This window comes from Cibotium barometz, chromosome 12 (assembly GCF_041138505.1).
Source record: "Cibotium barometz isolate CiBa-2024 chromosome 12, ASM4113850v1, whole genome shotgun sequence".
Taxonomy (NCBI): domain Eukaryota; kingdom Viridiplantae; phylum Streptophyta; class Polypodiopsida; order Cyatheales; family Cibotiaceae; genus Cibotium; species Cibotium barometz.
The window spans coordinates 23,677,376-23,749,464 of record NC_141057.1 but is presented as its reverse complement, the minus strand read 5'-3'; the positions used below and the strand labels follow the sequence as shown (position 1 = coordinate 23,749,464).

Sequence of the window (72,089 nt, the reverse complement as noted above, 5' to 3'; positions counted from 1 at the left end):
GCATTTTGGAAGTCCAACGACCGAGGGTCATGAACAATGAATTAATTTGCTGGAAATTCCTGTAAATTCACTGTGGATAGTCCTACACCCTTGGAAATTGGATGCATAATGATTGGAACCTACTCAAGGTTCTCATACCATTATGGGGTAGATGTTATGGCTTGTTTTGAGGGCTTATTGAGCAGTTTATAGTAGCCATATATATGCGATTTTGGTCTCCCATACATGGTGTGAGCATGAGCTTCAAGCTTGATCATGAGTCCATTGACATATACTCCATCCATGAGGATTTTAATTGTACATATCAATGGTTTCGAGGACGAAACCTTTTGGGTGGGGATGGTTTGTAACAAAGTGAAATAGTCTCATATGAATGATGGGCCCAAGGCCAATGGACCATACCCATGGACAACACTTATGATAATGTGAAAGGGGTGGTCATGTATATATGTCACATATGCCATATTTGGGGTACCTTTTGATAACCATCAATATACAAGTTAATTACTCTCTTTTCTCTCTAAACCTAGGTTAATCATCCTAATCTAGGCTAATCCAAGGTTAATTAGGTTAATCCAATGCTAATCTAGATGCTCCTTTCTTTCATGGGAGTATTGGTTGCATCATCTTGATATTATGAGTTTCGTATGGTTGTTTATATTTTTAATCAATTAATTTATTAATTGATTGACTTAGTTGATGTAAGTGTATATCACTGGATTGGATAATGGAGGCGAGCTGGTGGTGATCAGGAATATTTTGATATGATCGATTTTGAGTGTCAACAAATATTATTTAAATTTGTGACAACAAGCACCATTAATTCATTTTGGGCAGCATCTATATTTATTGATGATGTATATATTATTTGGTACATGTAAAAGCTCTCTGTGCATGTTTTATTTTACAATATATGTACACCTTTATATGGTTTTATTTTACAATATATGTACACCTTTATATGGTTTTAGTTCACAACTATTTTTGCACTCTCAATAAAGTGAGCTATTTTTGAAGCAAGCTATTCATGATGAAGAAGTTGACATATTTGTAAAAGGTCACTGTTTTTAGCCCCAAAAGCTATCTCAAGAAGTATATTTAAGTACACCAAGAGGAAGCACGGGCTCACTCTTGTGTGGGGGTAGATTGGACCCAATCTTGTATCTTGAGTAATTGTTTATTATATTTAATCTTGGTATTTAATATTTTTACAATCCACGCATTGGGTTCATGTCAACCTCCTACAACAGTGGTATCAAAGCACGGTATATTTGAAGTGGTAGGACCACTTATTCATTATTAATGTTTTCTATGTGGATAACACTATCTTGGCTCCCAATGATATTGATATCAAAATATGAAACCATAAAAGGTATTCACATGTCTTCCAAAATATCTCATAGTGTTCCAACACATGTTCAACCCATGATTAACACATAATCTGGCCACTGTCTTCATCCAAAATAATATTAGTTAGTGCACATAGCTGATTAAACACGTTAATCTTGGTAGACATCATACCAGCCAGCATAGCCTAATTTAACACATTAATCTTGGGAGATGATATAAAAAGGCACATCCAAAATAAAAATATCGCGAAGTAAAATAATGGGCGTCCCTATAGAGGTTACAATGAGTTTCATATGGTTATTTATATTTTTAATCAATTAATTTATCAATTGGTTAGCTTTATCATTGTATTGGATAATGGAGATGAGCTCGTGGTGGTCAGGAATATTTTGAGATGATCGATTTTGAGTGTCAACAAATATTAATTGATTTTGTGATAAGCGCCATTAATTTATTTTGGGTAATATCCATATTTATTAACGATGTATATACTATTTGGGACATGTGAAAGCTCCCTTATGCATATTTAATTTTTCAAGATATGTACAGCTTTATATGGTTTTAGGTTCACATCTATTTTTTAAGTAGATTGACTTGCACACTCAATAAAGCAAGCTATTTTTAAAGTAAGCCATTCTTGAAGAAGTCAACATAATTGTAAAAGGATGCTATTTTCTTGAAGAAGTCGACATAATTGTAAAAGGATGATATTTTCAGCCCCAAAGTTATCTCAAGAAATATATTTAAGTACACTAAGAGGAAGTGTGGACTCACTCGTGTGGGGGCAAATTGGACCCAATCTTGTGTCTTGAGGAATTGTTTACTCTATTTATGTTTGGTATTTAATATTTTAACAACAATCAACTCATTGGGTTCACGTTAACCTCCCACAACAATGGTATTAGAGCATGGTTCAAGTCTTGGAACCAGTGAAGAGCTAGTGGACGAAGAGTGAAAGAAGCTTCAATCACAAAGGTAAATTTCCAATTGCAAAGAATAGAAAAGACTATGGTTTCAAAGAGAAGCTTGTTTTTATCCATTGGGCAATAGAACTCCACACTTCTTTTGACCAAAAGTTATTTCAAGGTGCAAAACCACTTTTTTATTTCTCAAAACCACCCAAAACTCCCAACTAGTGGTTTTCTTGAATTCTAACTCTCTTCCTAATCTGACACTTCCAATGCAATTCTCTCATCATGGAGGCCCCAAAACCCCCTTTGTTTTACTCCTTGGCTTCAATTCACCTCTCTCCTTCCATTAATGACGTTGGGTACACAAAATTCATCCTTAATAACTTTTTCTTATATCGACTGCACGTTGCACGATATGGCCACATAATGCTCTTTGTTAAATCTTTATTCTATAAAGCTTTCAAGGCTTTAAAAGCTTAAAGCTTTTAAGATTTTCTAAAAGCTGTCAAACCCTCACAAATTCTCATTCTTTTAAAAGTTCTCTACCTTCAACTCCTTAGTTTTTGCAAATTTTACCTTTCTCATATATTTTTCAAAAATTCCAAATTTCTTTTAGCTTTCCAAAATTCATTCTTTTTACCTTACAATCCCCCATTTTGAGCCTTAAATTTTCATAAAATTACCCAAAAAAAATTATACAAAAATAACCAATAAAAGTCTTGAAAATTCCCAAGAGCTTTTGGGGCTCGGCCCAAGACATGATCTAGACGAGATGGTCACTTTACACTATGAGGGCTTCACAAATTGGCCATGATATCAACCACTTACGCATGTTGGGTTAAATCAAGGTAGCATTATTTATTATTTCTTTTTAAGACTAAGATATTTGGCGACTTTCTTTTTGCCAAAATATTTAGTACATACTCACAATGACTCTTCCATCCCCAGACAATCCATGACAACCATCTGAACTTTTACAACTCATGGCAAAATGTATGTGACTCACTTATATATCCACACGTAATGCACACTTATTTGAGGCATTGTTGCACATCTTTAATGGTAAACCCAAAGATGAATGGTCAAAGATCTAGACGAATTATCATGCAAACTTATTCAAGGCATTGTTGCACATCTTCAATGGTAAACCCAAAGATGAATGGTCAAAGATCTAGACGAATTATCATGAAGCATGTTTTGTCTCGTGATCCCCACCATTAGCAACACACATATTTCCTCCTAATATTCAATTTTATCAACTCAGGAGCAACACGAAATCATTCACGAATATAGAGTCAAAGATAACACCACCATAGCATGAACACTTTCTTTTGTCACTTACATTTTCTTCAATCTCACTTACCTCCTAAAAAGATATTTATCGCGATACATACACATGTCTTTTGAAGATTATAGAATCACACTTTTATTAACTAATTCATAATACTTAAAGACATTATTTTCTTGAATAAAATTTTGAATTATTAACCTTTTTGTTAGAACTTTAGACAACAACAAGCAAAGGCAATATTTATCATAGATATTTAATCAAGTATAAAGGCCACCCCATCGAAGATTCTCAATGGCTACCTGATCACCTGATCATGCCCTTGCCACCTATCCATCCTTGATTGCATCTTATGTTTATACTAGTCCATAATTATTATTTATAATTTTGTGAGCAACTGAGGATAGTTGCTTGTAACCCCCAGGGCATGTTATGAGGAGTTAATTCATGGAATATATATTCCCACTTTTATCATTATTTATGAATTAGAGTTAATTTATGGAATATACATTTTTATGTTTTTTTACTTTTATGAATTCTCCCATACTACGGGTTTATATCGAGATGCCTTTCTAAATTTGGGTGATCGTAGCTTACTTTACGCGTACGCAGGTGAATCCATATATGCGTAGGAGTATTGGTTGCATCATCTTAATATTATGAGTTTCGTATGTTGTTAATATTTTTAATCAATTAATTTATTAATTGATTGGCTCATGCAATGGATAACGGAGGCAAGCTTGTGGTGGTCAGGAATATTTTGAGATGATCAATTTTGAGTGTTATTTACTTTTATTTGATTTTATGACAACAAGCGCTATTAATTCATTTCGGCACCATCCATAATTATTGGCAATGTATATATTATTTGGGACATGTGAAAGCTCCCTTATGCATATTTGATTTTACAAGATATGTACACCTTTATATGGTTTTAGGTTCACATCTATTTTTGAAGTAGATTAGCTTGCACGCTCAATAAAGCAAGCTATTCTTGAAGAAGTCAACATGTTTGTAAAAGGGCACTATTTTGAACCCTAAAAGTTATCTCAAGAAATATATTTACGTACACCAAGAGGAGCGTGGGCTCACTCTTGTATGGAGCGAATTGGACCCAATCTTGTGTCTTGAGTAATTGTTTATTCTATTTATGCTTGGTATTTAATATTTTTGCAATTAACTCATTTGGGTTCATGTCAACCTCCCACAATAATGTAGAATTGATCTTCCTCTTGTTCAAATTACACAAGCCTATCTTCTTAATATAAAAGGTTTTAGTATATGAAAGTAACATATGGGATTTTCATAGTAATAGATGGTTTTCATGGCCAAATCTCCACATGATGTTTAAGATTAAAAGATATGACATAGCACTTAGAAAGAAAGTATTGCATATTGGGAGGAACTTGACCCACACCCAAATTCATAGAAATGGATGGCTTTTTCGTAAATAGCCATGAACAAATGAGAAGAAGCTACTCTCCATTCCTAATACTCCCCCGATAATCCATGTTTACACCAAAAACTTTGATCAATGGTTTGATAAACTTAGGAGAATTTAGATCCAATTTAAAAATCTCGACTCTTATAGCTTATTCTACATCGATCCCTTTAAAGATACAATAGGCAAATTGAGGATATCTCATCTTTTATATCATGTCCTAAGAATAAAGAAGTTTGGATAATCATGCATGTTACACCAATGTAGCCATGTACACAGAGGAGGGAAGCCCTGGATCATCACCTAGCCTAAGAGGTAATGGGGAATCCTCCCCACCGCCCACCATATATAGGGGCTTGCCTGACACATGCCCGACCGCCCCACAAAGATCCGTCTTGGGCACCCTCACCCCTGAACCCTAGCTCGTCGCTCGCCGTCTCCATGCTCTAGTGGATGGTCTCAAAGTGATCTTGGAGCGGGTCAAAGCTTCTCATACATAGCCACTCTATGGGGCTATACAACATTACTCGCTCCTTAAGAAGAGTTTTTGTCTCTACAAATGAACTTCGAAAAGTTCTTGGTTAGTGTACTCAGGCGCTCCCACAAAGAAGCCTCAACTTCGCAATCTTTTCATTTAATAAGACCCTCACAGTACACAGTATGCCTCGTGTTCCAATCTCTTAATTTGAGAATCCTCTCGGGTTCATGTGGAATAGATGGTGGTTCTATCAACTCCACCAAAATTGTTGGAGAAACTACATTCTCCTGATGATCAACTATTTTTTGCAGTGTACTGACATGAAAAACAAGATGAACTCGAGAGCTCTCAAGTAACTCAAGTTTATATGCTAATCCACCAACCTTCTATTGACATGAAAAACAAGATGAACTCGAGAGCTCTTAGGTAACTCAAGTTTATAAGCTAATCCACCAACCTTCTTAAGGATTTTATAAAGGGACGAAAATATCTAGGTGAAAGCTTTTCACACTTTCTCGTCTTTAAAATTTGCCGACTTCGCATGGACTTTAAAATACACAAACTCACCTTCTTCAAAGGCCACTTCTCCGTGACCCTTTTCTGCATATATCTTCGCACCGATCTTGTGCACTACGTATGCAATCTTTTGCTACCTGCAACATATCTTGCATATGTTTGCTGACTTCGCCTTCTTCAAAGGCCACTTCTCCGTGACCCTTTTTCGCATATATCTTCGCACCGCGATCTTGTGCACTACGTATGCAATCTTTTGCTACCTGCAACATATCTTGCATATGTCTTCCACAATCTTGTGTGCTACATATGCAATCTTTGCTGCATGCAGCATATCTTGCATGTCTTCAAGGAACTCCTTGTTGAGATAGACTACGACTTCTCCTTCTCTAGCCCTACAACTAGAGGAGATCTCAGCTGGAATCCATACATCAACATAAATGGACTAAATCCAGTTGGAAAATGTTTCAAACTATTATAAGCAAACTCCAAATGTGATAGGTACTCCTCCCAATTGGACTGCTTTTTACTGACATATGCACGGAGCATATCTTCTAACACTTGGTTGACTCTTTTTGTCTGACCATCCAACTACAGATGGTTTGTTGTACTCATGTGGAGAGTAGTTTTCAACTTTTTGAAGACTTCTCTCCAAAAGTGGCTATCGAACTTCCTATCTCTATCAGAGTATATAGTTTTGTAGATATGTTCGATGAATAACCTAGCTAACTCAGGTGTTTTCACTATCTTTTTAGTTAGTAGGTATATAAACTTGACCATCTTGGTCAATATGTCAACCAATACCCAAACGGAATCATTGCCTCGAGTCGTTCTAGGTAGACCAATGATAAAATCCATGGAAATACTTTCCCATTTCCCTTTGGGAATATCCAATGGGGATGAAGTAAACCTCCAACCTTGAGGCGCTCATGCTTATTGACCTGACACTTCTTGCATTTCAGCACAAAGTCCTTGACGTCCTTAAATAAACTAAGCCACTAAAATTGTCTTTTGTCTAGTGCATAGGTCTTCTATATCTCGGGATGACTAGCACGTGAACTATCGTGACTTTCAATAAGAATTTGGGCCCAAAAATCACCAATAGTAGCTGGTACACAAACTCTACCCTTGTAGAGTAGGTACTCATCTCGTTAATGGAATAGTGTCTGTACTTTTCCCCCTGGCAAAGTTTAGTGTCTGTACTTTTCCCCTTGGCAAAGTTTATCACCCCCAAGTGAATTAGTATCAAATGGTTGTGAAAGGTCCACCCCTAAACTCTCTAGCGCGGTACATAACACTAAGCGCAAATGCTATAAGTGTTCTTCTTTTGACTTACTATATATAAGAATGTCGTCAAGGAAAACTACAATGAATTTTCCCAAATATGGACGTAAAATCTCGTCCCTCAGTATCATAAATGTCACTGGAACATTCATCAACCCGAATGGCATAACTAGAAACTCGTAATGTCCCAAACGAGTCCTAAACGCTGTCTTGGGAACATCATGTTCCCTAATCTTGACCTGATGATACCTTGATCTAAGATCAATCTTAGAAAAATACTTTGCACCATTGAGTTTATCAAACAACTCATCAATGCAAGGCATTGGATACTTGTTTGTAATTGTTATCTGATTAAGATCACAATAGTCTACACACATATGCATAGATTCGTCTTTCTTTTTTACCAAAAGAATGGGCGAAGCCCATGGCAAATAAACCCTTTCTTCACATACAGGGCCAATTGTCGTTCCACTTTCTTTACCTCGGAGTGGCTTAACCTATATAAGCAAGTTTGCTTATAGATTTTGGTAGCACATCAAGCTTCCTAGATGTTGGAACACCATCTGGGAGATCATCAAGAAAATATCCCTAAACTCGTGCAATAAATCACTCAAAGCAATTGTGTACTTTTGTTTTATTGTCTTGGTTTTAGCCTTGGTATTAACCTTTTGTTTAAAAGAAGACAAAACAGGTTTTGGAAAAGAGTGGTCTCGCGACCAAGGCCATTTAAGTTATCATAACTTAAATTAGTTTCAACTACGGAAACTTTATCAACCACATTTATTTCATCTACTATACGGTAAGAAACTTATATAAGAGAGTATGAACGTATACCTGCTATATGTCGTCGACATCGATGGGATGGCACAACTCTAGGGACAAAATCATGGGTGTAGCTGGAACCTCTTTCTCACCCTATACTCTCCCCTCATGCACAAACTCTAGGCTATTGTCTTGGTAGCTACTACGACTCATGGTAGGGCCAAGGTTATACAACCACTCCTTGCCTATTTATATATCAACTCTCGCCAAGTGCATGACCTGAAAATCCAAACTACCCTCATAGCCCTGCATAGCTAAAGGTACCCCCAAAGCCACTGTGTCCCAAACAGTTTTATCGTGACCATTAGCCAATGATACAATGTACTTATGGTGGTCGTTCTTGGCCTCTAGCAATCGTAGTTAAGGAAGTTGTAAGTGACTCTATCATCAATCATGACAGTGACTCTACGGCCACCTAACCTACCATACAAGCGGACCAAATTATGTGGTCCCCACTGATGGCTACCACATCGCTTGGGTAACGCAGGCGTGGGTACTATCCGTATGTCCGACAGTTACCTCTCTGAACTCTGTGGAACTAAGAGGTAACCGGTAGATAATATGCAATTACCAAGAGGATTTACCATCATTCTTGGTATCACTAGAACTACCTTCAGCTCCCAGCTTTGGGCATGCTGCCTTGCTATGTCCAGCCTCAAAACAATTAAAATGTAGATTTTTCTTTCTAGCTTTATCGTATTGTTCCTTCTTAGTGGATTTAGATTGGTTTTTCTCTCAAAAATAGTGCAGTTTCTTTGCCCACCACCCACTCTGCCCTCTCTGCTCCTCACTCTTGCCCCCTTGCCCCTGTCTCTCCGCCGAAAGAATTTTCTCTTAAAATCGGAGCCCTCTTTACCCTCAGCTGTCTTGCTAAGCCTGGATTTAGAGTAATGTGAAATGTCATCATAAATCTGTGCATACTTTATGACCTCACCAAAATCTGTCTTGGTGGGTGCTTAGGCTCTACAAAAGCCTAAGCAGTTTTAGAGCAATGCGAAATGTCATCATAAATTTGTGCATACTTTATGGCCTCACTGAAATCTATTAGTTGCTTAGGCTCTACAAAAGCCTCATAATCTGGGTGTAAGCCTCGCATGAATCTACGTAAAGTCTGGGATTCATTGATTCCCTTTAATTTCAACACAATCTCACGGTAGTTGGAGATGTACTGCATGAGAGAGATGCCCTGCATGGAGCATTTATCCCAATCATCCTAGGACCTCTACAACTCATTCACAAGCAAAAACTCTTTCCGAAACATCATTTCAAACTCTAAGTCCTCAAAAGCCTAGAACTCTCAGCCAAACTTATCCATCATTTGTACACTTTGCCTATCAAGACAGACTCGCATCTATGGGCCACGCCTCCTCTACTAATGCCTGCTTGAGGTTGTGGATATCTAACCACTTCTCCAGAAAGATGTTCACCGAGTCCTTGATGCGTTCTTTCTCCTCTCCCCCAAAGCTTGGCAGCTTATGGTTTTTTAGGAGATTAGCAGTCTCACTGGGGATTGCTTTACAAGCACTCCAGCCTACAATCCTACTTGAGGCACTACATCCTCGATAGGAGGAAAATGCACCGTCCTGTGTACATATCTCGGTGTAGCAACACTCCCTCCTGTGTACATATCTCGATGTAGCAACACTCCTTGTAGGAGTAGCAAAACTAGTATCCAAATGGTCATGAATACTCTTAAGCACGAAGAAAATCTTGGTCTGGTTTCTCTCTTATGCTCTAGTCCTTGAAAACAACTGGGCGGCTAAGGACCCCCTAAAGATATCCATCTCAGCCTCTAACTACACATATGTGGGTCAAGTATCATCTCCATAACAAGTCATGGGGAGTGGTTCAAGGAGATGAAAAACCTTGAAAGATGAGGTTTTGTGGAAATAGGGGATGACACTGCTCATCCAATTGCCCATGTTGGAGATGTACCATTGTCTATGCAGGATGGCAAAGTGAAGTACCTTGCATATGTACTTCATGTTCCGAACATAACAAAGAATTTGGTTTCAGTTGGCCAGATGATTGAGCACGGTTTGCAGGTTCGGTTCAACCCTGATGGTTGTTATGTTCAAGACTTTAAAGACACGTGCAGGTAGGTTGTTTGCAAAATGCAACATAGTGGGCAAAATGTTCACATTAAATGTAAACATGCCTGAAGTGAGTGTTGTGATGTTTGCAAATGGTTCAGGAATTGTTGCAGACACAAACATTTGGCATAAAAGAATTGGACATGTGAATGTGCAGAGAATGAAGTCTATGCAAACTAAAGGAATTGTGACAGGGCTGCCAAAGTTTAAAGTTAAAGGTATGCAGAAAATATGTGAAGCATGCCAACTTGGAAAGCAAACAAAGCATGTATTTCCACGTGACAAAAATGTGAGCAGAAATGCACTAGATGTTGTGCATTCAGATGTATGGGGTCCTACGAAGACCATGTCTATAGGAGGCTGTAGGTATTATGTGACATTTATTGATGACCACACAAGGAAAGTGTGGGTATACTTCATGAAGGAGAAGGGTGGGGTGTTCACTCATTTTCAGAATTTCAGAGTTATGGTTGAAAAGCAAATAGGGAAACATGTAAAGTGCCTAAGGTCAGATGGAGAGGGAGAGTACTCCAATGAGTTCTCTGAGTTTTTGAAGAAGAATGGTATTCAAAGACAGTTTACATGCAGATACACTCTGCACAGCAAAATGGAGTTGCTGAGCGGAAAAACAGGCACATTGCTAAGATTGCACGAGCATTGATGGGAGAGAAGAATATGCCGCATAGCTATTGGGCTGAGGCTGTTTCTACAGCAGTTTACATCATGAACAGGACTCCAATTGCAGCCATACATGATGTAGCTCCAGAGGAGAGGTTTACTGGCGGAAAACCTGATGTGTCTTATCTGAAAGTCTTTGGATGCATTGCATATGTGCATGTGCCAAATGAGCTGAGAACTAAGCTGGATCCAAAAGCTGAAAAATGTGTGTTTATTGGGTATTCCCTTAAGCAAAAGGGATACATGTGTTATAACCCTGCTACACGTGAGTTTAGGGTAAGCGGGGATGTTGTTTTTTATGAGATGAGCAGCTGGTATGCTACTGAAAAAGAAGCTGTTGGGGCTGATGTGAGTGAAAATGTGGTTGCACAGAATACAAGTCAGCAATCACAGTCTTTGAGTGGACCAGGAGAGTCCTCATCTAGTGGTTCAGTTGATAGACCATGGAGTGGCAGGCTGCGTCATAATACTAGTCCTGCAAGTGTGACTAGTACATCACATAAAGACAAAGAGAAAGTGGTTGAGCCCCTTAGTATGCCTGACATTTCTGCAGGGCATTCTCATGTTGATGGAGAGTCTAGTGGCTCAGAGATGAGCCTTGATGAGGATCTTGGGATACCAGCTATGAGAACACCTGGTGTAAAGAAGGCTATGGAAACCATGAATACAAGCTGCAAAGATCTGGGAGAGTGAAGAATCCTGTGTGCAGAGGTTTACCTATGATGGTTATGTGGCACATCACTATGCATACATGGCAAAAGTTGTGCAGGTTGTAGAGCCCACATGCATTGATGAGGCTGTTGGAAATGTGTGTTGGGAGAAAGCTATGGATGAGGAGATGGATGCACTATATGGAAATGAGACTTGGGATTTAGTACAATTGCCTGAAGGCAAGAAAGCCATTGGATGCAAGTGGATGTACAAAGTAAAACATAACAATGATGGAAGCATAAGCAGGTACAAGGCTAGATTGGTAGCCAAAGGATATGCGCAGACATATGGCATTGACTATGAGGAAACTTTCAACCCAGTTGCCAAGATGGCAACAGTGAGAGTTTTGATAGCAGTGGCTGCGTCAAAGCAATGGTCTTTACATCAGATGGATGTAAAGAATGCATTCTTGCATGGGGATTTGCAGGAAGAGGTGTATATGTTGCAGCCACCTAGTTATGAGGATGTGAGTCAGCGGCCCGAGCATGTTTGCAGGTTGAAGAAAGCCTTATATGGCTTAAAACAAGCACCAAGAGCATGGTTTGACAAGATTTCTTAATATCTTGTCACTATTGCCTTTCATGTAGCCAATGCAGATTTCTTGTTGTATGTGAGACACAGTGATAGAGAGGTTGTGCTTGTTGTCATCCATGTAGATGACCTTATCATTACGGGGGACCATGATGCAGAGATCTCTGATGTAAAGATCTTGCTTAGACAGAAGTTTGAGATGAAGGATCTGGGGGAGCTTAGATATTTCTTGGACATTGAGGTGATTAGGTCACCACATGGTATTGGATTACTACAGAGACAGTATGGCTTGGACATGTTGTCCAAGTATGGTATGATAGGTTGTAAGCCTATCTCAGTGCCATTGGATTAGAATGGCAAGTTGAATACAGATTCAGGAGAGATTTTGGAGGATCCTACTATGTATAGGCGCATAGTAGGAAGCTTGATCTACATGATGATCACCAGGCCAGATTTGACCTATGATGTTAGGTTGGTGAGTCAGTTAATGCAGGTTCCTCAGAAGCCGCATTTGGATGCATTGAGGCACATATTGAGGTATGTGAGGTCTACTTTGCATTGTGGACTATTTTATGAAACTAGGGCAGAGATATGTGTACATGGGTACACAGATGCTGATTGGGCTGGTAGTATCTCAGATAGAAGATCTACCAGTGGCTTCATGTTTTCTTTGGGGAGTGCTGCTGTGACTTGGAGCAGCAAGAAGCAACCTACGGCTGCTCTATCCAGTACACAGAGGCCGAGTACAGATGTGCTGCTATAGCAGCATGTGAGGTAGCTTGGTTGAGAAAGCTACTTGCACTATCAGTGGATAGACAAAGTGTGATTTTCTATGACAACATTAGTAGTATACAGTTGGCCAGGAACCCAGTTTTTCATGCTCGCACGAAGCATATAGAGGTCCACTACCATTTTCTCAGAGAGAAGGTTTTGGCAGGAGACGTTGACCTTGTTTATGTCAGCACACAGGATCAGGTCGCTGACATCTTCACCAAAGCATTAGGTACACAGAAGCTCCGCAGATTCAGGGCTTCGCTTGGTGTACATGAGATGGAGTTGAGCTCGAGGGGGAGTGTTGAGATATCGAGCTCCTCTAGTGAGGTGGTGAATGCTGATGACCCACCTGGGGGGGATAGGCCCCACACTTACACCACTGGCATGGTTGGTGAGATCATGGGTGATATGTGGCTAGTGGGATGACAGGCTGTGTGAGAGCCATTCTAGAGACTGGCATAGTTATAGCGCCAGCTCATTTAGTTGGATTCACACTATAGAGAACCCTAGTATGTATTTGGTTGAGTACCTTTTCATATAGTGTGTACTCTTATCTTTGTATATGGTGTGTTGAGTGTTGTGTGAAGAAGAAGAAGATTTTCAGCCTCTCACCTTGTGTGTTCTCTTTTAGGGTCTTGTGAGTGTGTGTGTGCTTGTTTTGCAAGAGCTCAACCTCTCTTCTCCCATGTCTTCTCCCCTCCATCTTTTCAGCTATTGCCATTAGCTCTTCATTTTTTACATTTCTCCTTGATTTGGGAAGTGATTTAGGGTTTGAGATTTGAAAACCCTAATCCCTTGATATTGGCCGCTTCAACTTGCCATTAACCTTGTCTAATCATCACCAGTCTCACTAATGGTGCTATTGAGAAAGCTAATGCTTCAAATGGACAATTGATCAAGCCATAAAAACAGACATCTGAAAACAGACAGAAAGACCTTGAAGATGCAGAAAAACTGATTAGCTGAAGCCAAAGCCATGTATCAAACGATCCTTTAAAAGACCCAAAACAAGCCAACTAAAGAAAAGCCTACTCAACAGGATGATTAGGAATTTTAGGAATGTTTTGTATTGAGGACTTAGGCTCAAAACAATTTGTATCTCAATGTTACTTTAATGGAAAATATCTTGCAACATTTCAATTTATCTGTGTACTTGTATTATACTTTGCTCTCTCTCTCTCAATTTTTTCATAAATTGTTTTTAAAGCTGTCTTAAATTGCTAAAATAATGAGGGGTTCAATAAGAATTATGGATATTTAAAAAAAACAAAGATATGAGAAAAAACCTTGTATCGAGAAGAATCTTTACAAAATGAAATGTACTAATAAAGATCTGCAGGCTAGCGCTGTTGGGGCTCCATGCCCTCAGGATTCTCTATCTCTGGCCCTGCATCCACATCCTTTGCTTGGGTCTCTTCTGTAGTAGAAGCCTTCTTGCCTGTGAGTCAAAGCTTCTTCTTCGGAGTACCCTTTTTGCCAACCTTCTCAAGGATTCCTTGCTTAAAGACAAACTTCTTATTAAAAGGTGAATGCACAGGCATTCTTTTCTTCTTTGATGTAGAGGCTTCACCTGTTTTACCTGTTGGACATGGCGAGTCAAGATCTTTTGATGTTAAGTATAATATTAATCGCCTTCGCCCGCATGCTCCACAACCAAAAATCAGGCGTACCAAGAGACTGTATTAAAAATAAAAATGGCTCAAAATTGAATATTGTAAAAGAGGTGAAAGCAACAAAAATGGGAGAACGAGTAACGAAACTTACACTACTATTAAGTTCAGTGTACTTTGAAAGAATGAATTTCCATACATTGGAAATAATATGCCACCCACAGGAGTGTGAATCCTTTTGAAGAGGAACAGGTTGATTTAAAAACTTATACTATGTCTCATTTTTTAACTGAGGGATATAGAGCTTCAATGGTAGTAGCAACCGTTCTCTTAGATGCCCTATAACAAAATTTCAATGTTCAAAATTAAAAGAACTTAAGTAGTATGGTACAAATCATACAAAGTAGTACTTACAATTTACATTCTCCGTGCATTCCACCATGCTATTCATGAATATAACTTGGCACTTCACCAAATTAATAATGCAGCCACTCCAGTGCCCTTTGCCATTTGAAAAAAATAAATCTCAATAATGATTAAAAAAAACTATAAAATAAATACGTGAGATTATATTAACAACAATGATAAAACATAAAATAAATAAAGTGGGTGCTTACTTCTCTACATATGGTAGAACCGCAAAGCAGCACATCCTTGGATTCAATCCTTTGAAATATGGAATAATATCTGAGGTGGTCCTCCTAGGGTCCGAAAGGACTAATGACATAAGGGGATCACAAATGAATATCTCCTTTGCCTGGTTTGGCATGCCTGGTTTGGCATGCCTGGTTTGGCAGAAGGGATTTCAAAAGTGCCTTAAAATTGAAGAAAAGATTTAGAAAAAAGACTAATACATACAAAGCTTTAGAAAATACAGAGCCTTATATGGATGAAAGAAATATAGACCTTCAACAAATAAAGACGACACTGCCGTTAATCTCCCTCTGCTTGTCCATGAGCATATAAATATCGGAGGGACCGATCTACAGGTAATCATCTTCCATTGTGAAGGATACATTACAAATGAGTTGCCCGGATAATTTTGCAAGCCTCTCATCATTCTCTTTCTCTAACTGCAGAAGGTTGGATAAACTCTCATCCACTTAAGATTCTCTTACATCAACATTTTGTTCTTTTTCCTCACCCTTCAAGTCTTTCTGTCTTTCCAACCTCTGAGTCCTCCGTAATGGACTTGGGGACAAAACTTCTTCAACCTTAACCTCATCTTTCTTTTTTTGTTTCAAAAAAGGAGGAATAGCTAGGATCTCAGCTGCCTTTCTATCTCTAAATGGCAAGGGAGTAATAATTTTATCAAGCCTATACCTTACCCTGCTGATGACAACTGTCACGATCTTTCCTATGGTAACTAAAGGAACTTTTCTGACTGTCTATTTTGTATGAGCCATCATCAACGATACTGAAATAATTAAAGAAGAGGATTGTCATAAGTGGACATTGATCAAAAGGGTGCATTGCAGTAAAGATAGAAATCACAAAAAAATTTCCCATCCATGGTGCGAGAAGCATGTTCGGATAGAGAACAAACTTCCTTATCGCACACCGTGGAAGGTGACTTTCAAAAGGGTGGAGGAGAGATAAAATTTTCCTTCACGGTGTTTCCCTTCCACGATCCAATAAGCTTGTTTGGACAGAGAACAAACTTCCTTGTCGCACCATGGAAGGTGACTTTCAAAAGGGTAAAGCTATCTATACAGACAAAAAAAAAATCCCTTCCACAGTGCGATAAGCTTGTTCGGACAGAGAACAAACTTCCTTATCACACCGTGGAAGGTGACTTTCAAAAGGGTAAAGTTATCTATATAGACAAAAAAACGTTTCCCTTCCACCACGGTGCGATAAAGGAATCCCGACAAAGCACGATACACTTTATCGCACTGGAGTTGCCCTTTGGATTTGTAGCTTATCTATTTCTTACTGTAGACAAGGATGATTATACTAAGGAGAAGAGTGAGAATTCTCCACAAGAGCCTTTTGTTTTAAAAAGTGAGTCTGTAGAGACGAAGAGGTCATGGACCTTTTATCTGATGATGACTGCATTCCAAGCTCAGTGTTCGATGCAACTCTGATGAAGGCATCTACAGTCATTGATGAGGGTTGTGCTATGCAGGGAGAGCGCATAAAGTCAAATTTTGTCATCCCTGGGCTTCCCTCTTTCCTTATAAATGGTAAGAGTTATTTGCTTCTTTCCCATATTCAAAAGCTCTATAATTTTAGGGAAGATTACTGCCTAGCAATTATAGCAAATGGTTGTGAAACTGCCAAAGGATTACTTGATGTAAAGAATGAATATAAAGAGGATTTGTTGGATTTGGACACAGAGGTTACCGAGAACTTCATAGAAGCTCCTGAGGCCATGTCTTTATGCTTTGACAAAGCTAAAGAGAGAGAAGCTTCTATTCCTAGTGAAGAGGAGTTTCAAAGTCCTCAAAAGGAGATGGGGCTTACAGAGTTTGGTTGAGGGCCTTTGCCTCAGCTTGATTAAGAAAATGAAGAAGGATCCATTAACCTTTGGGATGCGGCCAAGTTGGAAGAGGCCAAGAGTTCATGCTGTCAAGCCTTTTATGTCAATGCAGATAGAGCTTGATGATGCAGACGGCTTCCTTGGACGTGGTGGAGCTGCTCGTGCAAGAGTGGGACAAGATTCCGCTCTTGCACACTGCATCTCGTCTATTGATGAGACAAGGAAATTTTTATTGTCTATCACAACAAGTATTCTAAGGATGTCGAAATTCCCTTACTAGCATTCAAGGCACTATCTAGATATACAGGTTATGCATTTTTCTCTTACAATTCACATAAGGTAATGCTTATAGAGAAATGTGCTGCCATTTGTATTTTTGGATATGGTCCTGGACTTTGGCCTTCTAGAACCAGATACTTCCTTTGCTATGCTAGCTATGCCCTAGTGCCGGAGTAGATGTCAAAACACTCAAGGGTTATAGTCGCAAGAAGTTTATGCGTTATAGAGGAGAAATGCCTAAAGGGGATGAAGAAGAAGAGAACAGATTGGAAAGCAAGTAGATCTTGTATTTTGTACACAGTATATCTGACTCACCTTCTTTGTAGCGCGGGTCTCGAACTATGGAAAGAATATCACATTTGAAAAGATGCAGGGGAGAAGAGAGCTTGAGCTCTTGCAAGCACACACACACTCACAAAACCCTAAAAGAGAGCACACAAGGTGAGAGGCTGAAAATCTTCTTCTTCTTCACACAACACTCAACACACCATATACAAAGATAAGAGTACACACAATATGAAAGGTACTCAACCAAATACAAACTAGGGTTCTCTATAGTATGAACCCAACTAAATGAGCTGGCGCTATAACTATGCCAGTCTCTAGAATGGTTGTCACATAGAGCCTGTCATCCCACTGGCCGCATATCACCCATGATCTCACCAACCATGCCAATGGTGTAAGTGTGGGGCCTATCCCGCAGGCGGGTCATTAGTGTCCACCCCCTCACTAGATGAGCTCGATATCTCAACAACATTTCCTGACACAACTATGTAAAATATCTCCAATGTCTTGGGAGGACCATTATCCCCACATGCTTCTTTAAGAAAGTTCTTATAAGAAAGAAACGATGATTACTTACATTACCAATATTATATAAAAAAGAAAGAAACATCAATAAAAGATGAAAAGAAGACAAACAGTGCTGCATGGATTCTTCGCTTTTGCGAGCACCACCAACTGCTAGTCTTTGAATGTTATTCATCGTCCTCTTTCGTTCTCTTGCTCCTACAAGGGTGCTTTTCAAGTGAGAGATTGTATCCTGCAATTTTATTATGCGGTCCTCTTTCTCTTTGCCTTGTTTCTGTAGCTCCAAAATATTGTTCTACGTATTTTGAAGAGCTTGTCAGGCTATTTGAAACGCTTTGTAAGCTATGTAGTTGTGAGTGGAGGAATTGAATCCTCCATGCATCACTCATGCTTAAGCATTTACGGTACCCAAGCAGCCCAATCTCACCTTCTCCAACAAATTGAATGAATGATGGTAGATCTGTGAAAGGTGGAGTGCAACTCGAAGAATCCACATTACTCCGACCCTGTTGTCTTCTTTCTTGCTTGTCCTGTGCATTAAGACGTTCTTTTTTTATAAGTGCATATTCATTCAATATGCGAACATGCAAGTCTGCCTTCCTCACTCGTGATGGATTATCTGAGGTGTTTGTTACTTCTCTGAGTGCCATTACAACAAGAATTGGGGGTCTATGAATATGTATGGATGAAATAGTAACTCTAAGATGGTAGCTCTAGAGAGAGAGAGAGAAAATATCTTCACATGGAAAAGGAGAGCTTGGGAGAGACTCAAACAGATGGCTCAGATACTGCAGGAATGGGAGAAAGACAGAGAATCGTATTGCAGGCATGGAAAGTTGGGAGAATGAATGAAAACGGTTTTTGAGGTTGATGTGAAATTTGGTGGAAATTTTAAATACGGCATTAAAGTGCAGTAGATAAGATTGAAAGGGTAGAATTGAAAGTAAATGGATTTTTCCTATTTTTGGGCTCCACTAATGGACGAGATTGATGATGTGGAAAGAGAAAGAGATACGAAAATCCTAGAGAGGGAAACTAGAGCCTAGAGAGATCCCCTACTTTTAGCAAGAAAGTACACTTCTTTATGAGCTGTGTCTCCTTATGCCACAACAAAATTAGTCTTAATTCCTTAAAATTAGAGATTCTTACAGGGCCCTTTTTATGCTCAAATGCTCCCTAAAAGTTCTAGTCTTCTATATTGTTAGATCTACACACTGGCTCTTCTTTCTATAATTATCAACAAAGCTTTCCCATCTAAGATCTATTTCACCCATTTAGGATATGGACCCTTATGTGGTGTTGCAATCTTCTCTTCTTCATCATCTGTTGATGAATCCACCTCTTGTGGAGTTGCTGGGCTACTTCATTGAAGGATAGTGTGGATGGAGTTTTCTCCTCCACCCAAGGTGGGCTGTTCCACAAACACCACATCACGACTGCTGACAATTATCTTCTTTACCTCTCCGAATCATAAAGTCGGTAAACCTTTGACTGCATACTACACCCTAAGAAGATACACTCCTTGCAGTTGGAATCCCACTTGGTTCTGGATGTGTCTGGAGTATGTACTAAACAGTCACATCTAAGTGTCGAAATATGCAACTGAAGGTTTCTTACTAGAATTAGCTTCTAGAGGCGGCATGCCCTTCAATGCCTTTAGGTAATGCCTTTGTGTATTAGAATGGCGAATGTAACGAGCCTCGGGTCTTCCTAAATTTTGATGCATACATTTAGTTGCATGCTGATTTTAATGTATAGCCATTGTGTGCTTTTGTTAAGGTAGGTAGCACAATTTATTATGGTATGATGGTATTTTTATTTGTCATAATTAGTAATATTAGGTATTGTCATGCTAATGTATTTTATCAAAAAGCTTTCTTCACCTTTAAAGCTATGCTTGATTTAAATAAAATTTCCCCATTACCAACATTCATCCAAAGCAAAATACAAGTTGTGTAGTTTCAATGTGTCGGTGAGGGCTCAAATATGTAAGCTTATCAAAGTGAGGAGTGTTGCTATTTGCTCAGGATGGGAACGGTTCAGTTATATGATTAAGAGAATTTCAAAATATAATTAAACAAAGCAAGAAAGATGCAGATGTTACTTCCAAGATAATATTGCAAACCACTCTTGGCTGTTGCATGATTAAGTTGCATACAATCCCAAATCATTGCAACCACTCTTGACTATGTTATTCCAAACTAGCAGAACAATCCATGGCAACAACCCGTGGCCTTGTCTTTCTAAAATAATGCAATTATCCATGGCATTGCCATAGAACACCCATGCATATGAAATTCAACATTTAAATTAAGCTATCTTACATACGTATTATTCCCTACATTTTCAAAGCATTCTAGCTCCATTTTTTTAAACTACAAGGTATAACCCTAATTTAAAAATTTGTGCATTTGTTTAATTCAATGTTGCATGATCATTGCTCATTAATAAGAAGTATCTTAGTTCTTTCAAAATTAACACCTTGTCTAATGTTCAAATGATTTATGTGATAAGTATTGATTGTTTTCCAACCATTATCAAAACACAATTTGCAATAAATGATCCCACGATGTCTCATGATAGAAGTGACTCAAGAAACGAGTTAGAAGACAATCGTGTCTCCACATATGATGAGGATAACCTTCTCGTCTCAACATGCCTTTTCCAATAGTCGAGCTTGGTGGATTCCATTGAAAATTGAAACTCTCAAATATTTACAGCTTATGATAAAAGAGGGCATGCAACAAGAAAGTACATTCATGTGTTAATTAACAATTAACATTTAATTAATACAATAAGGTTTACTGAAAGATAAGCACGAATAGGAGCACGTGTTAGTGAGTGTCAAGCTAGTAATAGTGTGTGTAGTGGACCAAGCTGACTATGGAGGGATACGTTCCTTTCAGAGTCTTCTATTCAATCTTGTAGGATTGGTGTCTTGTGAATAGGAGGGGTTTTTGCTATCATAATTGTGGATGGCTTTCCTTCAATCTGCGCTTGGTAGGCTCTTACCTATTCTTGAGAGCAACTTCCAATCTCCTCTTCTCATCTATTAGGTTAGGGTATTTTGCCATTTTTGTTGGCACATTGTTAAGATCAATGTGAGCGTCCTTGGATTGCGTTAAGTGGCTGGCTTGAGAAGCATCTTCTCCTCGAAGGATAATGATAAAGCATTAGTGGGTGTATCCTCACTAGAGCCACCTTGCATAATCATTGTCTTACTCTTTCCTATTCTTTCGAGATCCAACTTTATGGGTTTGGGGGGCCACTCTCTTGTGCTCTGGTACTTCCTTCAATGATAGGACATGTGCTTATCCTAGAACTCTTGGAGTTACAAGAGGTTGAAGCCAACTCTTGGAGTTCTAGTGGTTGAAGCCACCCCCCAATTCTCTCTCTCTCTCTCTCTCTCTCTCTCTCTCTCTCTCTCTCTAGGTTGGCAATTGTCCTCCTCTTGCTTTGCATTCATGTGACTGCATTTAGGAGGATGGATTATATGTAACCAAATAAGAGGAACAACAAAGATACGAAATCTTGAGAATCATCTTTTGTATCAAAAAAGGAGAAGTAACAAAGCAGTTCATATTGGAGATAGAATCTACAACATTAGATGGAGCGATATCACCAAGATAAGTGAAGAACTGCCCTACAAGTGCATCAAAGTTCTCGCCCCCGAAGTATGACAGTTTGGAACACGCCGCACGACCCTCCTCTTACTTTTTTAGGAATTCATCACAATGTTGGTAGAGGAGATATGATTTTAAAGCCAAAGATGGCAGCGACACTATATTTCTTACAAATGCAAAGAAAGGCAAGGGAAGGACTGTGTTACCCCAAAGCTTATGAAAAGAAGAAGAAATCAAAGGCAAAGTATCTCTACTCCAGCAAGCTTGGTCATATGATCAACTCATGTAGATTGAAGGAAGGAGATGAGAATAATGACACTTTGAAACCTTTGAAGGAGAGTTCTGTGAATAGTGCTTGAAGAGGAATTGCAGTTGTTTGTAGAAATCAAAGAAATACATGCAAGGTAGAATGTTCCTCAGCACCGATGGTTCATGGATCATCGATAGTGGAGCATCACGACATGTGACCAATCAAAAGAGCTTCAAGCTTGTGGGGCAGTCATCTTGGTAGCGGTTGGAAATGATGCCAAATGGCCAGCCATGGGAACATGTACCATTTCCTTTGTTTCTAGCAAAGATATACTAAGAAATTGTCCGATGTCCTTTATGTGCCAGACATCAAGAGGAATCTTCTATCAATTATAGCTGATAGTTGATCATGACTCAAACGTTCTCTTTAACAAGGCTGATGTAGTCTCATCACACTCATAGCTTATCGAGACTTGAAGGTTCTCTTCGATAAGGCTAGTGCATTCATCAAAATGCTAGTAGCAATGTTGTAGGGAGAGGAATCCGGTGCAACAACTTGTATGAGCCGTCTACTTTTACATCACAAGCTGATGTCCCCGATGTTGAGACAAGTTACGGCATGAAAGACTTGGGCATCTGAGTTTTATACCCCTCAATTGTAGGACCCTTGCATCTCACCATTTATAACATTACAGCACAGAAAAACCCCTGTTCACAAATACTATCACCCACTCATCTTAGTGCATCGAAATTAGGCACAACTTATAGGGATGAACTGTCATTTATTATTTAATAATTAGTCAAAGCCCCACTCGCATCAGATAATCCATGAAATATTGAACCTTAATGAAAGGAGAATACTTTACACTAAATCATACACCTCGACTGAGAATGCTTGATCATCCAGATAAGTGTCCTGGAAGTAAGCTTGGTATCGAACAGAGATGAGCTGCTCCTACAAGATTTAGTTGCCACAGCTTGGGTTAGCAATCATACAGTATAGGGCTCAGGTTTAAAGACCAAAGCAAAATGCATAAAATCTCATGTAGCTATGACAAACCTCTTCCTCTTCAATCAAAGGCCACGGGTGTCAAAAAGCTCTTTGAACTTCCTGCCCCGGACGAGCACCAGCAGCATCCACTCCAGCACCCAACCTGTTTCCAGGTCTTGAGACTACCACCGTATCATCTTCAGGGAAAAGAGCTTTGATGAATCCAGGGGTCTTCAAAAAACGGCGCCCAGTCATGAAAGGATAAACATCCTCTAGAAAGTAATAAGCATGACCTGCACACATACCCTGCAAATACCCATTGCATGAATTTAAACTTTTTTTGTAAGAAAAATGTGTTTATTAATGACAAGAGATAATTCCCTCTGGACTTGAGTTACGCAAGCATACCAGAAGATCCACCCATGGACTGCTCCCAACAATGATGGAAAAACCTAGAAGCACCTGAAATTTCAAGAAAGCAGTAAAGTGCAAAGCAATGCAACTCAAATTTGTCTGAACATCACAAAGACATTTGAGATGTTAAAATCAAAGAGCTTGAATTGTCAATAGCAACTCTGGCATATGAATCTACACAGTCAATTCTTCAACAACGGTTCCCAGGAGTAGAGGTGGCATCTTTGAATGCGTATCTCTGAAGGCATGCAGAATTTGAAGCAAAGTTCCATACTGTGCAAAGTCTGGAACTTTCCCTGCCCAGCACCACACTGCATCTGAAGTAGGGAATCCCAACACTAGCCCACATTGTAATATCATGCCAAAAACTCCATACCTAACTTAATTCAAAGTTGATCTTAGGCTTGGTGGAAAGACCTACAGAGGCCAATCTTGAATAGGCACACGAGAACATGAACCTTCAAAAAGGAGCCTCCCAATGATGACCCTTAGGAGAAGGCCTCTTCTACCAAACCACCCCAATCTTGTGCAAACCACTACGCATAATTTCTGCTAGAATGCAGATGTAAGTATGTTTCCTTAGTATGGTGTACAGGATAGTATCAAAAGAATGACCCATTCTGGCCCTTGAAGATGAAGAGTCAAACAAAAATCAAATTTGGACACGCAGGTCAAGTCCTCTTAAAAAGACTTTGCCCACATTCCAGCTTGGGACAGGCAGCTGGAACAGCTGTAATTGTAATGCAGTACACCCAGAGTAATCCAGATGTCATGCATACCCTAACCAAGTTGCTGCACATGGACATTATGTTCAGTAGTGAGTCGACTAAAAGGCAAGATCCCAGGGCGACTATGACTGATTGGGCAGTGTTTTGGGCAACTAGACAAAGGATACCATGCGCCCATGATTGGGACCTGAAGTCATGGATCAGATCTACTGGCCTGTCACCAACCCTACAGGCAAGCCAACATCCAAATGCCTATGTAAGGGAAGGGTTACATCATTCATACTCACCTTGAGAGCAGAGTTTGCAGTGCCAGTTCCCCAGGCAGCAGACATGGCTTTTTGGATTACACGTGTCCAGCTCCCCACAGTGTTTTCCCAATCGCTTTACTGTAGCACAACCAGTGACCTTTTGGTCATCACTTAGTTTACAGGGAACGCCCTTCCTCCACCTAAAAAATGGCGAAATGGCATTCCCCAGCCTTATTGTTCCCATTTCTTTGTTCCCCCGGTTCCAAATATGCCATTTTGAGCAGCACATTTCAATGCATGCCATATATAAGGCCTTTATCTATTACATAAACTCCCTTGGCAACTATGATCAAAATACAATTGCACAGCATATAGTTACAGATCTGAGTTAGATCCGTGTTTTCCATTGCATATACTCATTCATAACAAATATACACTAGGAGAAGGCAAGGAAGAGTCTCTCTTGGCCTTCAATCTACTTCCCTGTGTTATGATTATGCAAGTAAATTAGCATCTTATCAGCATTGATTAGCACTAATCATACTTTGCTCACACAAACATGTAATGTTGGTATCAACACATCAGGCCACCTTCAGCTAGTTCCTTGTTTTAGGTGATCTTGAGGTCTTTTGCATCTACAATCTGTGCATTAGTGTTATGTACCTGGACACGAATCTATGGATTAGGGACTAATCCAGTGAGGTTAGGGGGCCCCAAGATGAGGGATCAACAGGCTGAAACGGGTTCCTAGATTGATAAAACAAGCTTAGTGACCTTCTTTTAGTGAGTTAGCTATTTATGGCATAGCTATCACTATAGAAGTGAGAGCTTGGGTTATTATGAGACAAAGTTGTGCAGATGCACCACTAATGACGACCAGCTCCGGAGGTCAATCTTGTGGTCCTCCGGTCTGGACGAGGGAAGCTGGGAAGGGAGAATGTCCCCAAGAAAAATCTTCTGGAACTTTTCATGGAGAGCCGAGTACTTCTCGGAAGCATTGGCCACCGTCTGGGCTGTCTGGATGCCTAACTGCTCGCTTAGCCTGCAAGTGGCTTATGAGCGGAAAGTTCGGAATTCCTGGCTCACACTTAATGGTCTCTGGGACGTTTGACACATTCCGATTGATCTAGAACGTGTGCTTGTCCCACTTGACATCTAGAAGAAACTTGCGAAACCACTGAATACCCAAAATTATGTCTGCTCCTACAAGAGGGGCAACCATAAAATCACGCACAAATTCTATGCCTTGAATAACTAACTTAGCACCTAGAGCTTCATACTTGACGCTCGTTGTCATGCCTGTGCTAAAACCCTCAACCTGTTTATCCACCGAAGTCAGGTCGAAACGGGCACGCCTAGCGGCCTATTCCGTGGCCACATCCTCCGTGCTACCGCTATCAAACAAGACAACGACTCTCTGGCCACCTATGTAGCCAAAGGACTTGAGCAATTCGTTGTGCTCATACTCTTGGTCATGGGCGCCCTTCTGCTTATCTTCGAGCTCCCGGCTAATAATTGCTCCAACTGAAGCCCAATTGGCCGACCATTTGATCCATCTCCAGATTGTGTCTCGTTCACTTGAGGCCAGGCCAGTGTCTCATGTGAAGAGGCCATTATGTTTTTTGCTTAACATGGACGGGAGCCAGACTGGTGCCACCCGTGTTAGCAGGATGGTGTCGTATGGACAGGAGCCAGACTGGTGCCACCCGTGTATGACCTGGACTGTATTCTATCCATGGGATTATCACGCCATGGAAGAGCCAATATTTGTGCCGTGTCTTGCCTATGGGACTGTCACTCCATAGGGAGGCTCGTGCCTGGATCTGTGTCTTACCTATGGGACTGTCACTCCATAGGAAGACCAGGATTTATGTTTTCGATCGTGCCATTTTTTGTGCCCAACAGATGTTTTGTACTTGTTCCATGAACAGGAGATATGTCCATGATACTATTTGCACATGCATTCATGTTTTGCATGTTTGGAACTGTTTTCGCATGACTTGTATTCTTGTGTTTGCCTGTTTGACATGCCACTTACTGAGCGGGGACGCCTACCAGTGAGTCATGAAGTTTGCCCTGTCTTCTGACGAGTTTTGTTGCGTGTGAACAGGTGGTAAGTGTATTGCACTTGTTTGTTTAACAGCTTTCTTCTAACCTTTATTTTTATAAGATTGTAAGTTCACATTCATTTAAAAGTGGGCACCCATTATGGGCATCCACATATGGGCCAAGGTGGGGAGGGAAACCCCACTCTTAACCCTTTATGTGTGGGGGTGGGAGAATGGCCACCTACCCACAGGGCCACACCCCACCTTGAAGCTGGCCGCTCCCATGCAAGCGTGGGGAGCCGGCCAGCTGTGGTCGTGTGCTTCCTCTCCAACACCTACAAAGAGGTGACCATCCTATCATCCAAGAGGAGACTTTTGCAGGCGACCATCCTCCCCTCCATAGGCGGCTACACTTGCTCTCTCTCTCCAGCAGGCTGCGCTTCCTCTCCAGCAGGCGGTTGTGCCTTCTGCAGGCGGCTGCGCTTGCTCTCCAGCAGGTTGCGCACTTTCCACAGCACGGTGCACTCCTCTCCATAGGCGGCTGCTCCCTCTGGTCTGCAGGCGGCTGCAACCAGGGTTTCTGCACTCCTCGGGCGGCTGCAGCCAGACGGCTTCCATCTTCTTTAGCTGGCCGCTGCACCTTCTCCTCTCCAAAGGCGGCTGTGCCTCCTCCTCCCTTGCAGGCGGCTGCAACTCTTCCACAACAGGCGGCTGCGCCCTCCTCTATAGGCGGCTGTGTGGGGCTGCGTGGGGTTGCGCCTCCCTTCCATAGGCGGCTATAGGCGGCTCTGCGCTCCCCACTTCAGGTGGCTACACCTTCTACACAGGCAGCTGCTCCTCCTCCTCGACCGGCTGTTGCGCCCTGGTGTCCATCTCTAGTAGCTACACACAGACGCATCGGGTATTTGTCTTCCATTAGCGAGCTACAAGTAAGTGGATTCGGATTTAAGTAAAGGATTTTGTTGTAAATCTGATAAAGGATTCTCTCTACCGCTAACACCCGTTTGGTGTTGGGTAGTCTAAGCTTTTAGAGAACCACGGTCCATGGGTGCCGAGATCGGGAGAGCCAGGCGTTAGTACGGGAGCGCCTGTTTGTGCGTGGTCTTGGAACACCAGTGGGGCGCTCTCCGCGGATTCCAGTGAAGGCACAGGATCGTAGAGACTTGACCACTCAAGTGGTCGCACTCCTTCGAACGTCTACTTCGAGTCTCTTGTTTGGTACTGTATTCATCTCAGTTGTACATGGACATCATCTGGTTCATTGAACCCATGGAGCATTGTATTTGTTAAATGCTCCCAATAATATATCATATATTGAGGGGGGGGTCAGCCCGTTCCGGCCCCAGTGCTGGTGTCAATTGATCAACATTTCATTTCATCTTAATTTTCAGTTGTTGTTATTAAGTTGTCTATTCAAATTGTGATATTTAAGTTGTGCTATTACGCGTGTGGGTGTCCAACGGAGTCTATTCCCAATTGACGGGATCAGTTTCATTGGTATCAGAGCACGGTTATTTCCTTCACCCTGTGTATTGGACACCCCGCTTCTAGCACACTTAACACAATGGATAGCCAAGGCAACCCTTTGGAAGTGCCTAATTCGAGGAGCCCATCAAGTGCCTCGCGTGGATCTCATGCTTTACAAGGAAGGCACAAGCCCCTTGAGAGGGTAAATGATAGTGGTTCAAGGGGACAACTATCTCGAGGAAAGACAGTCATGCAAGAAGAAGAGCCTGATGCAATGAGGGCTGAATTGGAGCATATGAGAAAGCTTTTGCAGGCACAAGAGTAAGAGCTGAAATTTTTGCATGAAGATCCCCATGTGCAAAGTGCCATTGAAGCAAGGAAAGCAGATGCAATGGTAGATGTGACTTTTGAGTCCATGGCACGGGAAGTGGGCAAGAAGCCAAGGGAGTTGGCACTTTCCTACCTCCTCCGCAAAGGTGACATCGAAGAGGGGGAAGATGGAGAGCTAAAATTCAAAAATCCACCTCGTTTGAAGCATGGAGATCCCACATCTCAAAGGTTGAGGTCATTTATGCAAAGGGAAGAGGTGACAGTCACCTCTCGTCATGCATCTTCTCCACAAGTCACAAAGCCTGACAGGTATATGTATGCTAGTGCTCATGGAGGGCATGATGGTCACATGCATTCAAGACATGTATCCCATGGAAGGGGATGACACGCCTGCCACTAGAAGAGCTTTGCCTACTGAGTTGTCTCATGGAGAGACATTGCCTTATGCAAAAAGGTCACATGCATCTGATTCTCAAGTTCGTGGAGCACATGCCACCGTGCTACATGAAACTTCCATGATGGCCCATGGAGCCCATGCAGATAGGGCTGCCCCGTTGGATAAAGGGAAAAGAAAAAGAGAGGACCACGAGCCTCATGCCAGAAAGCTCAAGGAATTTAAAGCTGGTGACAAGTTCGTTAAGTTTGATGTTTTTCATGGAGAGCATGATGCTTCCAAAGTGTTAGCATTTGTGGCACAGTTTGACATTGCTTTTAGCGATGAGGACTTCACTAAGAAGTCTAAAGTACGCCATGCTAGCATGTTCTTGAAGGGGACCGCTGCTCATTGGTGGATCACTAAAAAGATCACCAAAGACCCCATTTGCACCTGGAAAGAGTTTAAGGACAGATTTTATGCTCAATTCTTGCCACCAAATGCGGAGCAAACTCTCACCCAAAAGTGGGATGGACTTGAGCAAAGAGATAATGAAAGTGTGCAACAGTATGTCAACAAGTTTTGGAAAGTGTTGCTTGAGGTAACTCCTTTTATGCAAATCACTGAGGATGAAAGAAAGAGGAAGTTTCGCTCCGGATTGCAACCAGCTTATCGTTCGGGCATTGAATTGCACTCGAAACATACTTTGCAACAGCTTATAGCCTCTGCTCTTGCTACGGAGCAATTGGTGCTCAAAATTAAGCAAGATCAAGGCGGTTCAAAGGGCAAAGACAAGGTTGTCCCAAATCTGCAAAAAAGTGGACAGCCACCTAAAAAGAACTTCCGAGAGACCCACAAGGCAGGTAAAGCTGAAAATACCTCATCTAAAGATCAGGGCAAAAAGAAGAACAAATTTGGCTTGACCCCCGAGCAAAGAGAGCAATATGCCAAGGAGGAAAAATGTTTTTCTTGCGGCAGCAAAGAGCACATGTTTCGACAATGCCCTGACCGCAAACCAAAGCACGAGGACAAGCAGACCAAGGCTAATGTGCATGCAGTTCCCGATGTGCAGGGAAACACAAAACATGATGCAAAATAGAGGATGGTATGCAAAGCATGGGGTCAAATCAAGGATCAGCCCGCCTTATTCATGTTTGATGACTGTGCAACCGATAACTTCATCTCTATACAAACGGCAGCTGTCTTGGGTATTGAGGTTGAGAACATGGGACCTCAGATTGAAGCAGAAGCTGCCTTTGTTGGTAAAGAGGTGCAGGTTATCCCACTGATAGGAAAGTTGTGCATACATATCCAGGACTACCTTGATAATGAGCATTTCTTAGTTGCACCACTAAATGGATGTGATGTATTGCTGGGCAAGCCATGGCATCATCAGCTTGAGCCCCGCAAAGAGTACAAGACCAACACGATTTCTTTTATGCATAGAGGCCGCATGCATTTCATTGATGCTGGCAAAGAAGGGGATTCCATCCCACTTGTATCTCACATCCAGATTAATAAAGCAATTAAAAAAGAGTCTTTCTGCGGTACTTGGTTTTTGTTCGTGATAGCATTATACCAAGTCATCAAAATGTGGATGCTATGACTTACGATAGGCTGAATTTTCTTCATGCATTCAACGATTGTTTTGCTTATGCATTGCCAAGTGAATTACCTCCCCAAAGGCCCGAGGATCATCGCATAGATCTTGTGCCAGGTAGTTCTCCACCTAACAAACCCGCATATCGTGTGAGTGCCGCTCAACAAGAAGAGATCATGAGGCAAGTAAATGAGCTTTTAGAGAAAGGTTTGGTTCAGCCTAGTTCCTCACCTTATTGCTCTCCTGTGCTCCTTGTTCAAAAGAAAGACGGGTCATTCCGCATGTGTATGGACTATAAAGATTTAAACAAGCTTACCATCAAGAATAGATTCCCAATTCCGCGTATTGATGACATTTTGGATAAGCTTAATGGTTCAGCTTGTTTCAACCGTCTTGATTTGAAGAGTGGTTATCACCAAATACAAGTGGTGCCACAAGATGTCCATAAAACTGCATTCAGGACAACTTTTGGATTATATGAATTTTTGGTGATGTCCTTCGGTCTCACCAATGCTCTTGCCACGTTTAATCGTATGATGGATAGGATATTCCGACCCCATCGCAAATTCACATGTGTATTCTTTGATGACATCTTGGTTTTCTCCAAGAATGAGCAGGAACACAGAACTCATTTGGTCACTTCGAAGAGTTGCGGAAGCATAAACTTTTCATTAATGCCAAGAAAAGTGAGTTCTTCCTTTCAGAGATACATTATTTGGGTCACATTGTATCCAAGGATGGAGTAACAATGGATCCTGCAAAGATAGAAACCATTCGGAATTGGGCAGAATTGCAAAACGTACATCAAGTACGCAGTTTTCTGGGATTATGTTCATATTATAGGCATTTCATAAGGCATTTTGCTATGATAGCCACCCCTCTACATGATCTCACAAAGAAGAAAACCACTTTCAAATGGACTTCAAAAGAACAGGATGCTTTCTTGCAACTCAAGCATGCTATCATATGTGGACCCGTATTAATTGTTCCTGACTTGCAAAGATCATTCGTAGTAGAATGTGATGCTTGTGGCTATTGTATAGGGACTGTCCTAAATCAAGAAGGGCATGCAATTGCATACAAGAGCCGTCGTTTGCATGATGTTGAGCTTCATATGGATATCTATGAGAAAGAGCTCTTGGCTGTAATTCATGCCTTAAAGATATGGAAACATTATCTTCTTGGGGCTAAATTTGTAGTCAAGACAGATCATGAAAGCTTGAGATACTTTCTATCTCAAACAAAACTTTCGGAGAAGCAAATGAGAATGGCAAACTTTCTTTCCATGTTTCATTTTCAGATTGTGCATACTCCGGGAAAGAAAAATGTGGTGGCCGATGCATTATCCAGGAGGCCTTATGTGGCTGCAGTCTCAGTGGCCTCTCATGGAGACTTATCTGCTATGCGTGATTTGTACCATTTGGATGCTGATTTTTGCCATATATGGACTGATTTGATGGCTGGTCACTAGCTTTCCAGTTGAGGACAACTCTTTAGAAGCCTGGGGGGATGTCACCAATTGGCCGACCATTTGGTCCATCTCCAGATTGTCTCTCGTTCACTTGAGGCCAGGCCGGTGTCTCATGTGAAGGGGCCAGTATTTTCTTTTGCTTAACATGGACGGGAGCCAGACTGGTGCCACCCGTGTGTTAGCAGGATGGTGTCGTATGGACGGGAGCCAGACTGGTGCCCGTGTATGACCTGGACTGTATTCTATCCATGGGATTGTCATGCCATGGAAGAGCCAGTATTTGTGCCATGTCTTGCCTATGGGACTATCACTCCATAGGGAGGCTCATGCCTGGATCTGTGTCTTACCTATGGGACTGTCACTCCATATAGGAAGACCAGGATTTATGTTTTCTGTCGTGCCATTTTTGTGCCCTACAGATGTTTTGTACTTGTTCCATGAACGGGAGATATGTCCATGATACTATTTGCACATGCATTCATGTTTTGCATGTTTGGAACTGTTTTCGCATGACTTGTATTCTTGTGTTTGCCTGTTTGACTTGCCACTTACTGAGCGGGGACGCCAGTCATGAAGTTTGCCCTGTCTTCTAACGAGTTTTGTTGCGTGTGTACAGGTGGTAAGTGTATTGCACTTGTTTGTCTAATAGCTTTCTTCTAACCTTTATTTTTATAAGATTGTAAGTTCACATTCATTTATAAGTGGGCACCCACGTATGGGCCAAGGTGGGGAGGGAAACCCTACTCTTAACCCTTTATGTGTGGAGGTGGGTGCATGGCCACCTACCCACACCCCACCTTGAAGCCGGCCGCCCCCATGCAAGTGTGGGGAGCCGGCCAGCTGTGGTCGTGTGCTTCCTCTCCAACACCTACAAAGAGGCGACCATCATCCAGGAGGAGACTTTTGCAAGCGACCATCCTCCCCTCCATAGGCGGCTACGCTTGCTCTCTCTCTCCAGCAAGCTGCACTTGCTCTCCAGCAGGCTGCGCTTCCTCTCCAGCAGGCGACTGTGCCTTCTGTAGGCGGCTGTGCTTGCTCTCCAGCAGGTTGCGCACTTTCCACAGCAAGCTGCACTCCTCTCCATAGGCGGCTGCTCCCTCTGGTCTGCAGGCGGCTGCAGCCAGGCGGTTTCTACACCCCACAGGCGGCTGCGCCACCCCACACGCGGCTACAGCCAGACGGCTTCCGTGTTCTTCAGCTGGCGGCTGCACCTTCTCCTCTACAAAGGCGGCTGCGCCTCCTCCTCCTCCCTTGCAGGCGGCTGCAACTCTTCCACAACAAGCGGCTGCGCCCTCCTCTATAGGCGGCTGCGTGGGGCTACGCTCCCCTCTACTACAGGCGGCTGCGTGGGGTTGCGCCTCCCTTCCATAGGCGGCTACAGGCGGCTCTGCGCTCCCCTCTTCAGGTGACTACACCTTCTACACAGGCAGCTCTGCTGCTGCTCCTCCTCGACCGGCTGCTGCGCCTTGGTGTCCATCTCTAGTAGCTGCACATAGACGCCTCGGGTATTTGTCTTCCATTAGCGAGCTACAAGTATGTGGATTTAGATTTAAGTAAAAGATTTGGTTGTAAATCTGATAAAAGATTCTCTCTACCGCTAACATCCGTTCAGTGCCGGGTAGTCCAAGCTTTTGGAGAACCACTGTCCATGGGTGCCGAGATCGGGAGAGCCAGGCGTTAGTACGAGAGCACCTGTTTGTGCGTGGTCCTGGAACACCAGTGGGGCGCTCTCCGCGGATTCCAGTGAAGGCACAGGATCGTAGAGACTTGACCACTCAAGTGGTCGCACTCCTTCGAACGTCTACTTCAAGTCTCTTGTTTGGTACTGTATTCATCTCAATTGTACATGGACATCATCTGGTTCGTTGAACCCATGGAGCATTGTATTTGTTAAATGCTCCCAATAATATATCATATATTGAGGGGGGGGTCGGCCCGTTCCGGCCCCAGTGCTGGTGTCAATTGATCAACATTTCATTTCATCTTAATTTTCAGTTGTTGTTATTAAGTTGTCTATTCAAATTGTGATATTTAAGTTGTGCTATTACGCGTGTGGGTGTCCAACGGAATCTATTCCCAATTGACGGGATCGGTTTCAACCGGAATTTGAAGAACTAGGGACAGCCACTAGGGTCTGTGTGGGAGTTGAGCTCACCACGGAAGCTGTGGAGGCAGCGGCAGCGAGCTTTGGAGGCTGCTTAGGATACTCCCGAGAAGTATGTCCTTTTGTATGACAAGAAACATCTACCCTCCTTCTTGTACTCAGAAAGCTCCTCAGCACTCAGCTTGCCACCTGTCTTGCTTGCCTCCGCTTTCTAGTCTAGAGTAAGCTTAGACGCATTGTTCAATTTCTTGGAGCCAGAGGCTCTCGGGCTCTGTCCTGGGGAAGACCCCGTCTGGTTGTGGCCTTTGCCCCCCGAGGCGATAGCCTTGGGAGAAGCCGGCTGAGAAGTCTTGGACTTGCTACCATTATGCTTCATTTCTCCACTCTGCGCAAGCGAGAGTGCGTCTTCGAAGGTGGCTGGCCTAAACATACGCACCTCCCACTGGATTTGCGTGTCAAGGCCATACAAAAACTGCCCTTTCTTGTCCGAATCAGATAAGCCTAATTGCAAACATACAGTCGAAATTCTATTGGCAAACTGAAGAACTGGTTGCGCGTTCTGACGCGCTCCCCTAAACTCGTCTTCGAGACTCAAGGTAATGCGGCGGTCAAAATTGCTGCTTAAGGTCGCGGACAAACTCGTCCCACACATAAGCTGCCATACCTAATCTGGTGTGGGCATGAGCCCACTGAGTCCACCAAGGAATGGCCTCACCTTCCAAGTACCAACTGGCTAAGATCACTCTGTCAGTATCTGTCTTTCTAACTGCGGCAAAGTAAGCTTCAAGCTGATGCAACCATGAATAGAGCGTTGTGGGATCAGTCAGCCGCTGAAGCCTTCGCCCCCCCCCCCCCCCCCCCCCCCCTCTGCTCGAGCTGCCTTCGCCCTTCCCCGCCTGCTCGCACCTCTAGGATAGGATCATTGGTGGGCTCGGTCATAGTTGTCACGGTACGAAAATACGATACCGTACGGTACGATACCGTACGGTACGATACCGTACGGGAATATTCGGTACGATATGAAATTTTGGGATACGGTACGATAAAATACGGTTTTTTAAATTAAAGAACACCTACAAACATAGACATTTTCAATTTGGAAGGGTAGAGTCTAGAGAAGTTGTTTCAAACCAAAATATCATTAAAAACAACTAAACAAGTTTGAAGTGACAAACAAAAGTACATAAGTATAGAGGTGCGATGCGATCATGCGCGCTAGGCGCGAGTACAAAAAGAGAGGCTAGGGCCAAGGCCCAAGGAGAGACTAGACAAAGGCATCACTATCAGAGCTCTCGCTGAAATCATCCTCATGAGAAGAGGACACATCAGTGGCCTCGCCGAAGTCGCCATCGCTAAGAAGGTTGCCCTCATCATCGAACTCGGGCTCTCTAAGCTCATGTGAGAAGCCAAAGGGAGCATCCTCATCTGCAAGAGCGAGTGTGGAGCTACCCGATCCACGCCGCACATAGGTATGCACTATGTCCCTGGGAGCACCACGAACCGTGCATCCACGGCTTCCTACTTGCACTCCTCTGCCACTACCTCCACGCCCACGACGAGTGCGAGTAGGTCGTCGATCAAATGACTCGAGCTCTCGATAGATCTCTGCATAGATCCTCTCCTCCTCCATATAATCATATGATTCATATCACATATACCAAAGCCTAAACTTTAAAGACTTTAGTGCAATTTGAAAGTTGAAACTTACCTCCATGATGGCTTGCTTGATATGGCGATATATGAATGCACCCGATGTTTTCCTCCCCGCCTTTCCGGAATCCACGCCCCGCACAAAGTATGTGCCAAGAGGGCAAGAGACAAGTATATTGATGATGCCTCTCTTCTTCCGGTCACTCCATCCGTCGGAGAGGATGCTACACCCATACTTGGACCATGTCGCCCGCACCGGATTGAGAGATCTATCGATTCTTTCCCTCTCGTCCACAAGCCTCTATCTTGAGAGAGAGAGAGCCTAAAGGCTTGAGAGAGAGAGAGAGGCTTGAGAGAGGGCCTATGGGGGAGGGAGTGGCTTGAAAGTTGAGAGTTGAGAGAGAGAGAGAGAGAGGGGGGGGGCTTGATGGTCACTTGAGCAAGACTCAAGAGAGGGGGGGGCTTGATGGCTTGAGTAATGAGCATTGAGAGGCTAGAGCTTTGAGAGAGGCTCAGGGGGTGGGCATTTTATAAGGCCATGTAGCATGGGCCATGGCCAATGGGCACATGGGCCACAAAGCATGCCCAAAACGGCCAGCAAACGGCTACAAAACGGCCACGAAAATGCGCAGTCGGCGGCGGCGCAACGGACAGAAACGGCCACGAAAATGCGCAGTCGGCGGCGGCGCAACGGCTAAAATCGGGCAAAACTGGCATATCGTACCGTACGGTATCGTACGGTATCGTACCGTACGAATCGTACGTACGAATTGATTCGTACGCGTACGAGAAACAACCCTGGGCTCGGTGCTTGAGACTGGCCCCACAGCAGCTTCAGTGGTGGCTAGAGCAGCTGGCCTTCCTTCGGTCAGAGTTTTGGCTCCTGACATCTCCTCCCTTCCGAAGGTCATTCAGTTACCTAGGATAGGGGGGGATGGATCGATCAGAGAGTGGAGTTTTCGGGGCTCCCGAACCAGTGTTTTATATGCAGGCAGGTCGGCCACCTGGCCAAGGCCTGCCCTCGCAGGAGACCCCGACCTTCACCGCAGCAAAGCAGACCTCCGATGGCCCGCCCACAGATGCGTCTCGGCAGGCAACCTCCGGTACGCCTGCTCAGCCCACAGAGACCTCTGATTGGTAGCCTTGGCAGGGGCGCCATAGAGGGAGACAGCCACAGCAGCATGCCCAGAGACCGTCGACGCAGCAACAGACACAGCCTCAGCATCATTGGGTTCCAGTGAGGAACAGCTTTGCTCCCCTCCAGGAGAAGACCCCAACGCAGACTGAGGATCAGGAGATGCCAGCACCCCCCCCTTCACCTCCACCCCCCCCTCCCCCGTCCCCCCCTCCCGCCTCGCTTCCACCCTCGCCTCCTCTCGTTCCCGCTCCCGCACTTTCAGCGTCTCCTTCCCCACCCCCTTCTCCCCCCCTTCCTCCCCCTCCGCTCGCCTCAGCTCCCCGGGAGACACTGGCAGTACCCTGGCGCTCACCTGCAGTCCAGCGGGCACTGAGCACCGACCTTGCTCGTGCACCGCAGAGGAGACCTACCATGCCGATTCGTGCTTCACGGATATCCTCTATCCGCAGTCGGCTGAGTAGTCTTGACACTAGACACCGCTCGGAGGCCTTCGACTACTCCTTTACACGCCTTTTTGGAGCAGAGGGCCCCCATGAGCCAGCACCCATCAGAGTTCATGTGGTGATACCTCCGGGCCGAGGGGAGGAGGCACTTGATTCATCGGTGGCCTTCTCCTTCCCTCTTTGCGGCACTAGCGACCGGGAGTGGACTCTGGATCTCGCTCTTAGTATTTTGCAGACACAGGCAATTGAGTTCTCTCACCATGTGAGCGATTTGGAGATGACAGACGTGATAGGCCGACTCTGTGAGTTCGCACATTTCTTTGATACCGGGAGTGCGGATGCCTCCGGGATTCGACATTTGGTGGTTCGCATAGTGGCAGACCTAGCGCGAGACCCTGGCTATGTATGCATACATGAGGTTTCTCTCTCCGAGCGGGAGGCAGTTGCTATGGGACACAGCCACTGGCGCCTGGTCCGAGACTCTTGCAGCACACCGGGTGGGCAGATTCGTAGCCGCTCAGATGGGGATTACTCTCCATCCAAGCCGCTTGCAAAGGCCCGCCGTATGGCTAAGACAGCCTCCACCTCAACAGGTTATCCATGAGGATCATCTCATTGAATGTACAGGGCCTTGGCGGCGCACACTATGTACGTTATTGTGGTTGCTTGAGGCAGAAGCTTCAGAGATGCCTGGTTGGGGGGCAGTATTGATATTCTGATGATGCACGAGCACCATTTGAGTGAGAGTAGGATTCAGAGATATGGTTCGGTGATGCCTGGTAGATGGGACACCTTGGGTAGGCAGGGAGGAGTATGTATGGTCATTGCAGATGTATGGCGGCAGGCCATTGTGGATCGCGGGGTCATTGTGCCTGGTAGAGTGCAGTATGTTATTCTGAGGATGCACAATGAGCACTTGGGTGTGCTCAATATCTATGCGCCCAATCATGCTAGTGCTAGAGCAGCGTTCTGGACCCTTGTTACAGATGCATTGCCCGAGGCCGCACATTGGTGTGTCGGGGGAGACTTCAACATGCTTGAGGACCCGGCCGATAGGGTGGGAGGCAGTCATGTTACAGTGCATGGCACGGAGCTTGCAGCTTGGGAGCGATTTTGTACGACTCTGCGGATAACTGATGCATGGCAGCATGAGACTTTCTCCCGTTCTCAGGACAGTCTTAGTTTCTCTCGGTCGGATCGCCGGCAGGGAGGGACTAATCTATCACGGATTGATCGCTTCTATGTGAGCGACAGGTTCGGGGAGCGTGGTGGCTCCGTTGGCATTCTTGCTGGCACCTCTTTTTCAGACCATGCGCCAGTATTTTGACACTTGAGGAGAGGAACACACGGGAGACCAGCTTGCAGTTGAGGATCCCAGAGAGGATACTTACAGACCCCAGTCTTTTTGAGGACATTGAGAGGATATGGCATGATAGCCAGAGCTCTGACCTGGATGCAACAGGCCAGTGTGCCCAGGGACTCATCGAGCTCAGCTCTTTTTTGCACGCTACAGCCTTGACACGGCTGGGAGAGACACGAGAGCGGGAGCGTCACTTGAGACGTAGCCTTGCTTCGCTCCAGCGTCTTCAGGAGCAGCTGCTTACATGTGAGTGGGTGGCGTCCCATCTGAGCCAGGCACGCCAGGAGGTTAGAGAGGCAGAGGAGCAGAGACACGAGTTCTACTATCATCGCCACGCCTCTCAGTGAACACAGTTTGGTGATAGAGTGACTGGGGAGTTTTTTGAGATCACCGGACCCCGCCATGCTTGAGCAAGAGTACGTCAGCTCAGGAGGCAAGACGGATCGTTAGCCACTGAGCCCAGGGAGATTAGAGCTATTGCCACTGAGTTCTATAGAGACCTGCTTTCAGCGGAGCCAGCCACGGAGGCATGTGATGCTTGCAGACAGACTGTGTGGGCCCATGTGCAAAGGAGGGTCACTATCGTATGCGCACAGTTTTGGGTGAGCCCCTTTCAGAGGATGAGCTTGTTGAGGCTTTGAGGGTCCTTCCGCGTCATAGTTGCCCTGGGGAGGACGGATTGACGCCTGCCTTTTTTATGTGCTATTGGGACCTTTTGGGGCCAGGCCTTTGCAGGGGTTTTCAGCATGTTTTGGACACTGGGGTGATGCCACAGAGTTTTTCAGAGGGCTTGATCTTTCTTATCCCCAAGGGGGAGGGAGTGTCAGATGATATTCGGCATTGGAGGCCTATTACGATCCTCAATACTGTCTACAAGGTCCTAGCAAAGGCCTTGAGTTTGAGGATCCAGCCCTTCCTTGGGGATTTTATTCATGCTACCATGACAGGATGGTTTTAGATGGATTCCTCCTGGCACAGCAGTGCGGTATCTGGGATGCCAGATTGGACTTGATTTGTCACCTAAGCAGCAGATCGCCCCGCTTCTTATCCGTTGACACAGAAATCACAGGTATATGATGCATTTTTGGCCTTTGTAGCACTTGCTGAAACAGAGTCAGGATGCAAGGTTAAGACTCTCCGTTCTAACCGAGGGGGGGAATATATGTCACACATGTTGAATTCCTTTCTTGAGAGTAGAGGTATCAAACATCAGTATACTACTCCTTATACTCCACAGCAGAATGGGGTTGCAGAAAGGAAGAATCGGTCACTCATGGAGATGGCCAGATGTATGTTAAAGGCAAAGAAGCTACCACATATCTTTTGGGTGGAAGCTGTCATGTGTGCTTGTCATATTTTGAATCGATGTCCCACAAAGGCATTGGTTTCCATTACTCCTTTTGAGGCTTGGCATGGCCACAAGCCTTCGGTATCACCTTTTCGTACTTTTGGGTGTCTTGCATATGCACACATACCCAAAGAGTTGAGGAGGAAGTTGGATGATAAAGCCACAAAATGCATTTTTTGTTGGGTATAGCCGTGAGAGCAAGGGCTACCGGTTATATGATCCACTATCCAGGAAGATATTCACTAGTCGGGATGTGATTTTTGATGAAAAATCAGAAATATCCATGGCTGGTTATGATGCAAATCAGGCTGAAAATGATGAGTTTGAAGGTCTACTACCTATGGAGTTTCATTCCACAGTTGGTGATCCAACTCATGAGGGTACAGGACAGCCAGCCAATTATGAAGGTGCCAGAAGTTGAGCCAAATATGGGGCAGCAGGCACCACAGGTCAGACACATACCTAGATGGTATTTGAGGACATTACAGGACAGCCATCTAGAGGGTCCTCTTGCTGGTCGTACTCGTAGGGAGACAAGGACCAATGAGCATGCACACATCATGGATTTGAATATGGTTATGGCAGCCAGTTTACAGGATGATGATGAGCCTGATTCATTTGTGGATGCACGAGACAATGTGCATTGGAATAAAGCCATGCAAGATGAGCTTGATTCTATTAAAAGGAATCAAACATGGGATTTGGTTGATCTGCCCAAAGGCAAGAAAGCAATTGGTACTAAGTGGGTCTATAAGTTGAAAAGACATGCAGATGGATCCATTGACAGGTACAAAGCCCGTCTAGTTGCAAAGGGCTATGCACAGAAGAAGGGCATTGATTATGAGGAGACATTTGCTCCTACATCCCGTATGTCGACACTTAGGTGTGTCATTGCATTGGCTGCACATCGTGGTTGGGTTGTTCACCAGTTCGACATCAAGACTGCTTTCCTACATGGGGACCTCGAGGAGGAAGTTTATGTACATCAGCCCATAGGTTTTGCAGAACATGGTCATGAAGGGAAAGTATGCAGGCTGAAAAAGGCCTTGTATGGTTTGAAACAAGCTCCACGAGCTTGGTATGCAAAGATAGATGCTTTCCTACTCACTCAAGGATTTGTGAACAGTCCATCAGAAGCCACTTTGTATGTACAGAAAGATGAGAAAGATCTGCTGGTCATCAGTCTTTATGTAGATGATCTTTTGCTCATGGGATCAAATGATGACAAAATTGCAGCTTTTCAAGAGATACTGCAACAGACATTTGACATGTCTGATTTGGGGCTCGTACACTACTATTTGGGTATACAGTTTGTGCAGGATAACAGAGGCATTGGGTTGTTGCAATCTCAATATGTTGCTAAACTTCTGGAGAAGTTTAAATTTCAGGATTGCAAGCCTATTAGCACTCCTATGGAGCCTGGGATGAAACTGTCACTACAAGATGATAGTATTTCTTTTGATGCCACTACATATGCTCAGGCTGTTGGGTGCCTTATTTACTTGTATACTACACGGCCAGATATTCAGTATGCCGTATCTCAGTTGAGCAGATTCATGCACAGCCCTCGATTGTCACATTGGCAAGCTGTGAAGCGTGTATTCCGGTATTTGCAGGGTACCTTGTCTCTTGGATTGCTTTATCCTGAGGGGGGTTGACATGCAGTTATATGCTTACAGTGATTCAGATTGGGCTGGTGATTTTGATACCAAGGGCATTGCCAAGAAGTTTCGTATTCCAATAGACTCTAACAACTGGTCTATGTCGATAGTAGCCAATGAGATCTGAGTGTTCCAGATGTTCAAATGAGTGTTGCAAAGAGAAAGATATTGGCAAAGTTTCCATTCAAGGTGGATTATTGTTTAGAACTGACAAGGTATGTGTGTCCAATGATATGGACATCCAAGCACAGATATTATACAAGTGCCATAACACACCTCATGCGGGGCATCCCAAAATACAGAGAACCTTGGCCTTGGTTGGCTGGCATTTTTATTGGCCACATATGTCACCAATTGGCTGACCATTTGGTCCATCTCCAGTTTTTGTGTCTCGTTCACTTGAGGCCAGGCCGATGTCTCATGTGAAGAGGCCAGTTTTCTTGCTTGACATGGACGGGAGCCACACTGGTGCCACCTGTGTGTTAGCAGGATGGTGTCGTATGGACGGGAGCCAGACTGGTGCCACCCGTGTATGACATGGACTGTGTTCAACCCATGGGATTGTCACGCCATGGAAGAGCCAGTATTTGTGCCGTGTCTTACCTATGGGACTGTCACTCCATAGGGAGGTTCGTGCCTGGAACTGTCTTACCTATGGGACTGTCACTCCATAGGAAGACCAAGTTTTTATGTTTTACGTCGTGCCATTTTTGTGCCGACAGATATTTTGTACTTGTTCCATGAACGGGAGATATGTCCGTGATACTATTTGCACATGCACACATATTTTGCATGTTTGAAACTGTTTTCGCATGACTTGTACTTTTGTGTTTGCCTGCCTGACGTGTCACTTACTGAGCGGGGACGCCTGCCAGTGAGTCGTGAAGTCTGCTCTGTCTTCTGACGAGTTTTGGTGCATGTGAACAGGTGGTAAGTATATTGCACATGTTAGTTTAATACTTTAATCTCTAACCTTTTGATTTATAAGGTTGTATGTTCACATACACTTAAAAGTGGGCACCCACTTAGGGGCCAAGGTGGAATTTTTATTAAAAGGAGCCATCACCCTTCATGGAGAACAACAACCGGCGACCATCTCCTACGTTTCTGCTCCCAGGCGGCTGAACTGGTTGTGCATCCTTTTCCAAGAGGTGTGCACTCCACTTGCAACAAAACTGCTGCGCAGGCTGCGCATGTACACGAGCAAACTGCTTCTGCACTTCTGTACGTGGCTGCTGACAGGCTGCACTTCTATACTCTCCCAGGCGGCTGCACCTGTTTCCCAACAGGCTACGTGACCCTCTGCAGGCGGCCAAAACAGGCTACAGCCAGGCGTCTTATCCCCTTTGCAAGCGGGTGCTTCTCTCTACCCTCAGGCGACTGTACTCCATCTTTCTACGCAGCCTACCAAAGCAGCCGGCTGTGTGTCCAACACCAGCAGGCTGCGTGTACATCCCCAACAAGTGGTGCTTTGCATCCAGATCGTTGTCCACCACCGGCAGGCTGTGCTCCAGCAGGCGGCTGTCCACAGTGTACTTTTCCTTCTCTGCAGGTGACGGCTGTACCGTGTATACAAGCAGCCCCTACTTCTTCTCCCTCAGGCGACTGTACCCGTTCACTTGAGGCCAGGCCGGTGTCTCGTGTGAAGAGGCCAGTATTTTGCTGACATGGACAGGAGCCAGACTGGTGCCACCCGTGTGTTAGCAGGATGGTGTCGTATGGACGGGAGCCAGACCAGTGCCACCCGTGTATGACCTGGACTGTGTTTAACCCATGGGATTGTCACGCCATGGAAGAGCCAGTATTCGTGCCGTGTTTTGCCTATGGGACTGTCACACCATAGGGAGACTCATGCCTGGAACTGTGTCTTACCTATGGGACTGTCACTCCATAGGAAGACCAGGTTTTTATGTTTTTATGTCGTGCCAGTTTTGTGCCGACAGATATTTTGTACTTGTTCCATGAACGGGAGATATGTCCATGTTACTATTTGCACATGCACACATATTTTGCATGTTTGAAACTGTTTTCGCATGACATGTATTTGTGTGTTTGCCTGCTTGACGTGTTACTTACTGAGCGGGGACGCCTGCCAGTGAGTCGTGAAGTCTGCTCTATATTCTGACGAGTTTTGGTGCATGTGAACAGGTGGTAAGTATGTCGCACATGTTGTTTTTAATATTTTATTCTAACCCCTTTGTTTTATAAGGTTAAGTATTCACATTCATTTAAATGTGGGCACCACTTTGGGCACCCACTTAGGGGCCAAGGTGGGGAGCCCCACTTAAGTGAGTGTGGGGGTGGGCATGGTCACCTACCCAAACTCACCACCCACATGCAAACGTGGGAATCACCAAAGTAAACTTCACTTTAATTTTATTAAAAAGACTCCCTCCTTCAAGCGTGGACACCCATCGCTTCTATCTGGCGTTTTGTTCATCACCCGGCGATCACCTTCGCTGGCTGTTCTTTCATTTACATCACCAGGCGACTGTTTTCCATACACAACAGGCTGCGCTTGTTCTCTCCCAGGCGGCTGGCTGCAACTGCTTCCAGGCGGCTGCTGAATTTCTATGTGCCTCTGCTCCTACAGCAACCAGGCTGCTGACTGCGTTTCTGAATAACCAGGCGGATGTGATCCTCTACAAGCGGCCAGAACTGGTTGCAACCAGGTGTGCTCCTCTCTGTAGGCGACTGGCTGCTACTCCTTGCAGGCTGCGCTGCTTTCTCTTGCAGGCAGCTGCGGGTGTTCTCTCCTTTCATCTCCCTTCCTACAGGCGGCTACTCCCCCTGGCGACAATACCTGCAGGCTTCCCATCCTCTACCGGCTGCACCTCTCCAAGCTACGCATACCCCTACAGACGGCTGTGGCTATGCGCTTGTGTTCCGGGCAGTAGAACACTACCCTCAGGCAACTCTGTTTGGGCTCCTCCACACTGCGGCCAAGCATCTCCTCCCTTGCAAGTGGATGCTTCTTCTCTCACAGCAAGCGGCTGTACCCTTTGTGGTGGTGCTTGTCTTGATGGTTCTACACGAGGCAACTGTTTCTTCAACAAGGGAGGCTTCATATTCTACACAAACACCACAAGTATTGGTTTTCTATCAACCATCTACAAGTAAGTGAATTTCAGATTTCAGTAAAGTATTTTATGTTTAAATCTGATAAGGGATTCATCCCGCTCGGCCAACACCCATTCGGTGCCAGGTTGTCCAAGCTCTATTGGAGAACCTCGGTCCAAAGGTGCTGAGATCGGGAGAGCCAGGCGTTAGTACGAGAGCGCCTGTTTGTGCGTGGTCTCGGAACACCAGTGTGGCGCTCTCCGCGGAGTCCAGTGAAAGCACAGGACCGTAGAGATTGGACCACACTAGTGGTCGTTCTGCTTCGAGCATCTACATCGAATTTCGACTTCGAGTATATTTGTTTGGTACTGTTTTCATATGTACATGGACATTATCTGGTTCTTGGAACCCATGGAGCATTGTATTCATTAAATACTCCCAATAAATATATCATATATTGAGGGGGGGGGGAGGGGGGTCGGCCCGTTCCGGCCCCAGTGCTGGTGTCCATCTTTCCATTTCATTTCAATTTCAATTTCAAGTTGTATTAAGTTGTCCATTTCAAATTTGTGGTTTTAAAGTTGTGCTATTAAGCGTGTGGGTGTCCAACGGAGTCTTTCCCACTTGACGGGATCGGTTTCAAGTAGTTGCACACAGACGGACACCATGGGTATTGGACTTCCATCCTCCATCCTCAAGTAAGTGAATTTTCAGATTTAAGTAAAGTATTTTGTGGTATTAAGTTGTGCTATTACGCGTGTGGGTGTCCAACGGAGTCTTTCCCACTTGACGGGATCGGTTTCATTGGTATCAGAGCATGGTTGTTTCCCTCTTCCTAGTGGGGAAACGAACCTGTGTACTGGACACCCCGCTTCTAGCACACTTAACACAATGGACAGCCAAGGCAACCCTTTGGAGGTGCCAACTTCGAGGGGTCCATCTAGTGCTTCTCGTGGGTCTGATGCTCTGCGAGGAAGGCACAAGCCCCTTGAAAGGGTTAATGATAGTGAATCAAAGGGTCAACTGTCTCCAGGAAAGACAGTCATGCTTGAACAAGAGCCTGATGCAATGAGGGCTGAAATGGAACATATGAGAAAACTTTTGCAGGCACAAGAGCAAGAGTTAAAATTTTTGCATGAAGATCCCCATGTGCAAAGTGCCATTGAAGCTAGGAAGGCTGATGCTATGGTAGATGTAACTTTTGAGTCCATGTCACGGGAAGTAGGCAAGAAGCCAAGGGCGTTGGCACTTGCCTACCTCCTCCGCAAAGGTGATATCAAAGAGGGGGACGACGGAGAACTGAAATTCAGAAATCCGCCTCGTTTGAAGCATGGAGATCCCGCATCTCAAAGGTTGAAATCTTTTATGCAAAAGGAAGAGGTGACAGTCACCTCTCGCCATGCATCTTCTCCACAAGGCACAAAGCCTGACAGATATATGTATGCTAGTGCTCATGGAGGGCATGAAAGTCACATGCATGCAAGACATGTATCCCATGGTAATGGTGACAGGTCTGCTAGAAAAATTTTGCCTTCTGAGCTGTCTCATGGAGAGACATTGCCATATGCAGAAAAGTCACATGCATCTGAGTTTCAAGTTCATGGAGCACATGCCACCGTGCCTCATGAAACTTCTATGACGGCACATGGAGCCCATGCAGATAGGGCTGCCCCGTTGGATAAGGGGAAAAGAAAAAGAGAAGACCATGAGCCTCATGCTAGAAAGCTCAAGGAATTTAAAGCAGGTGACAAATCTGTTAAGTTTGATGTCTTTCATGGAGAACATGATTGCTTCTAAAGTGTTAGCATTTGTGGCGCAGTTCGACAATGCTTTTAGCGATGAGGAGTTCACCGAAAAGTCTAAAGTACGCCATGCTAGCATGTTTTTGAAAGGGACCGCTGCTCATTGGTGGATCACTGAAAAGATCACCAAGGATCCCATTTGCACCTGGAAGGAATTTAATATGATTTCTTTTATGCATAAAGGCCGCATGCATTTTATTGATGCTGGCAAAGAAGGGGATTCCATCCCAGTTGTATCACACATCCAAATTAATAAAGCAATGAAAAAGAGTCTTTCTGCGTACTTGGTTTTTGTTCGTGATAGCCTTGTACCAAATCATCAAAGTGTGGATGCTATGTCTAATGATAGGCTGAATTTTCTTCATGCATTCAATGACTGTTTTGCTGATACTTTGCCAGGAGAATTACCTCCCCAAAGGCCCGAAGATCATCGTATAGATCTTGTGCCAGGTAGTTCTCCACCCAACAAACCCGCATACCGAGTAAGTGCTGCACAACAAGAAGAAATCATGAAGCAGGTAAACGAGCTTTTAGAGAAAGATTTGGTTCAGCCCAGTTCCTCACCTTACTGCTCCCCTGTGCTTCTTTTTCAAAAGGACGGTTCATTCCGTACGTGCGTGGACTATAGAGCTTTGAACAAGCTTACCATCAAGAACAGATTCCCAATTCCGCGAATTGATGATATTTTGGATAAGCTTGATGGTTCGGCTTGTTTCAGTCGACTTGATTGTTGGAATTAGGGTTGCAGGAAAGCACACAAAGCTTGGAGAAGAAGAAGCAAGAATGCACACAACACAGTGTATTAGATTGTGTCAATGTACAAAAGATAAGATAGCCCTAGTAGGATGGACGTATATACAAGCCGAGAAAAAAAACCTCCTAAAGAGGGAAAAAGTGCCTCGGCGGTCCTAAGTGTGTTCACACACATCACTGCCTATATATATATATATATGGCAACAAATCTCCCTTGGGAGTGATGGTGTGAACGAGAGCTGGCACTCATGTATAGGGGAGTGCCATGCCCGAAGTAGATCAATCCACAAAGGAGAGCAAGCCCAAAGCTTTGCGGAAAGCTTTGAACTTCTCACAAGGAAGCGCCTTTGTGAAAAGATCGGCGAGGTTGTCCTGTGTTGGCACATAGGCCAAGCTGATCTCTCCTGCTGAGAGTCTCTCCCTGACATAGTGATAATGCACCTCAATGTGCTTTGTGCGAGCATGAAAAACTGGGTTTCTCGCAACTGCCAATGCGCTCTGATTGTCAGTGAAGATAGAGGTGGCAGACTCCTGTCCAATACCCAAGTCAGCCATAAGCCGTCTGAGCCACACACACTCAACCGTAGCTGTGAAAGCTGCCCTGTACTCAGTTTCACAACTAAAAGTGGCCACAGTAGGTTGCTTCTTGCTCAACCAAGATATGCATGAGCTACCGAGCATGCAACAAAAACCACTTGTGGACACTCTTGTGTCATAGCAACCAGCCCAATCTGAGTCCGAAAAAGCATGTAAATCTGGCGGCAACGATCCCCCCTTGGGATAAAACAACCCAAGATGTATGGTGCCACTCAAGTAGCGAAAGATGCGTTTAACTGCCTTCCAATGGTGAGATCCTGGGCTATGCATAAACCTGCTCACTTGTGATACTGCAAACTGAATGTCTGGCCTCGTAATGCATACATAAATGAGGCAACCAACAGCTGTCTGATAGAGTGTGACATCAAAGTGATCTCCAGCATCATGAAGACTCAACTTCAAACCTGTCTCCATTGGAGTAGCAATAGGCTTGCAGTCTTCAAGGCCAAATCTCCGCAACAATGTCTCAATATACTTTGTCTGACACAAAGCAATACCTCCATCACACTGCTTAAATTGTATCCCCAAATAATGATGCAAATGCCCCAAATCTGACATCTCAAAAGAGACATTCAAATCAGCCTTAAAATCAGCAATATGACTCTCAGTTGGTCCTGTGAGCAGCATGTCATCGACATAGAGAGCAATGATTAGATGTACATCATCCACATGTTTAACATACAAAGTGCTTTCTGTTGGACTATTCTGAAAACCATGTGAGCCAAATATGCATGTATCTTTTCATACCAAGCTCGTGGAGATTGCTTTAAACCATATAAAGCCTTTTTCAACCTGCACACTTTGTTTTCCTGCCCTCTTTGAACAAAACCACGAGGCTGCGATACATACACCTCCTCATGCAAATCTCCATTCAAGAACGCAATCTTTATGTCCAGCTGATGTACATTCCAACCATTATGAGCTACCAATGCACAAATGCTACGAATGGTAGTCATACGACAAGTGGGAGCAAAGGTCTCATCAAAATCAATGCCCTTTTCTTGAGCATAACCCTTTGCAACAAGTCTAGCCTTATAGCGATCAACACTGCCATCTGGCTTTCGTTTCAACTTAAAAACCCACTTACATCCAATGGCCTTTTTACCAATAGGCAAATCACACAAAGACCATGTACCATTCTTCATTATAGCATCATATTCACTTTGCATTGCAGCCAACCAATTTTCTGAATTTTATGCCTCATCAAATGAAAGAGGTTCTTCCTCTTCACACATACTAGACACAGCCAAAGCATAACAATCTGATGTATAAGAGGCATGCTGAAAACCTGAACGAGTATGACTAGTCATAGGTGCATCAATTTTACTATCACGCAAGGTTTGCACCAGCCATTTAGGCATACCTCTAGCCTGCTCATTTTCAGCCCTATCCTCAGAAATTACATCCTGTAAATCTGCATCAGAAATAGGCTGATCTATGATGTCGTTTGAAATCTGCATAGGCTGAATATTTGCCTCATTAGGACTTACATTTGAATTCCCACCTGTAAACAGAGGCAACAATGTATCAAATACATCCCGTGAGCTCACACCTGTCTCTTTGGTACATGATAACAAAGGCTGCACAGCATCTTCCACAAAAACAACATCTCGACTAATCAAGATACGCTTTGACTGCGGATAATACAATCTGTAACCCTTACTCTCAACACTGTAACCAACAAAAATGCATTTGACAGCCTTATCATCCAATTTTCTGCATTGTTGCATAGGCACTAAAGCATAGGCCAAGCAACCAAAGACACGCAAGTGACCAATAGAAGGCTTCCTGCCATGCCAAGCTTCGTATGGAGTAATAGACTACAAGGCCTTAGTGGGACACCTGTTGAGTACATATGCAGTACACATGACAGCCTCAAGCCAAAATGCATGTGGCAAAGCTTGGCTCTTGACCATACATCGTGCCATCTCCATAAGTGACCTTTTTTTTCTCTCAGCAACACCATTTTGCTGAGGGGTATACGGCACTGTACATTGGTGTTTTATCCCACGACTAGCCAGAAATGCATCAAACTCTTTAGACATGTACTCCCCCCCTCGATCAGAACGGAGGATGCCCACAATACAATTAGATACATTTTCAACCATAAGAAAAAACTGTTTGAAGCACAAAAACACTTCGGACTTTGCCTTCAGTGGATATACCCATGCATGCCTTGAGTAATCATCAATGAAAGTCACGAAGTACAAGTGTTTACCAAATGACGAAGTTTGCATAGGCCCACATACATCACTATGTACAAGTTGCAATTTACGAGTGGCCCGCACAGAACCATCCTTTGGAAACGCAGAACGCTGCATTTTGCCCAAAATACAACCTTCACAAACATGTTTCAATGGTACCTCAAGAGGGGGCAATGAAGCAACCATATCAAATTTCTGCAAACGCAGCAAACTAGCAAAGTTCAGATGACCAAAACGAGCATGCCATAGTTTTGCATCTGAAACTGCCTTTTCATCAGAAACTGCATTTGCTGAATCTTCCAACACACTTGTCATAAGAATTGAGCCTATACAACCCACGAAACAAGGTGCCAGATGCAATAATCGTATCACCAGAAGTCAAATCATGAACAGTACATCTATCATCCACAAATTTGACTACAAATCCAAGTCTAGCAAGCGCAGAGACAGACAATAGATTCTTCTTTATCCCTGGCACATACAAAGCATCTGAAAGTGTGAAAGCGCTGCCATTTGCAGCAGTAAGCATAATTTTACCAACGCCCTTCACTGGGTAAGAAGCATTATTGGCACATGTGACAGTATTCCCATTAGGGACAGCCTCAAGAGAAGTGAACATATCACGATACGAGGTAATGTGCTTTGTAGCACCACTGTCAAAATACCATACATGAGATGTCAGAATATGCAGCGGAAATGATATCCAAACTTGGGTAGACAAGAGCAAGTAGACTGCAGAAAATAATCAGCACAAGTAACACAGAGAGATGTGTGTAAACTCTTCTCTATACACAAGATCCCGAAGATACCGAATGAGAAAGTGGAGGAGGATGAGGGGCAATATATACAAGCCCATGAGGGCAGTCGGCCAGCTCTAAAAGAGGCCCACGACTGGACAAAATCCCACGACTGCTGAATATAGCAGTCGGCCAGCATGCCCCACGCCTGGACAGAACAAGTCGGCCAGCACTCCTACAGCCCACGACTGATACAGATGCAGTCGGCCAGCTTCAGAGTGCTCCTGGCATCAACTGGCAGCCCTCCAGCCACTAGAAAAAAATGAAAAAAATAGGAAAAAAATACGGGGAGTGTGGAAAAATGATATACGGGCGGGCACACCCACAACAGAGGCCCTGGTGTATACAAATAGACAGGAGATGACTTCTAACACCCCCTCTCAGCTCCTGGCTGTGTAACCAACCCCAGGGAGCTGGAGTGCCGCCTGAGCGTAGCCTGAGGTAGAGACTTCGTGAAGAGGTCCGCCGCATTGTCCTCCGTCGAACAATAAAGTAGCAAGATGTCACCCGCCAAGATCTTCTCACGAACAAAGTGATACTGTATCTCTATATGCTTGGTCCGGGCATGGAAAACCGGGTTCCGAGCAATAGCTATACAACTCTGGTTATCACACTGGATGACTGTGGGCTCCCTCTGTGGAAACCCCATCTCGCCTAGCAGCCTCCGCAGTCATACAACCTCACAAGCAGCACCACAAGCAGCCCGATACTCTACCTCTGTCGAAGAAAGGGCAATAGTTAGCTGCTTCTTGCTGCTCCAAGAAACCGCTCCTGAGCCGAGGGTAAAAGTGTATCCTGAAGTAGATCTCCTCGTGTCTGGATCTCCTCCCCAATCTGAGTCACTCCATCCTTGGAGCTTGACTCCATTCCCTCCTGTGTAAAAGAGTCCCAGATCCTTCGTACTCTGCAGATACCGCAAGATCCGCAGTCCTGCGTCCCAATGAGTCTTCAATGGCGTCTGCATAAAAGAGCTCAACCGCCCCACGGAGAAGCTCAAGTCCAATCTGGTGTTCAGCAACCAGATCAATGAACCAACCAGCTTCCGGTACTGCGAGGAATCAACTAGCTCACAAGGATCTTTAACGGTTAACTTTGTGTTCGGTGAAGTAATAGGCTTGCAGTTCTCCATCCCAAAGGCCTCAAGCAACTCATGAACATACCGCTGCTGAGAGACGAAAAACCCCCTCTGGGTCTGCCAGATCTCCAATCCCAAGAAGAAGTGGAGTAAGCCTAAGTCGGTCATCTCAAACTCCTTTGACAAGGCAGCCTTCGTCACTCCAATGTGCTCCACATGACCGCCGGTGAGAATGAGATCATCCACATAAAGGATGATGAGTGTGACCATGCCGCGTTCCCGAAAGAGATACAGGTTCGGATCTGCAACCGATCTCTGGAATCCAGTCCGAATAAAGAAGGAATCAATCTTCTGATTCCAAGCCCGCGGAGCCTGCTTAAGACCATACAAGGCCTTGCGTAACCTGTAAACCATCCCTTCCGATCCTGGAACAATAAAGCCTGGAGGCTGCTCAACGTACACCTCCTCCTGCAGGTCACCATTAAGGAACGCCGATTTTACATCCATCTGGTACACGGGCCACCTCTGAGAAGAAGCAACGGCAAGAACGGTCCGAATCGTGGTCATCCGCGCTGTCGGTGCAAAGGTATCCTCGTAGTCGATGCCTGGCCGCTGAGCATAACCCTTAGCCACGAGCCTGGCTTTGTGTTTGTCCACCGACCCATCAGCCGCGTACTTGGTCTTAAAGACCCATTTGACACCAATGACTGACCGCTTCGACAGCCTCGGTACCAACTCCCAAGTGTTGTTCTTCTCGATGGCGTCAAGTTCCACCTGCATGGCTTCCCTCCAAGTATCCTGTGAAAGGGCTTCCTTTGCGGAAGTGGGCTCTTTATCCCGCATGATACGAGACATAAGAGCATAGTTCACCTGAAGAAGCTCCGCCGTGTTGCTTTTATCTCGAACTCGATGTGATCTTCGAGGGCCGTCCTCTGTGGTCCACTCGGAGGGTAGCTCCGTGACACCTGACTCCCGAAGGGTGTCCATCAACCACCTAGGTACTCGAACAGATCGTGGAGCCTCTTGTGGTCGCGGGGGCTCAACTCCAGCTGCGGGCTCAACCTCCTGTGATGACTGAGGTGGATCAACTGGAGTGGCAGACTGGGAATCATCATCAGACTCTGGATCTCCAAGAAGTGGCGGCTCCTCGACAGTGGATGCTAGAACATGCTCATCAAAGACCACATCCCGGCTGACAACAATCTCGTTCCTCTCTGGATCATACAACCTGTATCCCTTGGAAAGAGAGTTATACCCCACAAATACCAGCTTGCGGGACTTGGAGTCAAGCTTCCCCCTCTGCTTCTTCGGAATATGTACATACGCGTCACTCCCAAAGACACGGAAGTGCGAGACATCGGGTTTCCTGCCAAAATATGCCTCAAATGGAGTCATATGGGGTACAGAAGTCGTCGGAGAGCGGTTAATGGTATGGACAACTGTTGCCATAGCCTCACCCCAAAGTGGACGAGGAAGATCACGATGCTCCAGCATAGTCCTCGCCATCTCCACCACAGTCCTGTTCTTACGTTCAACAACTCCATTCTCCGAAGGCGATCCGGTATTGGCCAATTCCCTCTTGATGCCATGATCTGCACAAAACCGAAAGAATACAGTCGAGGAGAATTCCCCTCCTTTGTCAGCCCTGAGAGTCTTGACCTGAAATCCAGACTCTTTCTCCACCATCACGTGCCAATCCTTGAACCGAGCAAAAGCCTGGTCCTTCTGTGAAAGAAAGTAGACCCACGTAAATCTGGTACAATCATCAACAAGCAGCATGAAGTAGAGAGATCCTCCCAAGGATGGTATCTGTTGTGGTCCACACAAGTCAGTGTGAATCAACTCCAAAGGTTTCGAAGCCCGCCTGGAAGCCTGCTTCGGAAAGGATTCCCTGTGCTGCTTACCACGTATGCAAGAACTGCAGCGTCCTTGCCTACTACCAACATCTGGCAAGCCAACCACCATCTGGTCCCGGAAGGCGCGCCGCAAAGCATCCACATTTAAGTGGCCAAACGAAAGTGCCACAAGTCTCCGACCTGAGAGCCTGTCAGTGAGGAGAGTGCAGAGAGCTTGTAGATGCCGTTCTCCACACCGCCTTCCCAAACAACTTTGCCTGTCTCACGGTCCCTTAGAGCAACTAAATGCTCCTCAAATTCCACCCGAAAGCCAGTCTTGCATACCTCATGCACTGACAAAAGATGAAAGCCCAGAGCAGGGACATAAAGAACACGGGAAGCATGCTTGCCCCCCTTGCCGTCGGGAATGATCTCCATCCGGCCCTCACTATGAATCGGAATAGTGGAGTTATCGCCAATAAAGATACGACCTGACTGCCGTTTCAGATCCAGGAAGAAGTCACGGGATGGAGTCATGTGCCTGGAAGCACCACTGTCGAGAATCCATTCCCGAGTATCCTTTGCGGTGAAGCCAACTGCCTCCTCGCTCGAAGACGATGAATCATCGGAGTCCACCATCTCCAAGTGCACAAATGCCGGAGTCTTCGCAGCTGAGGCTGAGGACTCAGCACTCTTCCCTGTCCGCTTAGGACACTTCCTCCAATAGTGGCCTTTTTCGCCACAATCATTACACGATCTTTCGGCCTTCAGCTTCTCTCGTTCTGGATCAGGCTTCTTCTCGGAAGACTTATCTGGTGAAGCCTTCCCTTTGCCCTTGTTGGTATTACGGCCTTTCGACCGTTGGCCAGTTAAGGCCTCCGAACCTCCGCCGTGAGGAGGGTTCGTGAAACGTTCCTCCTTGTCCAAGACCATTGGCACAAGCTCCTCCCAAGTAATGGTGCTGAGCCTGCCACTCGTGATCAACGAGGAATAGAAAGCGGAATACTGACCAGGCAAGTGGGAAAGTAACGTGATGGCCATATCTTCGGACGATATCTCTTTCCCAGCTTGACGGACTTCCTGCTGAAGGGCCTGCAGCTTGTTAATGTGTTCCCGCATCGTCGAAGACTTTGCAGGGTTCATAACCCGCATCTGCACTTCCAAGGATATCCGCTTCATGGGTGACACCCTGTTGTACAAAGAAGCCAAGTGCTCCCATATGCCTCTCGCCAGCGTCGTGTGCTTCACATGGTTGATCACCTGTGGTGTGCAATTGAGGAATATAAATGATCGGACCCTGGCGTTGACACGGTCCCACATTTGTGCCTGTGCCTCTCGGTCCTTCCTCGTCGATAAAACCTCCCCTTCCTCAGCTTCCGGCCTTGGCACCCCTTTGATAATAAAATCAGCAAGATCATATGACTCCAGAACTGACTCCATCATGACCTTCCAGATGCCATAATTGGACCCGTCCAACTGCCGATCCACTGGAAACGTGGGAAGAGTCGGAATCTTCACGTGCTTCGCTGCCATCTCGAGTAAATCCACCATCTCGGAGAGTAACCTGAAAGGGTGGGTGGGTGGGAAAAATCTGAAAATCAGAATATATGCAAGTGGCTGTCCAGCCCCTCTGCCCGCCTTCCTCTTGCACCTTCACTTCCCGTTCAGCCCGAAACAGTCCACCGATCAGCAACCTGTTGCTCCCCCTCTTGCTCAGAAAAACGCCCAAGATCTGCTAGAGCCTAGGGCTCTGATACCATGTCAGAATATGCAGCGGAAATGATATCCAAACTTGGGTAGACAAGAGCAAGTAGACTGCAGAAAATAATCAGCACAAGAAACACAGAGAGATGTGTGTAAACTCTTCTCTATACACAAGATCCCGAAGATACCGAATGAGAAAGTGGAGGAGGATGGGGGGCAATATATACAAGCCCATGAGGGCAGTCGGCCAGCTCTAAAAGAGGCCCACGACTGGACAAAATCCCACGACTGCTGAATATAGCAGTCGGCCAGCATCTGATGCCCCACGCCTGGACAGAACAAGTCGGCCAGCACTCCTACAGCCCACGACTGATACAGATGCAGTCGGCCAGCTTCAGAGTGCTCCTGGCATCAACTGGCAGCCCTCCAGCCACTAGAAAAAAATGGGAAAAATAGGGAAAAAATACGGGGAGTGTGGAAAAATGATATACGGGCGGGCACACCCACAACAGAGGTCCTGGTGTATACAAATAGACAGGAGATGACTTCTAACATGAGAGTCAACAGAAACTGCCAAACATGCATCATGTACAGATGGGTCATACTGGCAATACACGCTAAACGCCCATTCTGTATCCTGCATAACATTTGCAGAATCTGCATTTGTAGAAGCATCCGCTATTGTGGCTGTATTTGACTCTTTCTTCTTTACCTCTTTAGCCTTTAGCTTAGGGCAATTCTTAATGACATGATCATTTGCCTTACAATAGTTGCACCTGGTCTTTTTCTTGCCTTTATCAAGAGCCTTCTCAGACTTATTGTTGCTACCTGTGGAAGGAGAAGAAGTTGCAGACCTACTAATAGGAGAAGAAACAGTTGAAGGGGCTGCCTTACCACTTCTTCTCTGCTGTTGGGCAACAATAAATGCTTGATCAACTGCACGCTGCCTGGCCCTGTTTTGCCTGGACTGCGCTTCTTGCAAGAGCGTGTTGACTAAAGTATCATACTTGACAGCATCAGGTCTGTCCTCATTAAGAAGTCTCCACGTGGAAGCAAAAGTCTGATATGTCTCAGGTAAAGCATCAAGAACAGTCTGCACAAGAGAATGATCAGGAATAATCTCACCTGCAGAAATCAACTGTTCTTTGAGATCTTTAATCTCAGCAAGGAAAACATTCATGTCATCATCTTCTTGCATAATCTTCAATTCTAGCTCTTTACGTAGGTAAGCGATTTTTGCCTCGTTACGACCTGCATACAAACCAGCTAGAATATCCCAAGCCCGTTTTGCTGTTTTAGCTGAACGAATATGTGGAGTGATGTTACGTTTGACAGAAAGTGCAATCAAGGCATGAGCCTGCGCATCTTTACCATCCCAACGAGCTTGTTCAGCAGTGGGTAAAACAGCAGCAACAGTAGAGCTGCTAGAACCTACAACATCCTCAACAGATCCTACATCCACAGAACCTGGACGTACATCCATACCCAGCACAATGTTCCACACTCCTTTTGCAACCAAAACATGCTGCATCATGTATGCCCAAAGTGGGTAGTTGCTGTCTCCATCCAATTTGTCATCAGCAGATAACATGCGAAATACATCATTGCTGTTATCAGCCATGGCCACTGACTGAAACTGATGCAAAAGCTACCCGTAATGAAGCAAACACTGAACAGAAAACAACTCGTGCTATGTAGCACGGTCTACAATAGAGTACGAATGCCTGTTTTGCAAAAAACTGCACTGTCGAAATTTCTGCAGAAAATGACGAAAACACCTGTGCAGAACTTGAAATGCAAAAACGGAGCCCGAAACAACCTCAGATGCAAATTCTGAGAACGCTAAGCCCTACAGACTTATTTGCAGAGTATGGGGACCTGCAATCTCTCGTGAAAACTCACCTCAATCGGAGAACGTGAGTCGGAGGGTGCTGGCGGTGTAGCCCTGGGAGCCGATGCCTGCTCTGATACCAATTGTTGGAATTAGGGTTGCAGGCAAGCACACAAAGCTTGGAGAAGAAGAAGCAAGAATGCACACAACACACAGTGTATTAGATTGTGTCAATGTACAAAAGATAAGATAGCCCTAGTAGGATGGGCGTATATACAAGCTGGGGAAAAAAACCTCCTAAAGAGGGAAAAAGTGGCCCGGCGGTCCTAAGTGTGTTCACACACATCACTGCCTATACATATATATGGCAACATTGATTTGAAGAGTGGTTATCACCAGATACGAGTGGTGCCACAAGATGTCCATAAAACTGCATTCAGGACAGCCTTCGGATTATATGAATTTTTGGTAATGCCTTTTGGTCTCACCAATGCTCCTGCCACGTTTAATCGTATGATGGATAGGATTTTCCGACCTCATCGCAAATTTACACGAGTATTCTTTGATGATATCTTGGTTTTCTCCAAGAATGAGCAGGAACACAGAACTCATTTGGTCACAGTATTCGAAGAGTTGCGGAAGCACAAACTTTTCATTAATGCCAAGAAAAGTGAGTTCTTCCTTTCAAAGATTCATTATCTGGGTCATATTGTATCCAAAGATGGAGTTACAATGGATCCTGCAAAGATAGAGACCATTCGGAATTGGTCCGAGTTGCAAAACGTACATCAAGTACGTAGTTTTCTGGGATTATGTTCGTATTACAGGTGTTTCATAAGGCATTTTGCTATGATTGCCACTCCTCTACATGATCTCACAAAGAAGAAAATCACTTTCAAATGGACTTCAAAAGAACAGGATGCTTTCTTGCAGCTCAAGCATGCTATTATATGTGGTCCAGTATTGATTGTTCCTGACTTGCACAAGTCATTCGTAGTTGAATGTGATGCTTGTGGTGATTGCATAGGAGCTGTCCTAAATCAAGAAGGGCATGCAGTTGCATACGAAAGCCATCATTTGCATGATGCCGAGCTTCATATGGATATCTATGAGAAAGAGCTCTTGGCTGTAATTCATGCCTTAAAGATATGGAAACATTATCTTCTCGGGGCTGAATTTGTAGTCAAGACAGATCATCAAAGCTTGAGATACTTTCTATCTCAGACAAAGCTTTCGGAGAAGCACATGAGAATGGCAAACTTTCTTTCCATGTTTCATTTTCAGATTGTGCATACTCCAGGAAAGAAAAATGTAGTGGCTGATGCATTATCTAGGAGGCCTTATGTAGCTGCAGTCTCAATGGCCTCTCATGGAGACTTATCTGCTATGAGAGATTTGTATCATTTGGATGCTAATTTTTGCCATATATGGACTAATTTGATGGCTGGTCATTCACATGCCTCTTATGTTATCAACGAGGGTTATCTTATGAAGGATAATTGCCTATGTGTGGTGAAGGATTTGCGTCCAAAGGTTATGGACGAATGTCACGCTCCACCTTATGCTGGTCATAGAGATATCATGCCTACTACACGCATGATTCAGAGATATTTCTTTTGGCCGAGCATGCGTAAAGACATTGAGGCTTATGTGCATGCATGTATTACTTACCAAAAGGTGAAATTTGATAGGCAAAAATCTCCAGGGTTGCTTCAGCCATTGCCTATTCCCTCGCAACCTTGGGAAAGTATTACTATGGATTTTATTATGGATTTGCCTAGATCCCAACATGGGAATGATACTGTTTGGACCATTGTGGACAAGTTTAGCAAGCAAGCTCATTTCTTGCCCGTCAAGAAAACCATTAAAGCTGATCATATGGTAAAGCTTTTTCTTGCTAATATTTTCAAGCATCATGGTATGCCTAAATCATAGTCACAGGGGACGGAGGGGACGGAGGCTTGGAACGCCGGGACGGCGCAGGGACGGGGACGGACGGGGACGGACAGACGTCCCCCACTGGACGTTTCTCACAGGGGACAGCGACGGGGACGGCGCAGGGACGGAGACGGCTGTCGGGGACGGTGCTATGCGGGGACGGCAGAGAGCCGTTGCGCCTACCGTTGCTGCCATTTTTGGCCGTTGCGCCTGCCTACCCGTTTCTAGCCGTTTATGGCTGTTGGGCCTTGGCTCTTCTAGCCGTTTATGGCTGTTGGGCCTTGGCTCTTTGAGGCTTGGCCCTCTCTCTCTCTCTCTCTTGCCCTTGAGGCTTTCCTCTCTCTCTCTTGCCTATCTAGTATCTCTATAAGAACAAGCCTCTACAAGGCTACAAGCACACACAAGTTCACAACTCTCAAGGCTCAAGCTTTCAAGGCTCAAGCTTTCAAGGCTCAAGCTTCTTGAATCTTCTCTCTTCCAACTTCCAAGTTCCAAGCTCTAGGGCCTAGGCTCTCACCTCTCCCTCAAGCCTCTTGAGTCTTGACTCTTCCAACTTCCAAGCCTCTAGGCTCTCTCTCTCTCTCTCTCTCTCTCTCTCATTCCTCAAGGCTCAAGAGTCAAGCCATCTTCAACCATGGCATCCTCCTCACGTGCCGGGGCTTCTCGTAGAAGGACAACGGGATGGACATGGTGGAAGGAGGTTAACTACACCACATCCGTTCATGGAGGCGGTTTCTTCACCGAGTGGGAGATGAGTCAACAAGAAGAGCAACAAGAGGATGAGGTGCAGGAGCAGCATGCCAGCGAGGATGAGACTGAGGATGAGCTTGATGCTTCTTTGGCACAAGCTACCCATGACCATGAGGCGAGCACTTCACGTGGATGATCATTCATGGATCATGATTCATGGGCCTTACTACTTAGCTCTAGCCTCTAGCCTCTAGTCTTCAGCACTTTTTTGTCATTGACTCATTTGAGTCCATCCATGTATTTTGCCTCCTTAAGGCTTAGTCCTGACTCCTGAGTCATGACTCATTTTGTATCTACTTAATTATTAATATGACTCAAAAGCTTACCATTTTAGTGTAAATTTGTGCTCATTTTGATGTACTTCCAAAGTAGAATAAGTGTAGAGTAGAAAAATTTTTAAAAAAAAGTATTTTTTGAGTGCCGTTCCCTCCCCCGTCCCCGTTCCCTACTTATGGCCGTCCCACGTCCCGTCCCCGTCCCCGTCCCCGTCCCCCGTCCCTTGTGACTATGGCCTAAATCCATTGTTGGGGATAGAGATCCCAGGACTACAAGCCTCTTTTGGAGGGCTTTATTTGATAATATGGGTACTAAACTTGAGTTTTCATCAGCTTATCATCCCCAAACGGATGGTCAAAGTGAAGCTGCAAATTCAGCCGTGTTGGATTTGTTGAAATGTTATGTGGCAGATCAAAAGACTGCATGGGAGAAGTATCTTCCACTTGTTGAGTTTGCCTACAACAATACGATCCATGCCTCCACGGGCAAGGCTCCCTTTGAGATTATCTATGGCAAAGTGGTATTGCCACCCATCCTTCGTACAAAGGATGAGATTTTTGCAGCTGATGAATATATTCGTGACTTGGATGTAGCTTTTGGTCAGATGCGGATAGCCATTGCAAGATCTCAAGATAAGCATAAAATGGCTGCTGACAAGCATAGAGAGGTTGTCTTCTTTTCATTGGCGGTCTCTCTCTTCTTCAGGAGGCTATACCTTTCTCCACGCCACTACTCCTCCCGACGTGCTGCTGCATCTTGGTATCCGTCACTAGTAGCTGCACACAGACGGACACCATGGATATTGGACTTCCATCCTCCATCCTCAAGTAAGTGAATTTTCAGATTTAAGTAAAGTATTTTGTGGTATTAAGTTGTGCTATTACGCGTGTGGGTGTCCACCGAGTCTTTCCCACTTGACGGGATCGGTTTCAACATATGAAATCTTTTGTGGAGGATTATGTGCGGAAGTGTATCCATTACCAAAGCTAAGAGGTTTAGAGCAAGGAGTCATCCGCTCCAAATTCCTAAGATCACGTGCCAAAGTATCTCGATGGATTTTGTAGTGGGTTTACCTCGGACTTATTGGGGCCATGATTCAACCTCATTCATTGTGGACCAATTGATGAAGATGGCTAGGTTATCCCTACAAAGTCAACAAAGAGTCATGAATTGTCTCGACTCTTTGTGGAGCAGTTGTATAAACTCTATGGATTGCCTCATGAGATTGTCAATGACTATGATCACACAAATTTGGCAATCACGTTCTACAAATTGGAGACATGCTTGAGTATTCATCTTCGGATCATCCCAAGAGACTATGGATGATAAATGACAATCACAAAGAAGATATATGAGGTAGTTTACCAGGTTGGCACTGACTCTTGGAATCAAGATTCACCATGTTATGTGGGTGAAGGTGATGAGATTGTGCTAGTGGAGGAGATCCCTAACCTCAAGGACATGACTATGTATATTCCCATGGAACCCGAGTTAGTTCTAGATCAACATACTAAACGGTCTCGATATACCAATTAGTACTTGATCAAGTGAGCCACAGAGTTTGGAGTAGAGCCTGTAGTTACCATGTTGCACATGGGTATGACCCTCAGTAGTAGTCACCTTAAAGGAAATGTTCGAGGGCGAGTCTGGACTGATTGGGCAGCAGCATTTTGGGCAAACGGACAAAAAGTATCAAGCGACCAGGGTCAGTGTGAACAGCATACATATGGAGTCGTGGATCTCTCAGAAGCCTAGGATTAGCTCGCTTGGCCAACATACAAAGGAGTGTGTTTGCTTTGTAGAGATTGAATTTTTTTCAATTATCAAACAAGTAGTGTGAGGAAACCATGGAAAACCCTCTTAATAATAACGAGGAATTGACGGCCAGGGATAAGGGTACTTCTTCTCCATCACTATCTAGTGGGTTCATGGGCTTAGCCGGAGGAATCCTAGGATACAATTATGAGCCTAAAAGAGAAGCTCCACAAGATACCAAGGGACAACCATCAAGCTCAGAAAGGGAAGTAGATAGGAAGACACGAGAACAGAGGGCAACAATTAGCGGAGGTGCACAGTTTGTTTGTTTGCCCTATTTCTGGCGTCTTTATGTTTTGTGTACGTTCTTTGCCCTCTTTGATGGCTTCTTTTATCGCTTTAGCTTTCTTTTGCTGGCGTACTTTAGCATCATGGATTCCATTATCAAGCGTTGCTAATCGAATAGCTCCACTTGATGATATGTCATGGATAACATATGGACCAAGCCCCCGCTTCTTGAGCTTAGAGGCACGTTGCTTTAGCGTGTATACGAGAACCAGGTCTAGGGAAACATGAATCCCCACTATGTCAAAGTGAACACATCTGAGCTGTAAACCATGCGTAAGACTCGAGTATAAGAGCATAACTACCAAGAGAGAAATTCCCACAGTCAACCCCACTGAAGCAATGAAACTATCTCCTGCTAACTTGGGCATAGGATCAAACTCAGCACACTTACCCATGGTAAGTATGGTGCAGTAAAGGTGAAAAGTCCAAGAAAACTCATGTGTACATGTGGATTGCGCTTACTCCAGACATATACCTGTACAATAAGGTTAAATAGCAAGAGATCATTGAAAAATTCAAGCTCACATAGAATCCATTTTTAAAAAAACCTTCTTCAAGGTCATCATCAATATGAGCTCACAAAACTAACCATCATGAAAGTAAGGGAATTGCTCAGAAACAATATCTTTGCCAAGGACTCTGACACCAGTTGAAACATGCCACCAAGAAGAACAATTCCTGTCAATAAACTTCCGCCGAAGAACAGCATGTAAAAAAAGTCCGCAGTACGTCCCCTGAAAGATGTTTCCTCAAGCAATTTGCAGTAGCGCGCTAGGAAAAACATGTGGAAAAGGAAATCCAAATCTGGAAAAGCCAAAATGTAGCTAGTAGATCAGCACAATGCTTCTATGCCTTTCTCAATTCATATGTTAAGAATAACACAATGATTTGCTTCTGTCATCTGCAAATACAAGAGAGAACATTATCCCACATGCATATAGTGAGTCCTAAGCTTGCTCTTCCCATAGAAAGAAACTCTCGCCTAATTCAACTTCTCCAACCCCAATTTCTATTGTGAAGCTGCAATTATTGATGAATTGCCTGCCTTCACTCTTATGGATCTTAATGACATTCAACGGCATGCCTCTCCTCAAACCATTCCATCCCAAAGGCATAAGCCTAGTGATTAAATCCCATCAAGAGGTTGTGAGTTCAGAACCTCTTGGAAGACAGTCGTTGTTTATCTGATGTGTGTCCGGCAGGTGGGCATGTTGGTCACCACACCTACACATTAGACATCATCACCAACTTGCCCACCATTGTAAACCTTTTGTCTGTGATGTTCATGCAACAACAACATTGTGTAATTAAACCTTTGGCATAGAAACATCGGCTACCATAGGCATTGAAGATAGTGACTCAGCTCTGGCACATCGTTTTCTGAGCAATTGTGCAAGGTGTTCACACTCACTTAAAGAACTCATCCACAGCTTTTCCACTGCCTTGACTGGCAAATATAGAACCCACTTGTGATACTCGGAACCTTAATCATTACAGGCCATTAGCTATGTGAGTTAAATGGGAACATTGGAAACAACACGAGTACGCCTGCCTCTTACTGCCTCAGTTGTCGAGCAGAGAAGATGCTTCCCCACTAGACCCATTTGTTTCCAATGTCCCCATTTACCTCACATAGACCCACTACTCTAATGGCTGTCATGATTAAGGTTCCGAGTCCCCTACCTACAATGTTTTATACCTCCAAATGCCCTGTCTTCAACCCTCACCCGTGTTAATTGAAGTTATAATTCCCGGTTGTGATGGTCTTGAACACTTACCCAGCCTTCCAAAGTAGAAGAAGTTGGTGAATAATCGCCAGTACTGAAATTGTCGAATGACCTTATCCGAATTGAGGTAGATGTGGTATGGGGATATTACCTGCGTCACAAAGTCAAACTAGAATGACCATCAATGAGAAACTGACAAGAAAATAAAGCTTACAACCAGTTTGACAAAGAAAATATACTTTCAATGGCCAAGGCTAACCATAACTTACTTCCAAGGCACAGCCAACGGTGGTGAGTATGGATAGGGTTAGGTATGAGCGAGTGATGACGGGCATTTGCTTGTACCAATCCTCCACAACCTGAGCCATTTTTTAGTCCTCTTCACGCAACAGAAACCCTGGAAAAACACTAGCCTGTCAGGACTTACATCTCAACATTCATAACGTCCCCAAAAAACCATGAAAATATCAAAGAAAATGCTGAAAAAACCCCTAGAGTTGCAGAAATCCAGAAAACCGTAGAAAATAAAAATACAATCGAAAAACATCATAAAAACCCTGGGAACATTGCAGGAAAAGAAAAAGCCTAGAATACAAAAATCTTCGAGAAACCCTGGAAATGTTGAGAAATCCATATTATGCAGAAAGAATGCAAAGCATCAAAAACCTAGACTTTCACGTTAAGAAAACCTCTGCAAGTATTTCTGGATACCTTGATAGTGAAAGGCAGCCAGAAAGAACTGATGCCTTGCTAGTGAAAGGCAGCCAGAAACACCGCAGAACTATCGAGATTTCACAGACTTCGAACTATAGGCGAGAATAGAACCCTAATTCGCACGGGGGCTACAATACCTTCTGCGAGACAATGCCGAATCCCGATCTGAGGCCCTACCGAGCGACGAAACGCGGAGAATTCAAGGAGATCGTGGCGATGGAGGTAATCCTAAGTAGGAAAATGAGAGATGCTTTTGATGATCGTGATGATTGTGTTTTCATTTATTCTATTTATTATCATTACCATTTTTCAAAATTGAAATGGAGGTAATCAGAAGTCGGAATATGAGAGATGCTTTTGATGATTGTGTTTTCATTTTTATATTCTATTTTATTATCATTACCATTTTTAAAAATTGAAAAGGAAAAACTAGTAAAAGAGTCAAAATCAGGGTTGGGGAAATATATTTTATTGAGCCGGTTGAAAAGCTTCTCATTGTAATTTGATGAAGAGGAAATTGACCATTTTGAGAAGGCATTTCTTTATAAATTTTGCAAAATATAACTAAAACTTGAAAATTTTGAAGAGGACTCTTCTCCTAATTTGAACAAGTTCTAAGCTAAGTCGAACCTACCTTTTCTCTAACCCTAGTCAAAATATATTGCCTGACATAAGTTGTTACCACATTAAAAACTTTCTATTGAGTTTTTTTTTGCAAGGATCTTTTTGGTACTAAAAACATGTCTTTAGGTAGAGACCCAGAGGGTGTAGTGCAATAGGGTTTGAACTCACACGGTTGGCGAGTGAGCCAACCCATTTTTGTACACGCCTACATGTAACTTTTTATTTAGTTAAGGTTGTTGTTCACAAGAATTCCTTGTTCATAATGAATAATAATTAATTAATATTTCAAATATTAGAAATCAAACATAAAAGAGAATCGGGAACATTTGTCTTTAAGAAGCTTGATCCCTTTACTCATTCTAGAAGAGAAATAAATTTGCTCAAATTCACCGGCACTCCAAATAGAGTCAACAGGTTCATGTTTTACTCTCCACTGGCTATCAGCACTAGTCCACCTTATCTGATACATCACTGTTCCACCATCATCCATTCCTCGTTCCCAAAAGGAGTGTAATCCACCCAACCACTCCCAAGCTATCTCACTTACACTCGCACTCTCACTCGCACTCGTATTCGTGTCTCTGCAAAGACTTTTTCAACCTCCATAGAGCATTTATAACTCTCGCACTCGCACTCGCACCTCCACGTAGAGACTCTTTCAACCTCCATAGAGGATTTATCGTATTTACAATCTCCACAAAGATTCAATCTTGGTTCGACAGAGGCCTTATCGCACTCTCACACGCATCTCCGCAGAGACTCAGTATAATATTTTAATACATTCTAGCCTTCGTAGACATTTAAATGAAGATCTCTCCTCCTTAGAGATTCAACCATAATCATGAGAAAAATAATAGAACAAAGAATAATATTTATCTTGAACTTGATCTTGGTCTTAATCTCCTTCTTTATCTTTATATAAGTATCGCGTGCACTCATATCACATGAGAGCATTAATCCTAATCAGATCTTAATCACCTATAACTCATGAACACATGTAATATATCTACCTAACACACTCCCATTATCTCTCTCTTTCTCATTAATCTATGAAAATAAAAGAATCGCATGCATAATCTCATCTGAAGATATGATTTGCAGGAAACTAGGGTTGGCCACCCAAAGTATGGAGTGACAACATGGGTATGGGTCACCATCCTAAGGCAATATCCAAGAAGGCCATAAAAGCTTGGGCATGGCCACCAAGAAGACATAGATGTCTATAGAGTGAATATGATCAAAAAGGTACAATGCCCATGAGCCCTATGTCTAATATAGCCCAAGGCCCCCAAAAGTACACATGTAAATGACCCTAAGCCTAAGTGCCCAGGCCCCATTCCCCATGTGCATGTGCAACCAAATCTACTTCATTACAAACCATCCCCTCTTACAATGATTTCATCCTCGAAATCAAAGGATGGTAGTGCACAAAACATATACAAGAGGCTATATACAAAAGCCAAAAATGCACTCATGGCCTAGGTGTATCCGCGATCAAAAACATGTCCACAACACCCACCTGAATCGAACGGAAAGGATAGGAGGAGGGTGTCATCAACGGTGAGGCTAATCATAATGATGCCTGGATCGAATGGAAATCCAAGCCATGCGTGACCCATGACCGTATCGATCCTGCCTCCTCTCCTGGATCAAATGTATGGTGTAATGCACCACATCCATAGATGAGATGCATCCAATGTCCCCTTGGCTCAAAAGGATAATGCACCCATGCATAGGACCCTGTGGGTACATAATAGTCCGTATAGAACCACCTACTCGGATTATACATGAATACCTTATGATGGCGTATCAATCCCACATACATAGTGCTCCTCAAATGATACACATTTTGTCCAAAAGTGAATGCCTGATAGACTATGTTTGTGTCAATGCATAGGCATCCATGAGCATCAAAGGAGAATGCCTCATACTCCATAGCATGCTCCATCAAATGTGAATCCATGTCCTCACTGCATCCATCACCATTCATAGGTCCATAGGCATGATCCACAGTGGCTACCTGAGCATGATCCATATGTACCAAGGCATAATTCTCATCACTGTCTGCATGACCCTCGTAGAGCTCACAATTATAGACTCTCCACTCATCTCTAAATAAAGGGTCATAGATTGGGTTCCCATAGATCCTCCATGAGGTACCCAATAATTTCTCACTACTAAATGCATGACTAGCCTCATTGTCGATGTCATCCATATCATCAATGTCATCCACATGCTCGCTAGCATCATAGAACTCATCCTCATCAAACGTAGCATGTGTATGCACACTACCATCGTCCACATCAACATAGATGCTCTCCTCATCTCTAGGAATGATGGTAGATGAGTCATCAACACTTGCATGAGCATCATCATCAAGATGCCTAATGTCACCAACCATGACCAACAATGCATGTGTCTCCACCATGTGTGTAATCTTCATCCTCATGTGCAAGTCCTATGTTAAATGTATCCTCATAGGCATGTACATCATCACATGAGTGCACATAGGTACGACTCAAACTGTATGGATCCTAAGGGACGTAATCATCATGAGTGACATCACATGAGTGCACATAGGTACGACTCAAACCGTATGGATCCTAAGGGACATAATCATCATGAGTGACATCACATGTAGAAGCCCCATGATCCTCATGTGTATCCACATCCATGTGATGCATATCCACATCCACATGATGTGCAAAACTGATCCTCCTACGAGGTCTAACCTCAATAAAGTCATCCCCATCCTCATGCATAACACCTGGCTATCCAAACACATGTACAACATTACCACGAACATCGCCAAATGCTCTGCAAGGACGGGTGGTAGAGGATCCATCAACGATGCCCAAATGCATGGGATCCATGGAAGAGAACCCTGTCACATCAAGAGTAAGCATCTCTACCATGTGCTCCTCATGGCCCACATCATCCATGACATGCTTATCGGCATCTAACACATCCCCATCAACACTAGGAATATCAATAGGCACACTAACAACATCGTCCACATCAATGTCACATGTGGCATCATCAATATCAATGTTGTATGCCCTCATGTCCTCGTGATCCATATGATCACCATGATCACCATGATCCATGTGGATGGCATCCATATCATAGACACAATCATGATCACCACAAGTCAACTGCATATGTGCATGGCCATCATCCTCATACATACATATGATATCACGAACTAGTGTATGTGATGCATCATCATCATGCATAGCATCCATATCCAATGAAACATCACTACATGCATCTACATCATGTGACACAATAGCATATGCCATGCATGTACCCATAACATCATCAACATCCTCATCGTCATCATGTGATGGTGTACATGTGTGACATGTATCTGAAATCCCATGTATGCCATCAAGTACATCACATGTGACAACATCTCCATGCGCATCATCAAAATCTTCCTCAACATGAGGTCTTGAAGCACCACCTCGATAAGTATTCCTTGGGTTTGGATATGCATAACCCTTCCCTTTGACTTCATTGGGTGTGTATAAAAACATCGGGTTGCACATAGCACCATAAGTAGAATGAGAACTTGGGTGATGATTCTCTTTTTCTTCAACATGAGCTTGAAGAACATGTTGAGATGATCCACCCTTATCTTCATCCATGCTCTTTATGTCATCACACGAATGCCCCTAATCTCTTGCATCATGCTTTCCACAAATGGTTGCATCATGGTTTCCATCATGCTTATCATCATTTGTAACATGTTATTTGTCATAACGGGCATCGCTTATGCATGTGCTCCTCCCAATTGATTTGATACATTGGCCGCATTTGCAAAATTTGGCCCAATTTACATGATTTGTCCTATGTGTCATATTTGCATTTGTTGTTATCGCCTTGTAAATTCATATCCTCTTCACCAATCACCTCTACATGATCCTCATTCACCATTTCCCTGTCTTCCCTTATCCCTTGAAGTCCCATCGCTTGCTTAGATGGATGCCCCCTTGGCATAATGGTTGAAAATGGAAAATGGCTAGTATAAGGCTTAAATGGTGTCGGAAATTGGTGATCTAGGGCTCTATGGATAGGTCTTGTTGCGTAGTATCCAAATATGCAAGAACATAAAACTTTTGAATAGCCCTAATATTCTCTGTCGACACTGTTGAAAAAAGAAATTAGGCTATAGAATACTCAAAACTCTAACTATGCCTAAGAGGGTTTGACCAAAGTTAAAGTGCAGATATACTCTGTTATGACTTTTTGTTCAAAGTCAACCACCTACGTTTGACCATCCAAACGATGTCGGATTTAGGTGTATTATGGATTGTTGGAAAGCCCTAATGAATCTTATGATGTCATGTCCCAAATAACTTGCTATTTCTGACTAGGCCCAAGTTTGTGAAAAATGGCAAAAAATGGCAAATTGGGGATCCAAATGGTGTCTAAATGGAGAAGTTAAAGGCTTGTAGGGAAGGTGTAAGGGAGTACTAAGAGCCTATATAATCACCTAAACTCCAGCCCTAATGTGATTTTACTAAATTAGGGTTTTGTGGATCTACGAATTTTGCACAAATGATATTTTGGTACCCATTTGCTTTCCGCATGTTCCACATGTTCCACCCTTGCTTCCAAGCAACTTTGGCATCCAAAAGCACCTTACATGTGTCCGCAAATTCCCTCAATCCAATCCATGCATGTAATTTTTGAAAAATCAGCATGGTCTCCTTTGTATTAGGAACCAAATCTCAAGTTTCCCAGTGAGCTCAATCCAACAATCAATCCTCCCTTGGCATTTGGCATAGAATCAAAAGCATATCCTCATTGCATCATACATTGATCAATGTATGATGCAATAGAATCAAAAGCGTATCCTCATTGCATCGATTCTCCCTTGGCATTTGGCATAGAATTAAAAGCATATCCTCATTGCATCATACATTGACTGATGGCATATTGCATCATACATTGACCAATGTAACGTTTGTGCCAATGAAGCAATGTAATCTTTGTGCCGATAAAGCTTGAGTGTTGATAGAGAGTTTTGCTTGCTAATCTCCTAGCCAAGCCTTCCCACCCCCTTAGCAAGTATTCTCAAGCTAAGGGTTGGGGCCAAGTCTTTGCCGTCGGTACCTAATCTTCCGATGTACCACTTTCATAAGGCAATCATGGCACACTGGATTCATGACATTCACCCCCCAGTCTCTCCACACCATATGCCGAGGTACCCTCACACATTCTAGATTCAATTGGATGGAATGTGGGGTACAAAGTGATGTGATAGGTGTGACTTGAACTTCAAAGATGTGGGTAGGATCACTTACAATTCTTTACATGAACTCATGCACAATCCATCATTTCATTAGCATGTACTCATGCTATCCTTTCCCTTCCAAAGCTCCATCATCCAAACAATATCAAAACCAATGCAACAATCAAGGTGAAGCAAGTAGCATGCGGATTGGCATGTATCTTGACATTCCCAAGCATATAGATGGCTTGAATGTCACACCAATGATTGAAGAAGCATCAAAATGATTCTAATGGCATCCAATGGTATATGGAATTGATAAAAAAACTCCCAAACTTCAGAAGCATGGCTTGATCAATTGTCAATTTGAAGCATTAGCTTGCTCAATGGCAGCATTAGTGAGCTGGTGATGATTAGACAAGGTTAATGGCAAATTGAAGTGGCCAATATATCAATTGTCCATTTGAAGCATTAGTTTGCTCAATGGCACCATTAGTGAGCCTGCCTGGTGATGATTAGACAAGGTTAATGGCAAGTTGAAGTGGCCAATATATCAAGGGATTAGGGTTTCCAAATCTCAAACCCTAAATCACTTCCCAGATCAAGGAGAAATGTCAAAAATGAAGAGCTAATGGCAATAGTTACTCACCAATGGTCTCCCGAAAGCTTGTATGCTTGTCAATGGTTGAAGTAGAAGCCCTATTGTTGAAGATTTGTGGCCTTCCATTTTTCAGCTTTGCCTCTTTTTCATCATGCTCCATAACCACCAAAATAGCTCCAAATGATGCTTGTAGCTTGATTGTGGCACTGTTGCTAAGTGCTATAAGCCATAAAAGCTCAAGAAGCCTCTCCCATGTGTTAATGGTAATCAAAAGAAGCTCCATGCGTGCTTTTTCACCATGGTTATTGGTAAGGAGCACACCGGATCAAGTCAGTATGCCATCGCCAAGTACTTAGTGCATTAGTACCAGAGAAACCTTCCCGGCAACTTCAACAAGGTGTCGCTGGTCCAGTTGAAAAATCTAGTGAAGCAGGGAAAGCTGGTTAAGGTAAAGGCCTCTCACAAGCTCTCAGATGAATTGAAGAAGATTGTGACCAAGGCAGTGAAGGCAGCTTTCGAAGCGCGCAACTTGTCTCCGAACCAGTCAAGTTCGCTCCGAAACTGCTCAAATCGGCTGCCAAACTAACTAAGTCTGCTCTTAAACCACCAAAATCATCTGCTAAACTTGAAATGCTCCCCGACGTCATAAGGGGTTTTGTCGATGTTGTTGAGTAGAACTGCAACCGCTTCATCTTCTTTTTGATTCCTGCTAGTTATTGCTTGAGTGCCTTAAACTTGTGATGTGAGCTGCCATTGTGTCAGCTTCTTCTTTGTCCAATCTATAAAAGTGCATCAAAAGGTTAATCTTAGAGCTCTTGGTTTCACTTCCAAAGATGTTGAGTTCATCGCATGCCTTTTTGCAATTTTTTATCCCTATAATGTGATGTATGACTTCACCTCCCAAACTTTGAGCTATTATGCCAAGTGCTTTGTGATTGTTAAATGTATAAAGTGATGTGCATGTGGATGGCATCCATATCATACACACAATCATGATCACCACATGTCAACTGCATATGTGCATGGCCATCATCCTCAAAGATACATATGATATCACGAATTGGTGTATGTGATGCATCATCATCATTATGCATAGCATCCATATCCAATGAAACATCACTATATGCATCTACATCATGTGACACAATAGCATATGCC

The 72,089-nt window shown here is 44.0% G+C and overlaps 1 protein-coding gene across 2 annotated transcripts; it reads right to left on the bottom strand.

Annotated features, from left to right (window-relative positions):
* Window positions 1–21,844: 21,844 nt before the first annotated feature.
* Window positions 21,845–64,742, bottom strand: LOC147633196 (derlin-2-like). 2 transcript variants are annotated; one of them, XM_086806231.1, is made up of 8 exons: window positions 64,465–64,595; window positions 64,023–64,150; window positions 63,805–63,904; window positions 62,616–62,830; window positions 62,418–62,501; window positions 23,327–23,380; window positions 22,988–23,224; window positions 21,845–22,882 (listed from the first exon to the last, which is right to left on the bottom strand). In XM_086806231.1, the coding sequence occupies exons 2-7, from the start codon at window positions 64,119–64,121 to the stop codon at window positions 23,018–23,020; spliced, it is 759 nt and encodes a 252-aa protein (XP_086662357.1). In that variant the 5' UTR covers window positions 64,122–64,150; window positions 64,465–64,595; the 3' UTR covers window positions 21,845–22,882; window positions 22,988–23,017. The 2 variants fall into 2 exon arrangements, with proteins under 2 accessions (XP_086662357.1, XP_086662356.1); XM_086806230.1 differs by lacking the exon at window positions 64,465–64,595 and adding an exon at window positions 64,605–64,742 and having other exon boundaries at window positions 21,849–22,882.
* Window positions 64,743–72,089: the final 7,347 nt, after the last annotated feature.

Bases quoted from the DNA above. Each gene is read 5' to 3' on its own strand.
- LOC147633196 (XM_086806230.1), bottom strand. From the start codon at position 64,121: ATGGCTCAGGTTGTGGAGGATTGGTACAAGCAAATGCCCGTCATCACT. The intron at 62,831-63,804 runs GTAAGTGTTCAA...TGGCTTTTCCAG, and splicing joins CTTCTACTTTGGAAGGCTGG to ATTTGGATTTCCTTTTCCAC. The intron at 62,502-62,615 runs GTTAGTTTTGTG...CTTATTGTACAG, and splicing joins ATTCCCTTACTTTCATGATG to GTATATGTCTGGAGTAAGCG.